This window comes from Cervus canadensis, chromosome 23 (genome assembly GCF_019320065.1).
Source record: "Cervus canadensis isolate Bull #8, Minnesota chromosome 23, ASM1932006v1, whole genome shotgun sequence".
NCBI lineage: Eukaryota > Metazoa > Chordata > Mammalia > Artiodactyla > Cervidae > Cervus > Cervus canadensis.
The window spans coordinates 56,927,607-56,999,695 of NC_057408.1; the positions used below are offsets into that span (position 1 = coordinate 56,927,607).

The window sequence follows — 72,089 nt, forward strand, 5'->3', positions numbered from 1 at the left end:
TTGTGGTAATTGGGCAATCTGAATTTTTTTGTTGTTGTTTGAAACCTCACTTCTCTCTTTCTAGGGAATTCTTAAAAGAAGAGAAAGGCTGTGTTACCTGTGGAATAAAATCTTCCTGTCACAACACCTGTAGTTTAAGAACAAATGGGAAAGAGAGAGAGACTGTAGAAGCCACCAGGACATGAGTTGGCCCAGGCTTTGTGAACAAGAAACCCACAGCTAAATACAAGAAGGAATTTCTGGCCCAGCCCCATGAAACATGCAACAAAACCCAATGCTTAAATTCAGGCTGCTGACTCAACAGGGTGCAAAATTGAGTGGGCGCCATGACTGATGGTCCTGTCAAGCTCTCGGCGGTTTTGGGGTTTGTTTGGGGCATAGCACCTCAGAGCCCATAAGTCACTGCTACCAAAGGCTGCGGGTGTGGGGAGGGGCCTAAGACCCCCTCCAAGCACACAGACCTTCTTTGTTGAGCCCAGCAGATTTCACGGCAGCAGACTCTCAAGCTCTCATTCCTCTCTGATTTTACTTTAAATTTGACTCAGAAAAGAAAGAAATCAAATATTTTGCAGATCATTTTAGGCTCACTTTTCATCCAGACTTTGTTATTAAAAAAACAAATTCATTTTCAAGGAACACAGTCAGTCAGTTCAGTCACTCAGTCATGTCCCACTCTTTGCGACCTCTTGAACTGCAGCACTCCAGGCTTCCCTGTCCACCACCAACTCCCAGAGCTTGCTCAAACTCATGTTCATGTTGATGATGCCATCCAACCAGCTCATCCTCTGTTGCCCCCTTCTCCTCTTGCCTTCAGTCTTCCCCAGCATCATGGTCTTTTCCAATGAGTCAGTTCTTCACATCAAGTAGCCAAAGTATTGGAGCTTCAACTTCAGCATCAGTCCTTCCAATGAATATTCAGGACTGATTTCCTTTAGAATTGACTGGTTTGATCTCCTTGCAGTCCAAGGGACTCTCAAGAGTCTTCTCCAACACCACAGTTCAAAAGCATCAATTCTGTGGCACACAGGTTTCTTCAGAGTCCAACTCTCACATCCTTACATAACTATTGGATAAACCATAGCTTTGACTAGGTGGACCTTTGTTGGCAAAGTAATGTCTCTGATTTTTAATATGCTACCTAGGTTGTTCATAGCTTTTCCTCCAAGGAGCAAGCATCTTTTCATTTCATGGCTGCAGTCACCATCTGCAGTGATTTTGGAGCCCGAGAAAATAAAGTCTCTCATTGTTTCCACTGTTTTCCCATCTATTTGCCATGAAGTGATGGGACCAGATGCCATGATCTTAGTTTTCTGAATGTTGAGTTTTAAGCCACCTTTTTACTCTCCTCTTTCAATTTCATCAAGAGGCTCTTTAGTTCCTCTTCGTTTTCTGCCATTAGTGTGGTGTCATCTACATATCTGAGGTTATTGATGTTTCTCCTGGCAATCTTGATTCCAGCCTTTGCTTCATCCAGCCCAGGGTTTCAAGTGATGTGCTCTGCATATAAGTTAAATAAGCAGGATGACAATATACAGCCTTGTCTTACTCCTTTCCCAATTTGGAGCCAGTCCGTTGTTCCATGTCTGGTTCTAACTGTTGCTTCTTGACCTGATACAGGTTTCTCAGGAGGCCGGTAAGGTGGTTTGGTACTCTCATCTCTTGAAGAATTTTCCACAGTTTGTTGTAATCCACACAAAGGCTTTAGCATAGTCAACGAAGCAGATGTTTTTCTGGAATTCTCTTGCCTTTTCTATGCTCCAACAGATGTTGGCAAATTGATCTCCGGTTCATCTACCTTTTCTAAATCCCAGCTTTAACATCCAGAAGTTCTCAGTTCACGTAGTGTTGAAGCCTAGCTTGGAGAATTTTGAGCATCACATCAAGGAACACAATTTTCGCCCATTACATTGAAGATTCCTGTATCAAACACAGGAATAATTTAATAAGATATTGCCACATTTACAAGCTTTTATAATATATCCTTTGCTTTAAAGAGACATAAGGTGACAAAGATCTTTCATGATTCTGAAAGTGCTATCACAACAATACATCTATCCATTCGACTAATAGACCAGTTCTATCAGTAATAACGTTCTTTCAGAGAATAATCTACATCAAACATCTAAGAGAAGAATACAAATTAGCAAAATGACATGTATTCCAAAAGTTTAATTATATTTTAGTTATTTGTGCTTAAAATCCAGAATAGGAAGAGGTGGGTTAAAGTACATCAATAAATAAGCCAAATCATTCATGATACTTTAATCCATTACTGTACAACTAAATTAGAGCACTCAAAAGTCTAACCACCATTTAAAACAGTATTTCTAGAACAACTAGCTTTAGGTTCCAATTCAGGCTATTAGGAGAAATGCTGATCCCACATGTTCTCAGCCCCTCACAAGAGAGCTGGAGTGTGGCATCTGAGGGGCACCGAGCTCCCTCCAGGGTGACTCCCACCCTTGGGGACGGGGTGAGGATTCATTGCTGAGACCCAAGCTCCAGGGTTGGGGGAGATCCTGGGAAGATGAGGCAGGTCATTGCTGAAACATGGGCTGGGGGGCGGTGAGGGGATTGTCCTGGGAAGAAAGCATGGTCTTCTGCAGGAACCTGAGAAATATTTAGTTGAAAGATTGATTCACAATGAGAACTGAATGTGCTCTCCTGTCATGCACAAAATCATAGATTGTTTATCGCTGTTCATCACATGCCTTCTCTCCCACTAGGCTGCCAGCTCCAGGATGTCAGGGTCCCTGCTCGCCTCACTCTGCAGGGCATAAGCTTGCTCACAGGGAGAGTGGAGTCTGGTAATTTGGAAGGATATTAGATACATGTGCCATAAGTACTTACATTTCTAAGATCTGTGAGTCTTAGAATTTTGAAAAGGATGAATAAAATGAGACTGTGTAAGAGGGATAAGAAAATATATTAATAAACTCCAACTCAAAAAGATACATACATCCCAATAGCAGCACTATTCACAATAGCCAAGACAAGGAAGCCACGTAAGGGTCCATCAATATACATCAAAGGATAAAGAAGACGTCGTATATATATGTATATACACAATGGAATATCACTCAGCCACAAAAGAAAGAAATAATGCCATTTGCTGAAACATGGATGGACCTGGGGACTGTCATACTAAGGGAAGTAAATCAGACAAAGGCAAATATCATATAATATCACTTGTATGTGAAATGTGTAAAAAAAAAAATATATATATATATATACACACACACACACAAATGAACATATCTACAAAACAGAAGCAGATTCACAGACATGGAAAACAAATTTATGGTTACCAAAGGGGAAGTGGGGAGGAGGGGGACAAATTATAAGTTTGGGATAAACAGATACAGAACACTATATATGAAATAGATAAACAACAAGGTCCTACTATACAGCACAGGGCACTATATTCAATACCCTGTGATAAACCATAATGTGAAAGAATATGAAAAACACACACATATGTATATATTTTTATAACTGAATACTTTACTACACACCTGAAACTAACACTGTAAATCAACTATACTTCAGTAAAAAAGACAAGCTATTAAAACAACGAAATTACTTCTCCTTGTGCATTGTAGAAATCATTGAACATTAAAGCTTAAAGGGATTCTACAGATTATCTGCTCTAGCCTCGTCATATTCATTTTCCTTTGAATCGAGACACTAATGTGAGCAGCAAACTCGTCCTCACATCAGTTACCCTTACAGAACTTCAAACTCCTAAGGAAGCACCATGAAATTCTGGAGAGCAAGGATGTTTGAAAATTTGTGATGCAAAGCACAGTATGCCTTTTTAGGGTCAGATCGTGTAAAATGGCAATTGAACTAGGCTTATGGAAACACTGTGGACTAGTCTTCTGATCTTCTACTCAAATGTTTAATTTAGCTTCATTTGGTTAATTTTAGCTGAAATTTTGCTAGTATAAAAAGGCCATCTTCAAAAGATATAAAATAATGAACTTCGATAGAGAAAATCCCACAGTTTTCAAATAGATCTCTGATGGCCCAGAGTGAACCAATGAGACGTAAAGAAAATAATGAAGTCAAAAGCATAAAATCAGTATTTGTTTTTCTTAACATAATCCATGGTTAAGAGGAAATACTGATTCAGAATATAATTTGAATAATGCTTAATAATCAGTTGAGTGTGCAAAGGTTTACATGTTGCCAAAGAGGCTAAAATAAAAAGAGAAAATTTAAAACTAATATACTGAAGGATTCACTTTGGCTTTTCAAATGAAAAACTTCTACTTACTGTGGAAATTATGACTTTATTCAGAATGACAGATTTAAGGTTAAATGTTTATTGGCTTCCTATGCAAAGAATTAAAGTACAATTGGTCTTTTACTAACTTAATTATTACAATTATAAATTAATAGAGTCCGTCTTCCCCCAAGTCTCTCTCCAGTGTTTAGATTCTGACTCTCGGCATTTGGAAAGTCATTCATTTCCATCACTCGGTTAAAAGGCTTATGGAGCTCAGAGAAGCTGGGTCATCACTCCGGAATTCAAAGCAAAGTTAACCACAAAATGCAAACTTGCTTTTAAGTACACAGGGCCGTTTAGAGAGGTTACTGTCATACTTACTGCAAATTGAATCACACAGAAGTCAATATGTAAAGGCATATTGCCTTTGTTCTATAAGGATGTTTCCTCAGCCGTGCCAACTTTTTACACAGATCTCTGCACAGTCAGCAAATCAACAAGGAATTGATATCTACAAAGCCTTTAATTCACTTTTGAGGTTAAGGTTGAAGGAAATTATAACCATAATATGACAGCCTAAATGTGCAGTAATCTAAGAAAATCTTGTTTATTTAGCAGAAAGAATAGCGAGGGGTGTATTACAAGAAATCCTATAGGTAGCTGCCTTTTGGTTTTTACTTGTTTTCTTTTCTAATAAAAACAATCTTATTTATACAGTGTTGTGGAAAACATTATTATTTAGTCATTCTCTAAGCCAGAAAAGCTTGTGTTAATAGATGGTATTAATGTAATCACGTAATTAGCTTTATATTGAGGGATTTACAGGAAATACTGAGTTAAATAATGTAAGACTTGAGAGGTTTATCAAGGAAGAAAAATTTAAAATGTAAAAATGAGCAGTTTTTGTTTTTAATTTTTAAAATTATGAAAGTATGATAACACATTTACAAGAGACTTGGAAAATACAGAACAAAGTTACATATAGTTCCACTGTAAGTAAAGAAAGAAAGTGAAGTCGTTCAGTCATGTCTGACTTTGTAACCCCATGGACTGTAGCCTACCAGGCTCCTCTGCCCATGGGATTTTCCAGGCAAGAGTACGGGAGTGGGTTGCCATTTCCTTCTCCAGGGGATCTTCCCAACCCAGGGATCAAACCTAGGTGTCCTGCATTGTGGGCATATGCTTTACCATCTGAGCCACCACAGAAGCCCACTGAAGCCCACTGTATAGTTCCACTATATGTTACAATTTTTTTGTAAGTAGATAAATTAAGATTTTTAGTTAGAATTTCAATATCAAACTCTGAAAAATCAATAGACTGTATAGACAGGAAAGTGGAAGGATATATAGTAGACCTGAAAAGCACTATCAACCAATTCAACATAATTAAAATTTATTTTTCACACAATAGCAGGAAAAAAGTTCTATTCATGTTCCCAAAGACTATAAACCAGGTGCCACTAGGACGTATCCAGGAACATAAAACAAGGTGTAAAAAAGTCATGGTCTAATGGTATTGAAATCATATGCAGTCTGTTCTCTTATCACTGTGGGATTATTTTAGAAACCAATATCAAAAGATAAAATGACCACGTTTAAGTAGATCACATTGTTCTTCCTCCTACTCACCTTCTTTTCATGTTTATCCATCACTCTTGGACACACCTAACATGGTCACTGTTTGCCTTTGGAGGGAACCTGCTAGGCTCCAGCTAAACTATGCCTCAGCCACTGCTGGTCTTTTAGCTGAAAAAAAGCTTGAACGTGAGGAGAGGCCTGGGCCTTGGAGCATGTGCACATGATGGCATCTTCTAAGATGGTTTTCTTTCTCAAATTACCCATAAGGATATAGCCCAGTGCAGGGACAAGTGAACCAGAGGACCAGAGCTGGACTCGCTGAGTTTTCAAATCCCTCAAGGATTGCTCTGTCAGAAGTCCAAGCTGGTGAGCTGCATTTTCTGTTCTCTATCAGGTCCTGGTTTTACTTGGAACCTTGACTTTACGTCCATCCATGTGCAGGGGACTCAGGTACCTGTGGGCTATAGTTGTTCGTCATTGTTCAAAGTCAGTAGTGTTATGTCCGTAAAGGAAATCTTTGGTTTGAAAATAATATTGTGCATAGTTGAAAAATCATCTGATTTAGAGTCAGAACTCTTGGCCCCGAGGGTCTGGTTCCTAGGCAGAACAATGGTCCCCAGAGACATCCATGTCCTGATCCCCAGAGCCTGGGAGTATGTTTGGCTACGATGAGAAAGGGAAGGAGAATTTGCCATCAACTGATTTTAAGGTAGGCAACTGATTCTGGATGATTTCGGTGGGCTCAATGTAATCACAGTGTCCTTACAAACAGGAAAGAAGCCGACGAAGAGAGTCAGAGGAGAGATGTGATGATGGGACAGGTAAGGGAAATGCTGAACTGTTCACCTGGACACTGGGGGAGTGACCACCTACTCCAGATGCAGGCACCCCTAGGGCTGGAGCATCAGGGAAACGGTCCTCCCCAGAGCCGCCAGAAGGGACAGGCCTGCCCACACCTTGCCCTCAGCCCAGGGAGGCCTGTGCTGGACCCTGAACAACAGGACTGTGAAATAACACATTCTTGTTGTCTTAGGCCTCTAAGCTTGTGGTAACTTGTTAAAACAGGAATTAAAAACTAGTTAGAAGGGAATTCGCTGGCAGTCCAGTGGTTTAGGACTCTGCACTTTTCACTGCTGAGGGCACAGTTTCAATCCCTGGCTCAGGAACTAAGATCCCACCTGCTCTGTGGCATGATAAAAAAAATTTTTAATGTAAAAATCTTAAAAAAAAAAGAAGCTAGTAGAAGCAGTGAGGCATGAGTCACAAAATCTCTTCGAGATCTTCTATGTGTCAAATAAAGAGGTTACATTAGGGCCTTTAAGGCTCTGAAAGCAGGAAACATCCTGAACTATTCAGCCCTTTGAGTCGGCAGGTCCAAGGGTGTTCCAGAAGGGCCACGTGAGCTGCTCCACAGAAGGCAAGGGAGTAGGTGGGGCTTCGAATACTCTGAAGAGAATGGCTAGTGACTGCATCATGGGTCCAGCGAAATGCTCATGCTGTGCACCTTTACTGCGCTTACCAAGCACCAGGCCCTGGGCAGTGTCTTCCCATATATTTCCCAACAACCTGGTGAAAGAAAGAAAGTGAAGTCATTCAGTCACATCCAACTCTTTGCGACCCTATGGACTATAGCCCACCAGGCTCCTCAGTCCAGGGGGATTCTCCAGGAAAGTATACTAGAGTGGGTTGCCATTTCCTTCTCCAGGGGATCTTCCTGACCCAGGGATCGAACCTGGGTCCCCCACATTGCAGGCAGACTCTTTACCCTCTGAGGCACCAGGGGAGCCCCACAAGCTGGTAAGTTTGGTATAAAAACGATGCCCGCTTTACCTGCATGAAAACTGATTCTCACCCTCATTGATAGTCTTTGGTCCCAGGCCACACACCTGCCAGGTGGCTGAGGTGTGACTTGAACACCCACACCTGCATGTGGGGCCCTCCATGGTTCTGCTTGGCCAATGGCTGTTACATTCACCAAATATATCGCTTATTGAGCCCCCACTATGTGGCTGGCGCTATTGCAGGTAACAAGGTTATAGCAACAACCAAAAAAAGATAAAGCCAAGCTCTCAACAACCTTACAATCAGCAGCAGCAATTCACATACTCAACAAATACTCATCAAGCTCTCGTGATATGCCAGGCATCATGAAGAGGAGCTTATTGAATTCTGGAGCCTATGAAAGCTAGTGCCACATCACCAACACAGACCAGGATGCATCTTCAACTCAGCTCATCCAAAAGCATTGTCTGATTCATGGAGTCCTGTCCACAAGGACTGAATTGTTCACCACAGGCAGGAGCTCTGTTCTCACTAAACAAAGAATGGGAAATCGAACAATTGCTCAATTCCATCACAGCCTTTAAGTCTTTTCTAGCTACTCAGAAATGAAAAGGAGAATAGTGTCAGAAAGAAAGAGATTTTATGTATATTAGGTACATTGAGTTTACTTCATTTTAATGTTCAAGTTATAATAGAGATTCTACTGTTAGAATATTTTTAGTTTCTTACTGGAAAGGACATCATTTAGTAGAAGAAAAGCTATATATCTCATATCAAACGTTAGAAGGGCAGAATTCACTAACTTTGCCCTTATGCAGATTTAAGAGTGATGACAGAGAATTTGGGCTTCTCAAGTTCCTGCCTTTCATCATCATTTGCTCATTAGAAAAGCCTTTAAGCTAACAATGTCACAATACGGTAATATTTATCTATGCCATCTTTTATTCCAAAAATAATTTGTGTCTGAGAAATGTCATAACTTTAAAGATTTAGTAAGTAAACCCACTAAAGGCATAATTTCAGCAGGTTATCTGAAAAGGCTTACTCTTTTTTTCCTAAAGCGTCACAAATCTTCACAAGAGATTATCTTTGAAGAATGTCTTTAAAATTTTTTCTCCTCATTCTAAACAGCCATGAATCACATCAGAACACCACAATGAAACTTTGTTTTCACTAGACTTTAAGCTTTTTTTTAAGCCTATTTTGATAAGCTAGTCTTAGAAGAGGGAGGTTGACTCTGGCAAAAGGAACAGCACATTCCTACTCAATAAATTACTAAAAATCAAGTGGGCACATATATTGAAAGCTAGGAATGAGGAACTATCACAGCTCTGATTCTTTTCCCCCCAAATGATGATACCCTATATCAAGTTCAGTAGAGAATATAAGCTTAAAAATTTTAAATAAGAAAAAATATCTTGGTTATACATGGTTTTTTTTCCCTACCAGCGAATTTTAAGTTTCCCTCAAAAATGAATACTTGAAATTATTCTCTGAGGTTATACCTCATATTTTCAGCAACGTGAACTCTCTCCTTAGGCAACAGAGTTGTTATTGTGGTTCAGTAGCTCAGCGACTCTTTGCAATCCCATGGACTACAGCATACCAGGCTTCCCTGTCCTTCACCATCTCCCAGAGTTTGCTCAAACTCATTCCCATTGAGTCAGTGATGCCATCCAACCATCTCATCCTCTGTCATCCCCTTCTTCCCCTGCCTTCAATCTTTCCCAACATCAGGGTCTTTTCCAATGAGTCAGCTCTTCGAATCAGGTGGTCAAAGTATTGGAGGTTTAGCTTCAACATCTGTCCTTGCAATGAATATTCAGGGTATTATCTTTCAAAGGGATTATTCCTCCTATGAAAAGAAAAAAAGACTTTTTGGTGGTTACTTCTCTCCTTTGGAAGTTAACCTACAAAGTAGGTTTTACATATAAATGCACGCTACACACACACCACACCCCACCCCCACACACACACATATGCATGTGGGCACACACACACAGGCTACCTCACAATTGCTCCACATAGCCCAAAAGTCAAGCAAGAGGGAAAAAATAGCAGCTGACTTCGGATTTGCTTTTGGAAGTAAGTGCCATGTGTTACAAAGACCCAAACTGCCAACAAAATTAAGAAAATAAAGGGATTAACTTTGGTTGAGGGTGCACATTGCAAATTGTCTCCAGGTTGCTGGGTGGTGGGGGCTGAGGTGTTCCAGGCAGCTAAGACCTCAGTTCAGGAGGACTGCAAGGCTCGAGAGGAGACCCCAGGGAGGGGCCACTCCCTTACCATAGAAAATATAGGCCCTACTTAAAATCCTAAGATATTATATCTAGAAAAAATGATCAGATTTGTTTCTCATGCAGCATTCACTACCAAGATGTTTGGTTTGAAACGATAATTACAGAGGGAAACGTTGCTTACCTCATCTTCTTTAGGAAGAAAGAATATCACATTATAAGATAAAGAAAAGAAAGACATTTTTAGTGTTGGGACTCTGAAGTTCAACTGTAGTAACTCTAGAAGAAGGGAAGGATTAAAAAAAATAGAAGCTTTGTCAGCAGTAACAAACTCTGCACAGGACGGAAGGAAAAGCAGGCGTTCTCCACTGTTTAATGAAGATTTCTTAGCAACTGCAGCCATCTCAAGCCTTGGCAGTACCTGGCTCATCTGAAATGTTTGTCTATAAATTTTTGTAGACTGCTGACCTAAGTGTTATTAAAAGTTCCTGTACCCATTAGGTCCGGAAAGCCAAAGAGAAGGTAAATTTTATTGCTAGTTGAATTTTAAGGTCGGTATGATTGATCTGAAGTCCCCACATCTAATGTGTACATGGTAAACAACTCTACATAGAGATTACTTTTAAATATATATCTGTAATTAATGTGTAAGTGTATTGAAGACTTTGGGTGGGTAAAAAGATGTTTGGATTTTTAAAACATCATTTTGCCAAAATCTTTCTAGTCCCAATTTAGTTTAGTAACAACCCCCTGGACCTGAACACTTCTAATGGGGATTGTATTATGAGTAAGTATCCTTGAAGGAAGAATAAAAACCCTTGTCGTGGGAAGAGTCCATCATGCCATGGTTAGCCCTCTGCATCCTCAGGTTCAAGGAACAGGGGATGGGAAACTCTACAAGATTCACAGTTGATTGAATCCACGAAGGAGGAACCCGAGACTACAAAGGGACCCGAGCATCCGTGAAGTCTGGTATCTGCAGGGGATCCTGGAATTGACCCCTACAGGTATGGAGGGATGACTGCATTTAATTTAAAAAGTCACCACAATTGCCATTTGTAGGAACTTGCTGTATGTGGAGTTCAAGAGGCATCTACACTGGCAGATCCCCTCACTGCCCTTGCTCTTTGGGGGACGAAAGGCAAAAGGAAGAACACACTCCCGCTTAATAAAGCACCAAAAATCTAGGGGGCACAGTTAATGAGAGCCAGGGATGAGGGAATATCACAGGCATGACTCCTTTTCCCCTAAATAGTGAGGTCCAAACCATCCCAGGACCTAGTCTGGGGTACCTGAGAGGTAAAGGAAAACCCAGAAATCTACACAATGTGGTTCAATACTTCTGCCTGTTTTTAGTATCAAAGTAATGCTGACCTCATAGAAGGAGTTGGCAAAAATCCCCTAACTTTCAATTTTTTGGAAGAATTATTTGTTATTGTTATTATTTATTTCTTTAATAGGAAATAAATAGCAGAACTTGCTATGCATTCACTTGCTTAGCAGAATTTGCCAGTAAAGACATCTGGGCCTAGAGTTTCCTTGTCAGCTGCATGAGTAAATCTAGCGGAATTCAGTTTCTCATTTTTTTCTGGATCAAGTTTTGTCAGTTTGTCTCTTCCAAGGAATTGACTTTTTCATCCACATTATTGTTTATCATAAAGCTGTTCATAAGTTTCCCTTATTATTCTTTCATTATTGTGATGTCACCTGTCTCATTTGTGATATTTGTCGTATGTGCATGCACTTTTTTCCTTATCAGTCTGAATAGGTGATTGTCAGTTTCATTTTCATTAAATTCAAAAGACTTTCTGTTCCTTCCCCCGTCCCGCTTCCCCCACACACACAACCCCTTTCTTTCCGTGGACTATTCGGTATGCCACTTAGTTTCCAAATATTTGGGGATTTTCCTGATGTTTTTCTGCTATTGACCTTTAAATTATTTTCATGTGGGAAAAGGACATACTTTGTATGACTTGGATCCTTTGCGGGGATTTGTTTCATGGCCCAGAATACGGTCAGTCTTGGTCCATGTCCATGTGGAGCCCTGCACACTCTGCCCGATGCCTGGTGAGTTATGAGGTGTCCTCGCTGGCCGCTGGGAGCAGGAAGCGTCCCCACCTGCCTGCAGCTCCAGCTTCATTTCCTCTTTTCCTCTCGGGTGGGTCTTCCCCCGGCGCCTGGTATTTTCCTTACTTCACTCAGTGACTCACAGTCAGATGAAGACTCAGGGCAGAGATCTCCGTGGCTTAGGCTCAGGGATCCCTCTCTCTGCAGTCCGACTGCTCAGCCCTCCCCAGATTCACAGTCTCCATTCTTCTCCAGGCAAGGCTCCCCCTCTCCCTGGTCCCCCCATCTAAGGCAGCCTCCTCAGCGACAGAGTGGGTGGGTTCTCATATCTGCTTCCACAGTCAAAGTGCTGTGACCTGCCGTTTAGGAGAAAAAACACCCAGCCTCATAGAGATGCACGATGGATGTGGAAAACACAAGATTATTTTAGAGTTTTTCCCATATTATTATAGGTAGTTTTCATGGACAGTACACCCAAATCTGACAAATGGTTATTTCTTATAGAATAATTGCAGCAAAGAATCAGTAATCATATTGATGAAAAGAAACCCATCTACACTGTTGGTGGGAATGTGAATTGGAGCAGCCACTGTGGAGAACAGTATGGGCAGAAAACTAAAAATAGAATTACTATATGATCCAGCAATCCCACTCCTGGGCGTATATCTGGAACAAACTTTAATTCAAAAAGATACATGCACCCCAGTGTTCCTAGCAGCACTGTTTTCGATAGCCAGGACATGGGAACACCCATGTCCATTGACAGACGAATGGGTAAAGAAGATGTGGTATATGTACACAATGGAATATTACTCGGGCATAAAAAAGAATAAAATAATGACATTTGCAGCAGCATAGATGGACCTAGAGGTTATCATACTAAAGTGAAGTAAGTCAGACAGAGAAGGACAAATATCATATGATATCACTTAAATGTAGAATCTAAAAAAATGATACAAATGAACTTATTTACAAAATGAAAATAGCCTCACAGACATAGAAAACAAATAATATGGTTACCAAAGAAGAAAGTTAGGGAAGGGATAAATTGGGAGTTTAGAATTAACAGATACACACTAATACATATAAAGTAGGTAACCAACATGATCCTACTGTATAACACAAGGTACTGGACTCAATATCTTATAATAATCTATAAGGGAAACAAATCTGAAAAGAATACATTATATAATATATATTATATATATTAAACATATATAATTGAATCACTGCTATATACCTGACACTAACACAACATTGTGAATCAACTATACTTAAATTTAAAAAAATCATTGTGTTTCAGTTGGAATGGATCATTTTCTATATAAGATTTTGTTACATCATGCATTCATCAGCTGGCTGATTCACAGAGTTATGCTGACTTTATAAATGTTGATACATTTCATTACACAATATAAAAAATTGACAATTGTTATTTTCATTGCAAATCTCACCTTTCTTTAAAATTGCCAAGTGTTCAGGTTCACAAGGCCATGGAATGGACAGAGAAGCCTGGCAGGCTACTGTCCACGGGGTCAAAAAGATTCAGACACAACTGAGCGTGTGCGCGTGCATGCACCCACACATACACACACACACACGTAAGCTAGTTCCAAGTTTCAAGATTTCTGTTTTTTAACTTGAAACTTTGAGGTTTATCATTGGCAACAAATACTGCCGGTTGCTTTATTTAAGATAAGAAGTTTAATTCTTTTGAGGACATTTTTGGCCAAAACCCAGGTCTGGGAAACTGAGGTTTGTCAGGAATGTCAGAAACAGTCACATTGATTGCATTCGAAAGAATTGAGTGAGAGCCTTGTGCAGGGCTCCCATGCTTCCCATTCAAGCAGACTGAACTCCCCACCTCTCCACTCGAGGTATCCAAAAGGTGTGCTCAGGGACACAATGTCACAGAGTTAGTAATGTGTGCCGTTTCACCCACAACGCTCTCAGGTGGGACATTCCTTTTCACCGTGAGCCTGTGGCCATGATGAGCACAGGAGTGACTTCTGGTTTTGCCATGACTCCTGCCCAGCAGTTAACATTTCTTCTCTTCTTTTAAACACCAAAGTCAACATAGCTAAAAAGGGCAAATAGTATTTTAGTTTTATTAAGATAATAGTTTTGCCCTCACGAATTTTTTGAAAACTTCAAAGAAACTTTAAGAGTCCACCCTTGGAAATCCAACTCTGAGAGTCTCTGGTTTAGGGAACTTGCTTAGGGTCACATTCTGTGCCAGTTCATGGAATAGGTTTCCTGGGTGGAGCTGACCCCCAGCACTTTCCCTGACTTCACCTGAGACATCTCCTCAATCTTGTGTCTGCTGTTGGGAAGAGTTACGAATGGGCTGAAGTGAAGGAGATAAATTCGATGTTTCGCTGCATCCAAGCCTTACCTTGAACACCTTTTTCTTGTTAGCTTGATGTCATCCTGCCTTCCTCTAGGTCAGAGTTACAAAAGCTAAAAGCATTGCAGTTCTCTGAGTTACAGTCTTGGTACCAAAAGCCAGCTAAGCTATCTCAGGCTGAGTTTTCTTTCTTTTCATCCCGAGGCAACAGAAACCAAAAAAAAAAGGGGGGGAAGGGGTCTAAACAAAAGACATCCAGACCAGGAGGCTTGATGCTGCTGCTGAATTTTAATGTTCAGACATATCATCTTGCCAGAAGTTTCACTTCCAGCCGCTGACAACAGACAGCCCTCGAGCTCTTTTGTATTATGTCACTCATCATCTGGTTGGGATGAAAGAAAGGGATAGCTTTTCAGGAGGAAAGTATGCATTTATTTTGAAATTATTCTGTTATACCAATTGAATCACAAGTTCAATTAAGAAAATATGCATGTGTGCTCAGTTGTGTCTGACTCTGTTCTACCCCATGGTCTGTAGCCCACCAGGCTCCTTTGTCCATGGGATTTCCCAGGCAAGAATACTGGAACAGGTTGCCATTGCCTTCTCCAGGGGATCTTCCCAACCCAGGGATCATACCTGCATCTCCTGTATTGGCAGGTGGATTCTTTACCACTGAGCCACCAGGGAAGCCCATCATTTGCTTAAACTTATGTAATAGACCTGCCTATAGAAGTGAAAATAAAATTTACTGCTGGAGAAGAGACCTGAATGTGTCCAAATAAAGTTTTTCCAGCTGATTGAAAACAAATGTTTTTCTATTTCTGGTAAGAATTCAGATTTAAAAGTCTCATATTCAGCTTCATTAGTGGCTCACACTCATGCCCCTGTTACTATGGTAACTGAGATCCCAGGTCTCATGGGATCAGTGTCACCTCTTTCTTCCCAGGTGGTTCTGGCTCTTGGAGTCAGTTCTGCTCCAATCCCATTCCTGAAGTCGGTTCAGACAAGCCCAGCCGTCTGTATTCCACAGCTAATAAATCCAGCAGACTTCATGGAAATACCATCTACAAAGCGTCTCATCTCTAAAGCTGGGCCGCACATAGTATTTTTGGATTTGCAATTAATTATCTCCAGCCACTGGAGAGCAAAGAACACTCCAACCTAAAGCATCAAATGAACGTCCTCCATGCCCTGGGGTCGCAGAGTTCACTGAGCTCGTGTGACCTTGAATTGCACAGAATCCCTTAGCGACATGAAAGGACATTCCATCCAGCACCACTAGCTTCACACGAAAATGAGTCCCAGAGGCTGTGAGTTCTGAGCCTAGGGTCACACTCCTGACTAGCTCTTGGTCCAGGATTTGCTCTCAGGTTTTGTACTGTATGTTTTATATGGTATGTTTTTCTTAAATGTTGTTCCCCTTTTTAAATGAGGAATCCTAGAAGTCACAAACTACCTCAGGTGTACACAGCATGTGTGTGTGTGTGTGTGTGTGTGCGCGCGCAGGTGAGGGAAGACAGGAAGTGTAAAGAAGCAGCATGTAAATTAGGGAAAACCCTCAAGTGCACCAGTTCCATCAACCCTGTCTTATCAGTTGTGGAATACAGAGCTGATGCCAGGCTGCTGGGCCAGAGACGGTGTCACCAAGGGAAAATGTGGGCCTGTGATTGTGCTCAGGGTGAGAGGTCGTGAGTGATGGTTTCTGTTCGTCTCCGTGTGGATGCTCGAGATCCTGATGAGAGGCTGTATCTCAGCCCCTGAAAGGGGTTTGGGGGCTGAAGTCTGGTGTTCCCTTGTACCTTACGATTGTGGACAGGATATTCAATATTCATTCTTGACTCTACTAACTAAAAGTTGGGCAGCATTTCAATACTCTCCTCATGCAATTCTGCAGCCAACGCTCAGTGATCTAGGGGCTGTGCTTATGGATTTCACTCTCCTCCTCTCTTATCCTCCCATCCAAACCCCCTCACCTCTGCCTTCATCAAAGGCACTGATGATGTCTTCTCCAGAAGAGGCTGGCTGGGAGTGAGAGGAAGAGGCAAAACTCAAAGGTTACTTTGTCTTCTTGTTCTTACATTTTTTTAAGGTTTTTAAAAAATATTATTTATTTTTAATTGTACAATAAATGCTTTACAATGTTGTGTTGCTTTCTGCCATACAACAATGAGAATCAGCCAGAGGTATACATATGTCCCTTCCCTCTAAAAGTGAATTTTTAATTTCATGTAATTAAAAATTCCTGTAATTTCATGTAATTAAGTAATTTCATGAATGTTCGTGTCATCCTTGCCCAGGGGTCACGCTAATTTTCCCTGTATCATTCCAGTTTTAGTATAAGTGCTGTCGAAGTGAGCTTTACTTTGTCTTCTTATCCCTGTGAGCTGAGAACAGAGGGACCATGAGCCCTAGGTTACCAAAATACACACGGTGACCATGAGGCTCCCATCCAGACCTGCCATTGAGGGGGTGGCTCTTGGAAGAACCCACTCCCCACCCTCTGCTCTTGTTGCTGGTGGAGGTCACTGTGAGCCCCCACGAATGACCTGGATGTCACACAAATGCATACACGCACATGTGCACACACACTCTTCACGCTACTGACTCGGGTCACACACGTGCTGACATGGCTGTGTTTCCAAGCCTCTTCGACCTTTGCTCCCTCCTCAGCAGCCCCTGCCGACTTGTCATCCTTCAGAGTTCACGTCAGAGGCCTCCTCGTCCGTTCAGCCTTCTCTGCTGCCTCCAAGGCTGGGTTGGGCATCTCTCCTAAGCACACCCAGACTCCTGCCGTGAGAGGGTCTACACGCACCCAGTTGGCTGTACTGGAATCGGATGTTCCTGGGTCTTCACTACGTTGTCTTTACCTCAAGAGTCAGCACGTGAGTTGTTGTTTTTGTCGTTGTTCAGTCACTAAGTCGTGTCCGACTCTGCGACCCCATGGACTGCAGCATGCCAGACTTCCCTGTTCTTCACCATCTCCTGGAGTTTGCCCAAGTTTATGTCCATTGAATCAGTGATCCTATCCAACCATCTCACTTTAAGTTGGTGTCCCGTAACTTAAATAATGATTGAACAGTGAGTGTGTGAACAGGTTTTGCACAAATACAACCCCTCAGAGGAAGGCCTTCTGTACATCTGGGGTTCAGTTCAGTTCAGTCGCTCAGTCGTGTCCGACTTTTTGCGACCCCATGAACCACAGCACACCAGGCCTCCTTGTCCATCACCAACTCCTGGAGTTTACCCAAACTCATGTCAATTGAGTCGATGATGCCATCCAACTCTCATCCTCTGTCGTCCCCTTCTCCTCCTGCCATCAACCTTTCCAAACATCGGGGTCTTTTCAAATGAGTCAGCTCTTCTCATCAGATGGCCAAAGTATTGGAGTTTCAGCTTCAACATCAGTCCTTCCAATGAACACCCAGGACTGCTCTCCTTTAGGATGGACTGGTTGGATCTCCTTGCAGTCCAAGGGACTCTCAAGAGTCTTCTCCAACACCACAATTCAAAAGCATCAATTCTTCCATGCTCAGCTTGCTTTATAGTCCTACGCTCACATCCATACATGTGGGCTACCTGTAATGGGAAGCTCCCAGAAGGGATTCTCTGAATGGGTCTGTCCAACATCCTGGGCAAACAGCGAGCTTCAGTGAACTTAGCACCTCCACACCCATCACCACCTGGATCCCTGCACACGCGCGCACACACACACACACACACACACACACACCACTTCCTGGGCAACTGGTTTTCAGCCAAGCCTCTGCTTTAGGCCACACACGCACATACCACACAACAACTGTTGCTATGAAGTATGGACAGACAGATGGACCTAAATAACAGACGAACTGGCTTTCCTCTGTTTACGCTTTTTGGGAGCCACTACTTTTGAGTTCAGATCTGTGGTGTTCTGTCTTTTTTTACACTGTTGGCACTTCTTCATTCTCCCATCTCTTACTCTGCTTCCTTGCCAAGAATTTACTGTTTGTTTGGGGCTTTCTCATTGGAGGCCTTCACTGAGAGTTTTAAAATCCTCCTTTCTTGGAAAATGTGCTCATTTTGCAAATTCCTACTTATCAGGTCCAAGAAACTCTGAAGCCAAGAATCATACAGTCTCAGCATTTCTGGGCTCTTTTTTGTGAAGCTATCAGAGCATTCTCCTCCCTTGTATATTTAACTCTGTTCCCCTCAACCTTCTGCAGGGGAGTTCCTCCCCTGGCAATTTCAAATTAGGGTTTTTTCCCTTCATGTAACAAGATTAGGAATACTCTGTTCTTTTCTCTGTGATCTGTTAGTACAAGTGGCAGTCTGAGCAGAAACAGTACAAACTGCAACAGCCTCAGCCCAGGGCATTGGCTCCTCCACCTTCCCGCCGGAGTGCCCACCCACCCCTGGTCACCAAGGACTTCCTGGGTCTAAAATTGGCTTCACGGGACTTCCCCAGTGGTCCAGTGGTAGGACTTCACCGTCCAGTGCAGGGGAGTGTGGGTTTGATCCCTGTTGGAGAGCTATATCCCACATGCCTCGAGGGTCAAAAAACCAAAACATAAAAAAACAGAAGCCATATTGCAGTAAATTCAAAAAAAGATTTTAAAAAAAATTGTCTATATCAAAAAAAATCTTTAAAAAATAAATAAAATTTATTTCAAGATCACATTCTTTTCTTTGCTGAAGGATACACAGCAGCTGGGACTCTGGTTTTTCAACAACACAAACTCACCTCAAACTTTACAAAGCAAAGCAGCAAACTTCCAGGGACAAACCTGGAGCCTCAGAGACTAGATCAGAGCTAAGCCTCAGGCTCGGGGCGACGAGACCAGCCGATGCCATGTCCTCGCTCCTCTCCCTTCTCCCTATGCCCTGGTGCATCCAGGCCTTTCCTTCTCCATGTGGGCCCCTCTGCTGCTCGGTCGGCCTGGCCACCACCTGTCCCATCCCTTCGTATCATGGGATGAGGGCACCCAGAAGAGACTGAGGCTCTAGATTTCTCCTTCCAAAATTCCTGAAAGAGACATTTGTGTTAACCTGAATTGACCTCATTCCCAGGGCTAGATAAACACACAAGCCGGCTTGCAGGTGGCGTTACCTGATCGATGCAGTAGTTTCCACAACAGTCATGCGAACATGGGTTGTAGGCAGCAACTTTAAGGGAGGGATTCCCGGGCAAACATTCTTGCTGGTCTCCATTACAGCTGCTGTTGATGAATCCTGGACAAAATAGTCTACCTCTGTGTCTCCACTATAGGTTATACTGTCAGTGGTGTTTTCTCTTCCTTCCTAGGCCTAGCTTATACCAACCCTTTTTTCCCTAACACACACACACACACACACACACACACACGATGGACAGAGTCTATTTCCAAATGCAGGCTCAAAAGCTGGTCTCAGGAAATCACTGCCTAAACCATGAGAGAATGAGTCAGTGTTATCAAGTGAAACTGTTTTTTTCTTAAACATCTAAGCAAAGGAAGTTCATTGGGAAATGCTAGCCCTTGACCTCTAACCAGTTAAATATTTTGTCTAAAACTTCATTAAATTCTTATCTTACCCAATAAGCTGACTTCATGATTTCTCTTGTAAAATATGCCTAACAGCCAATAGAGATAACAGTGTTTGTGATTTCTGGGACAGCTGCTTGTTCTTGCTCATATTTCTCCGTTTCCAGAACCACTTCTAGCCAGTCCTCCTTGGGCATAGTTAACCCATCACAGTCAGAGGAAGTGGGCAGCATTTTGTCACCAGGGCAGAACCAGGGCTGAGAAACGCCTTATGTTAAGAGTAGGCTTAGACCATGTCTCTCAACTCCTCCGTCTCCCACCATGAATTTCTAAATGACATGGATGGATTCTGATTCTGTACAAGAGAGACATTTCAAGAATGAAAGTAATCAGTGGCATCCTTGAAATCAAAGAAAGGAAACAAGGAGTGTTCACTAAACAAATGATTTTTAGCTTTTCCTTCACTTCAAAACTTCACGCTCCTCATCCTGGACAATTGAAACCTCACTCCAAGTGATGAAACTATAGCCAACCAGGACCCTACGGGCCTTCCCAGGACAGACTGCCACTCCATGCCCTTGCCTATCTCTGGTCTATAGAGAAATGTTAGCCTCCTAGGCCTCCCTTGAGATCCAGAGCATAAATTTAATCAGAGAAGTGAGAAAATGCAGAAAGAAGGGGAAAGAGTCAAACAAGAAAAAATAATACTAGTTTATCCATTAAACAAAGTCCAGGACCTTCACTTCCTCTTCAGTGTGTGCATTCTCAGTCACTCAGTCGGGTCTGACTCTTTGCGACCCCATGGACTGAACCCCGCCAGGCTTCTCTGTCCATGGGATTTCCCAGGCATTAATACTGGAGTGGAGTGCTGTTCTGTCCTCCAGGGGGGCTTCCCAACCCAGGGATAGAACCCACGTCTGTTGCATCTCCTGCGTTGGCCAGCAACTTCTTTACTACTAGCACCACCTGGGAAGCCCTTCCTCCTCAAGGGCTGTAGATAATATTCTGAGCCATGTCCTTTGACTGTTATTTCCACAAGATGTCTCTTTAGAGGCAGTGCCATGAGTTCTAAGATGAAGCAAACTGATCACAAATTACAGTCAGGATGAAGGGGTGTGGGAGGGGCCTCACTGGCCAAGAGCCACCCTTTCATTCTGCAGGGGTCATTGGCCAGTGACCAGGGCCAGCCTGAGTCCATCAACCTCTCCTATAAATACCTGCCATCCAGATGGTAAGGATGTTTGTCAGGAAGCGGGTGTGTGCATCAGTGTGAGAGCTAGAGGCACTTCTGGGGAGTGAGAGGAAAAAGTGGTTGACGACATACCTGTGGGTTCCGATGCAGAGATTATGAAGGAACTTTTATTTCTTACAGTCAGTAGGACACATCTCCCATGAATCATAGCTTTTTTCATCCTAATCCTTTTACTACACTATAAAAAGACCTTTGGAAATATTGCTTTTCAATAAATTGCAGTTTTTTCCTAAGCCTTAGTTACATTATTAAAAGAACTTTGGCCATAGGGAGATTTAAGGCTTTGGAAATTGGTAAGGGCTTTCTTAAAACCTGTGCGTGGCTTGCCAACAACCACCTGTCACAGTGACTCACTCCAGTGCCATGGGCGTGGTCAGCACACAGGAGGGACAGCTCTCAGGGCAGGTGTGAACCAGGGCTTCTCTCCTGCAGAACCGACCGTATGATGATCCTCGGGCATCAGTTTCTGGGCAGAGCGCCAGGGAGCGTAAAGGTGAAGACTAGACAGTGTGTCTCAGCCTCCGCCCCTCCCCATCAGTGCCCCGGCCCCTCCCCAGATGCTACCTGCCCCTATTCCCCTGGTCACCTCATGCACCCCCCTGCCCTGCGGAGGCCTTTCCTGCCTGGACCACAATAGAACCTTCCTGCTCCAGTTACCCTGAATCTGTCTCCCTCCCCCTGGGCAGAGATGCTCTGTCTCTGGGTATCTAGAGCATGTCCATCTAGCTTCCATCCTTGGGAGACCTGATCAGAGGCCTGGGAGACACCAGGGCTTGAGGGCGAGCTGGCAACCACCGGTGGTGCAGTCCCTCCCACACCAGCACCAAGACCAGCCCAGCCTCCTGCCCCCTCAAGGCCCTGAATCCCAACTCACACACCTGCCTGAAGCCAACCTGGTCAGGCCTCACCCTGCCCTCCTTTAAAAAGTTTTTCTTTCATACTGGAGTAGAGGTGATTAATTACGTGTGTTAGTTTTGGGTATACAGCAAAATGATTCAGTTATACACATACATATGTCCATTCTTTTTCAGTCTTTCCCCACGTAAGTTACTACAGAATGTTGACTAGAGTTCCGTGTGCTATAACAGCAGGTCCTTCTTGGTTATCTATTTTATACATAGCAGCGTGTCTATGTGTTAATTCCAAACTTCCAATCTATCCCTCCCTCTCCCCAACCCTTTCCCCCTGATAACCATAACTTTGTTCTCTCTGTGTGTCTGTTTCCCTTTTGTGAATAAGTTCACGTGTATCATTTCTTTTAGACTCTGCATATAAGTGTTACTGTATCATATTTGTCTCTCGTCCTGCCCTCTCTCCTCCCCCACCTCATATCTGCTCACACTGACATGCTATTTCCAGCCCCCAGGATTCCTAAACCAATACACAAATACATATGCGTCCAAGTTCCCCTTCCCCTAACACTCTCAGAAGTGAAATAAAAGTAAGTCTAGTTCTCTGCCATGGTGGAAAGTGCTAGACACTTGCGATGCCACAGAATTCAGAGAGACAAATGAACCTGTCCTGACATGATACCCGAGAGTATCTGGGAACTGAGGTCTGGCAGCAAAGGAGGAACCACCCGGCCTCTCCCCGCAACCAGAGGGGTGCCTGATCCTACAGAGAAGAGAGAAAGCCAGAAACAGCAGCACAGAAAACCCAAGACAGCTCATCTCCCTGCCAGAGTCCCTGCCTGGTGCCCACGAGGAGGCCCCATCTAATGAGAAGGTTCCACGGTGATACCCTCAGTGGAGACCCGTCAAAAGGCCAGTTCCCCCTGCCTCCTCCCCAGGCTGCTTCTGGTTACAGTGTCCCCAGCAGAGCACCTCCCCCAAGGCCTAACTGCCACCTCTCCAGACTCTGCTCGACTCCTCTCCACATTCCTTTTAATATTTCATGGCTCTCTTGAAAGAGGGAGGAGCAGCGTCTGTCTGTGCATGCTCCTTTTAATCGATTTGTTTTGGCAATTACAATTTTTTTTTTTACTCCAGAGGATGGTAAGGAGACTGCTACTTCCTGGAAAGGGAGTGTTTTGGAAGAGGGTGAAATGCCACTCGGCGCCACTTGTGGGGTCTCCCTGGAGACGCCCCTGCATCTCTGGAAAGCCAGGGTCCTTCCAGCCAAGGAGCTGATGGCTAAGACCTTGTCTGAGATGAGCGGAGGAATTGTTGGGCTCATTCAGTAGTGGCTGAAGAGGAAGTTAGACAAGGAAGTATCGGGCCACAGGCTTCCTTCTAGAGAAGGTGCAGAGAAAGACCTGTTTCCGTGAATGTGGACTGTGGCTTCCCTCAGTCCCACAGAATACACGCTGAGCTGTGGACTTCAGCCCCGTCTGCCAACAGCCAGGGAGCTGTTCATCACAGCACATCTGATGTTTTCTTCAAGTTTTCACTCCCCGATGTGGGAACGACTATTGCAAGTAACACTGATTAAGGCTTCCCTGGTGGCTCAGTGGTAAAGAATCTGCCTACAAATCCAGGAGACTCAAGTTCGATCCCTGAGTCAGGAAGATCCCTCAGAGAAGGGAATGGCAACCCACTCTAGTATTCTTGACTGGAGAATTCCATGGACAAAGGAAACTGATGGGCTACAGTCCATGGGGTCTCAAAAGAGTCAGACACAACTTAGCAACTACAATAGCAACAACAATATTGATTAATTTTACATTGTTATACTCCAGAAACTTCATAAATTCAACATGGAAATAATATCCAAAATAGAATTGGATATTCAAATATCTAAAAGTTGACTAAAAAAATATCAGGTAGAATTATGCTAAATTAAACTTGCAAGCATTTCATCTTTCCCTTCTTCCCTCCTTCCTTCCGAAGGTGACATGATACAACCTGGGTTTTCACATGGTCACTATTGCTGCTCTGAGGTCAAACCACAGAGACTGTTCCCATCACACTTGTAACCACTGTCAACTTTTAAATGTTCAATGCATAACCTGTGTCAAAGCACACAGTGGTGGCTCTGGACAGTATCTGAAATTATATAACATAGAGTCACCCTGAAGGAACTGGTGCATAAAACAAAACTATGACTTTTCTGTAAAAACAAAACAGCCCCCATCCCAGCTTTTTTCCAAAGCATAGCAGAGATTTGATTAACCTGTGGAACGTGGAGTGCTGATTAATTGAATTTTCTGATGAACTGATGGGTTAATCTGATGGAAAAACAGAGGAAAATGAAAACCATCCATGTTCCTGTCTTATTAAGAAAGTGTATAATATGCAATGCAGATCACTTTGATGATAGTTATCTTCTTCCTGCTTCAAGTTATTGTCAGAAATACCTGCAGGGACAGACAGATGGTGCACAGGCTGGGCTGATGGACAGATAGGCCTGGGGGCCACGAGGGAAATTCAGGGGAGGAAGGACCTGGGGGACATGAGGGGAGGGCAGGGACCCTGGACAGTTCTTCTGCAGAATCAGCTCCTTCAGCTGAGTTAGATAGTGAGATTCTGAGCCACCTGGAAATGAGAGGAGATGCTCTCAGATAGAAGTCTCCAGAGTCCACATCCTCAGCCAGGATTAGGGAGTAGGGGTCTGGCATCATGGGATGGGGGGTGAAAGGAGTCGGGGCTGGCGGGGATGGGGAGGCAGAGGGACCCTTGCTATCTTCCTCTCACAGCGACTCACTCATCCACCGGTACATCTCACCGTGGTCGACTCGCACCCTGTATCTGCAAGACTGTCCCTCATAAGATAAACTTGTTCTCAAGGAAAGATCTAGACCACTGGCCCAATCACCCCCAAACACAGGGTGATCTTTCCCAGAGCTCCCGTTCTGTTACTAATTTAACTCTCATCAGACACTGACATCTGACACTGAAAGTATGTGAATGCTTGATTTTTCTCCCGAGTGACCGGGTTCTTCTTGCTCCCTGCCGACCCCCAGCCGGAAGGCAGTGGAGCCCTGGGATTCAGAACCTGGAATCACACTCCCAGGCTCTGAGCAGCTGAGCCGGCACCAAGCAGCAGGTCAGCCCCCTTGACCCTGGGACACAGTGGGTGTGATGACAGGTCACGAGGCTTGCACGGCTGCTCAGATGGAAGTGACAGAAAGTATCCTGGTGACAAGCTATAGCTGCATTTACTCTTGGTTCCCTAGTAAGCAGGTTCCTCTAGCCATCAGTCTAAGAGATCTGGGCCGTGGAGTTGGGTGGATTGGAACCAACACAGGCCTGGATGTAAGGAAAAACATTAAATGCACTATTCGTGGAGCATGCCTTTCAGCCCCCTGCTGGTCCACCCTGATGTCCGGGCCAGGCAGGGGGACAGGGTGACCTATGGGCTTCTGCTCCCCAATAACCCCAGGAGGCCTGACCAGAACATTGAGACTCAAATACATGCTCAAAATTATCTTTCCTAATTTTTCCTACTTTGTGGAATTTTCAGCTAGAAATCAAGGAAGGGGGACCCTTTGGAGATGCTGTGTCAATGGATTCCGTGTCTGACCCACAGAAGAAGCCACTCACAGTCCACGCCACTGTCCAGGGGGACTTGGCTGCTCCATCGGCACCTTCATTTCTCCTCCTAAACTTTCCTTGCTTGACTTCTCAGCTGTGTAAACCAACGATAGTTTTAGGGCCGAACGGGAAGGAGGCGATGTTGATGCTGAGAGTAGACGGGTTTGATGACCAGGGCGGCGGGTGTAGCAGGTGGAGGTCATGTTATCCTGCCTTTCTGACTACACAGAGAGGCGTTGGAGTTTAACAGATCACCCAGATTCTAAAACCAAACTCAGGGCATTAGCTGTTAGCGACCTTGTTTGCTACCTCTGTTCTCCAGGTAGAGCGTAAGCAAAATACAGAAGGATTTTCAGTTTTCATTCCCTGTGTGTGCACATCCCTGGAAACCGAACTTCAACCCAGAGCTACAGTGAACATTAGTGGTGCGGGGGCCTCACGTGGCAGAAAAGTCATCCTATTTACATCTCATAAAAGCAGATTAATCCACATGCTGGGTGTCTACACAGTAAATAGCAGTACACGTTTTCACCAATTTTCCACCATTAAAACACCAAGCGAATAATCTTCTGATTGTATTGCTCTTCATCCTTGGGAACTATGGCTTACACCCACTGAATTTTCAGGAAATTGAAAGAGTGAAAAGTTGGCCATTTGTCTAAAATGAGAGTGTGTTTAAAAAAAGAGAGAGAGGGAGAGAAGAAAAGGCTCCCCAGAGACTATTTTAATGCTGTTGAGCATTTAGTAAGAAAACATTCCAAAATAACCAACATCTGTGGAACTGTGGAGCCTACAAATCTGTCACTTAATTTCAAAGGAGAAACTGGCTGAATCCAGGAGACGACACAGCGCAGCGCCCAGCCGCGCCTTCCTGGTCAATGTCGGCGTTAAAAATGCAGACACATCATTGTGAATCGCTTCTGCTGGCAGCGCGTTCACTGCAGAGGGTTTGCTCTTAACTGCTTTTCTACTGCCAGCTGGGCGAGATGGCTGAGTTTTCCCTGGTGTGTCCATGATGAAACTGGAGGCCCTGCCTGCAAGGGTTCCAACCAGCTAAGATCATGTTTGGGGAGAAGCCAAGTGCAGACGCAGCATTCTGCCTCCAAGGTCACTAAAGCGCAGGAAGTTCAGAGAGACGTTCCAGGGAAGGACAGAGTCTCAGGGTCGTCAAAGGATGCCCAGGTCGGGCGGTTCAGGTCCCACGAGTGTGGGAAGGCTCCAGAGGCCAGGAAGGCCAGTGGGTCCAGGGAGGAGGCTCCAGGCTCGACTCTCCTGCGCTGCTGGCCTCCACATTCTTTCTTTTGGGAGGCTCTCAGTGAAGATGTGCTAATTTGGTTTTGTCTTCTGACAATATTCCATATCTTTCTTCCAGAAATCCTCATTAAAATAAAATAGCACTCCAACTTTTCCAAAACTTTTTCCACATTTTTGTCTCACTCTCATAACAACATAGAAATAAATGCAGGGGGCTTATCTCCTCCAAGAGGCTCCCCACCAGGCACCTGCAGAACAGAATAGAGTGATTTAATACCCCAACCTTGGCCTCAGGACTACACAAGGGGACGCCAGGCCACGGGCACCATCCCCGTCACTCTGCTCACACTGCTCAGATGGGAGTACAAGTCTGCAGGACTCCAAATTCAGGTTTGAAAACAGAAAGAAACTTGTAAAGCAAAACAGAGTAGACGCAAGCCTAGAGACAGTGGCAAAAAATCTCAAACACAGACTCTAAAGCCCTCCACCAAAAGCAAACTTAAAAACTGAGTTATCAGTGGTGAAGAGGCATCTTCCCATGTAGAGAAGTGGTGCCCAGGATGGATGCTGGGAGCAGAGATATTCCACTGGCACTGCTCTGGGAACAGCTCACGTCGCTGGTGTCTCGGCGAAGGGTTGGCACATTTTTTCCTGTAAAAATGAGTATTCTGGGGCTCTCTGGCTCTCACAGTGGCGTCTGCCCCACTCCAATCGCAGCGAGGGGGCAGCCATGGGAAACACGTAGACAAAGGAGCCTGACTGCGGAGCGTCGTGTTTCTCCTCAAGATGAGGCAGACGCCAGATGCAGTGTGTGCCTCATGAAACCCCTTATTCATGCCTTTCATCCTTCAATCAGTGACACTGCCAAGAACAGCTTGAATTGAATTTTGGAGGATCATCGTTCAGCTTCATAAGGCCAGCACATTGGGTGAAATCTTTATTGGAAGACCAAAAACATTTGTGATTTTTAATTTTTTTTTATTTTTTTTTTATTTTTTAAAAAGATAATATTGAACGATTATCATTTATTAGCATATTCATATGCTGCTGCTGCTAAGTTGCTTCAGTCGTGTCCAACTCTGTGCGACCCCATAGACAGCAGCCCACCAGACTCCCCCGTCCCTGGGATTCTCCAGGCAAGAATACTGAGGTGGGTTGCCATTTCCTGCTCCGATGCATGAAAGTGAAAAGTGAAAGTGAAGTCTGTCAGTTGTGTCCGACTCGTAGCGACCCCATGGACTGCTGACCAGACCACCAGACCAGGCTCCTCCGTCCATGGGATTTTCCAGGCAAGAGTACTGGAGTGGGGTGCCATTGCCTTCTCCACATTTGTGATTTTTTAAAATCTTCCACTGAAATCTAACCTTTGTCAGAGAACTCTCTACAAAAGTTGTTTTCACCATGAAGGAGCTGCCATCCTGGTTGACTAGGATCAAAGATTTGAATTTACAAGTACCTCTGACTTCAACAGTATGTGAACCATGAACTTCCAGATGTTCAAGCTGTATTTAGAAAAGGCAGAGGAACCAGAGATCAAATTGCCAACATCCATTGGATAATTTAAAAAGCAAGAGAGTTCCAGAAAGACATCTACTTCTGCTTTATTGACTATGCCAAAGCCTTTGACTGTGTGGATCACAACACACTGTGGAAAATTCTTCAAGAGATGGGAATATCAGACCACCTGACCGGCCTCCTGAGAAATGTGTATACAGGTCAAGAAGCAACAGTTAGAACTGGACATGGAACAACAGATTGGTTCCAAATTGGGAAAGGAGTACATCAAGGCTGTATATTGTCACCCTGCTTATTTAACTTATATGCAGAGTACATCATGAGAAATGCTGGATTGGATGAAGCACAAGCTGAAATCAAGATTGCTGGGAGAAATATCAATAATCTCAGATCTGCAGATGACACCACCCTTATGGCAGAAAGTGAAGAAGAACTAAAGAGCCTCTTGATGAAAGTGAAAGAGGAAAGTGAAAAAGTTGGCTTAAAACTCAACATTCAGAAAACTAAGATCATGGCATCTGCTCCCATCACTTCATGGCAAATACATGGGAAAACAATGGAAACAGTGAGAGACTTTATTTTCTAGGGCTCCAAAATCACTGCAGATGGTGATTGCCACCATGAAATTAAAAGATACTTGCTCCTTGGAGGAAAAGCTATGACCAACCTAGACAGCATATTAAAAAGCAGAGACACTACTTTACCCACAAAGATCCATATAGTTAAAACTATGGTTTTCCAGTAGTCATGTTTGGATGTGAGAGCTGGACCATAAAGAAAGCTGAGCACCAAAGAATTGATGCTTTGAACTGTGGTGCTGGAGAAGACTCTTGAGAGTCCCTTGGACTACAAGGAGATCCAACTAGTCCATCCTAAAGGTAATCAGTCCTGAATATTCACTGGAAGGGCTGATGCTGAAGCTGAAACTCCAATACCTTGGCCACCTGATGCAAAGAATAGACTCATTGGAAAAGACCCTGATGCTGAGAAAGATTGAAGGCTGGAGGAGAAGGGGACAACAGAAGATGAAATGGTTGGATGGCATCACCAACTTGATGGACATGAGTTTGAGTAAGCTCTGGGAGTTGGTGGTGGAAAGGGAAGCCTGGCGTGCTGCAGTCCATGGGGTCACAGGTTTGGACACGTCTGAGTGAGTGAACTGAACTGTACCTCTGACTTCAGGCAATCTCCTAGAGCTGTAATTTCTACATCTAACTGCTGGTTTTAGAACAAGAAACCAAGTTACCTCATGGGTTGATTTCCAAAATATATATAAATGATTTTCCTAGGGTATTATAAAGGCCTGAGTTTGTTTACCAAGAACTCCTAGGTGAGTGCAACCTTTTCCTATCATTAAGAAGGAACTGAAGAGCCCTAGTGAACCAGACTTGGGGCTTCTAGTGGTTTGGTTTTTATCTTGTAATTTTGTTTTTTTTTCTTCTATGGCTAAGCCGTGTTTCAAATGATTGCAGTTGATGCATTTCTATGTTATTTAAATCTTAGATTGAGAACAATTTAAACATTTCTTGCTTAAAAAAATGAATACAAAATCAAGAACAATCTTGAAAATAAGAATATGTATTTTAAATAGTTACCTTAATGTTGATGCATTCAGTTAAACAGTTATTCTTAAAAGCTCACATACACAAAACAAAAAATTGCAAAGTATAAAATTAAGTTCTCTAAGTTCTCTGCATTTTACAGATTACCTGGAGTGTTGATTCCCATTGCCTGTTTCCATGAAAAATAAATTTATCAAGAAAAACACAAACCTGCCTTCACTACTTTAATCCATATTTGAGAAGCTCCTATTCACTTCACTTTCACTTTTATGAATCTACTTGAATTGACTTCTGGTTAGTACCAAATGTTGCTGTGGAATGTTTCCCAAGGAAGTTTTTTTTTTTTTTTTTTTTTTAGGTGAGACAGCCGATATTAAATACTATAATATCACTAACTCAGGCAATTTTTCCCCAACAAGTAACAGGATCAATTTAAAATATCCTGAATAATGACTTCGGTCTTTACTTAAACCTTTCAAAAACAGAAAGAAATGTATTTATAAGAATATGTCAGTTTTAACAAGATGTATGGCATACCTCCTAATTTGATCTTTCTTAGAGATCAAACTAGAGAATTTTTCAGGATTTAAAACTTGGGAACAGGCTTTCAGAAGTTTCAGTTGTTAAATAATTTGAAGAGAATCCTAAACTGTGCCTAACCCACCTCTGGAACCTAACTGAAGCCCTTGTGTCTAGATGCCTTGGGGGCAGCACCGCATGACCTGGGAACCAGTGGAATTACTTGTTTGTTAGTTGATTCCTTCCTGTTTGAACTTCTTTGCTTTCAGGGATATTTTTCTTTGGATGATGGTAGCAGAACAAAATGATATGCATGACAAAGGGTTTTAACACATAACGATCCCCACCAACAGGGCCACTGGGGTGGGGGAGAGTGGACAGAGGTTCCCTGGACCCACACACTGCCTTCTCAGCGTGGTTCTGCAGCCCCTTCCACTCAGTAGGGTTCACCATCAAACAGAGAAGGCTGAAAAGAGCTATCAACTGTCTCCTGCTGCTGGAAGTTGTAGGTTAAGAAATGAAGCTCCTGGGAACCAAATCAGGAAAAGCGTGGCATCATCAGGCAGCACTCCTAAACCACATGCTCCACCTTTAAGACTTTGTACAGAATGTGTCCACTACCACGTCCCTGTGAGACACGTCCTCTCAGTCACCAAGTCATTTTCTAGTAAACTCTCAAGTGAAACTTGGTCTCCACCTTTTCATCCACTGAGAGCCTTGACGTCTAAAGGAAGCATCATTTTGCAAGTCAGGGGTCAAAGGCACGGTGTGAAGAGGGCTGAGGCCAAGGGTCAAACCTCATGAGCACAACCTTGCTGCCTTAGAGCTAGATGTCTCTAAGCTCTAGAGACATCTTTAGGCAAGTCCCCTGGGGACTGAGTTGTCTGCAAGAAGGGCCACTTCCTATAGTCTCTATGAGAAATCTTAGTTGTGGAAGTTACTAAAGACCTGTGTATTAATTGTCCACCCGATATTTTATAGCCAAACAGACAACACAGCACAACAAGCTCATGCAAGATTTCAGCCTTTTTAGAGCAGAGAGGCCGGCACCTTCCACACCCACTACCCAGTACCGACCTGTCTACACGGACTGTCTCCACAGCAAGAGGTCATCAGGAAGTGTCCCTGGGCCCAGATGGAGGTAAGAGAAAGCCCTGGTCATGAGAAGAGGAAAATATATTAATAATTCTGAGTGAGTTTTAATGTTTTGGATTTTAGGATGCAGGCATGTACAATATTTCTTGAACACACCTGTTGTCTCCTTGGCCGAGTGACTTTTCTCCTCCCAGAAGAAGGGTAAGAGGGGTCCGGGGGGAGTGAACCATTAAGCCAGAAATGGTTCATCTAGTTCCTTGAAAATAAAAAACAAGCTATGTCCTCAAGGGGCACTGTCAAAGGAACTAAATATTTTGCAAAGATGGTCCTTTTTTTTTTTTTTAACTCTAGCCCTTATTTTATTTTCTTTAAAGAAGCAAACATGAACCATATAATCACAGCATACAGAAGTAGATGACGATGACCCCTACGAGGGAAAACGTAGGCACTGGTGTGTGTTTATGGGGGCATCTGAACCAATGTAGGAGCCCCAGGAAAGCTTCCGGCAGGAACGGCCCCAAGCTGAGACCAGAAGGTGGTATTAATACATGGTGGGGGGCGGGGGGGAAGATTGGCAGAGGCTCAGAGCAAACTGAGGATGGCAAGTTGAGACCCCGGTGGGAAGAGGAGGAGGAGAGGGGCCATGACAGGGAGGGTCACCCGTGGGACAAGGCCTTGGGAAGCAGTGCTGGATGGGGTCAGACCAGCATGAACTTACTCTTGGAGATTTAGGAGCCAGCTCTCCTAAGGTACTCATGTACCTGGGGGCACAAAATAGAGTGCTTGGGGGGAGGTGCCCGAACCTCAGCTGACATCCCCCCACTGTGAGCTCCACCTGAAAATAGGAAAGGCTCGGCTCTCTTCCCACGGAACAAGGACAGACACACATCCCCTCCACCCCCCGAGTGTGCGTCAGGCACTGTCACACAGCGCAGAGGTACAGGCATGTCAGTTTAGCTTCCCGTGATGCATCGGTGGCCGCATGTCCCCACAACTTACCAATCGTATCATCTAGATTTAACTGATAAACCACAGACTGAAGACGACTGTCAGGATACAAGCTCAAGAAAAATGAGGGACTCATACTCCTAACAGGAGCCACATGTGCAGGTAAGAATAGTCATCATTTCGTTTTTATGTGGACCTTTACAAATTTCATTTAAAATGTACAGGACCTGGACAACAGAATGCTCTCAGGCTTACAAGGAAGTACATCTATTCACAGAGTGTTTTAAAACATTTTGTCAATAGTGAAGTTTCATTAAAAATGCCCGTGGACATTGATGTAGATGACCAATCCATACCTGGGAGCAGGCAGCCCACCTGGCCTCAAAGACCGGCTCTCCCGCCCTCCACACCAGGAGCTCTGGCATACATAGGTGACAAGTGTGACCGCAACAGTCACTGTGGGACAAGGAAACCAAACAATGCCTGGGGTAAATCACAACGTGCCTGTCTGGAGGAATCCCCCTGCTGCCCGGCTCTTCCCACACAGGCACGACAGCAGCAGGACACCCTCCACATCCTTGGCCGTGGTCAGCCACCTTCCACCCTGAGGCAGGCCTGCTGCTCAGCTTCGCTGGATGATCACCAAGCTCCACGATGTCTCTGTGATGCCTGCTCCTTGATTTGGCTCCCGGAGCTCTGCAGTCTGAAGTCTTACCTTGTTCTGGATGGAAACCATGTTGATCACAATTGTTGCTTCTATTCTACACCCTGAATTCACTGGCCTCCATCCAAACCAAACCTCGGCCCCAGTTTCCTCAATATTTGGCCCATGTTTAAAGCCTCCCAGCCAGCCTGGCTTGGCTCTCAAGTCTCTTTACCCACATGGTACACAGCTCTGCTTTTAAAACCAGCAAGCCCGCCATTGACCACTTAAGAATCCAATAGCCTTGCCCAATTCTGTTGTATTTTCAGTACTGTTTGTTTAAAAGAAGAAAAAAGATTGTTTTGTGACTCAAATCACCTAAGCTTACTAGAACCTGAATGATCTGGGCAATCTTTTTCAAGGCTGCAACAGCTAGTCATTGTAGGTTGAGATGTGTATTCTGACACATGGAGAATATTAACAGAAATCTTCCCACCAAGTTTCTTTTAGAGCTTAATGCTGCAATTTGCTAAAGTTCTCCCTCACTTTCTGTAGAAAAGGTCATGGTCCCTTTTTAAATGAAAATACTCTAATGCTTTCCACATATTGCTTTTGTAAGAAAAAAATGCATGCATTTTTTTCAAAAAAAAAAAAAAGGAGGAACAGTGTTTGAATGTGGCAGGGCGTCATGTAGTTTGAATCCCGACATCACAGAGTTAACGTCACCTGTGAAAAATGTTGATTCTGTGAACATGTTTGCACTGTACGTGTGGGAGGAACACACCATGTGTCTTACACCCTATGAATATGACACCGGAAGTACACATGAAAGCTGGCATCTCTCTTCCACGGGCGTCCCCAGACTTGACTTCCTCTCCAGATGCAGGGCAAGTATGCCTAAATCCACGTGTTGATTCTCCATCAGCCCTGAGCACACCCTCCCTCAGATACACAAGAGGGAAAGGCTGCAGTTGTTTTCCTTTCCTAACAGTTATCACAGCACCAGGGAGATGTAAGCAGGAGATGCTGGCGGTCCGAGCTCTGGCCAGAGTCAGATCAGGGACAGGAAAGGTGTGGGGTGTGGTGGGGATGGGGGGAGCTCTTGTACATGTGCAGGGGCTGAGGCAGGGCTCTGCCAGCTGCTGGGTTCAGCCTGCAGTTTAGAGGTGAGGGGCCGAGATAAACAGTGAAAAACAGCGAGGTGTTGTTTTAGGGATGGAGGCTGCCAGGCCACCTGGCCAGAGAAGTGACGTCTTGAACCACAAGCAAGAAAAACAGAAAAGGAAGAGGCTGGGCACGTCCACGTGTGCTACAACTACAGGCAAACACCACTTTAAACAGAGACTTGGGAACAGGGGTGGGAGCAGCGCCTGCCTTAGCCTCCGAGGTGGTCCATCTGCACAAACCCAGCCTCACTGCCCATTGCTCAGCCCCGGCTCACCTCGTGATGCGGGGCATGACTAGACCTCAGCCCGTTCTCCTGGGTGAAGTTCCCGGGGTGCCGTTCTAAAGCAAGGCCTTTGTGGGTTTTGAAGCCAAGTTTCATCTTCATAAATCAGGTAGCAAGTCAAAAGGCTGATTTCTAAATTCCCTGAGGGATCCCTGAAGGAGTTCACCCCCTGGAAGGTGAACTGGAACATGTCCTGGTTAATTCACAGGCTCATCTCACTAACTCCATTTATTTATTTATCAAGTGCAGTTCATGAATCTAAGGCACCATGGATTCCCATGTGCACCCTTATTTCACAGTCCTCTAAGGAAAATACTAGGTTATACTGTCAACAACAGTGAAAGGCATCAGTGGAAAAATGCACACTGATTTACTTTTTTCTTTTTTTTTAATTTTATTGAAATATAGTTGATTTACAGTGTTGTGTTACTTTCAGATGTACATCAAAGTGATTCAATTATTTATATAATTGAAAAAAATTTCAATCAATAAAAAGAAAAACATAAATCAGTGTGCATTTTTCAGTTTGTTTTCCTTTCCTGATGTTTATCACAGCACCGAAGAGACGGCTTTTTTAAAATCCTCTTCCATTCTAGGTTATTACAAAATACTAAGTAAAGTTCCTCATGCAATACAGCAGGTCCTTGTTGGTTATCTACCGTGTATATAACAATGTGGACAAACTTGTGTCGGGTGATATATTAACCCAGGGTGTTTGCAAAAGTCTCTTTAAAAGAAAGGCTGTTTACAAATTGAGTTGCTAGATGTTCCCTCTTAGCCATATTCTCAATTCACACCTCACAGGTGCGTGGAGGCACCAGGTCTTCTGAACGGTGAAGACATGTGACAAGGATGTGGATAACAGACCAGAACATGGAAATGAGGACTGTCCCGAACATTCGAGCTGCCCAACCCCAGACGCCAGCTTTCAATTGTTGAGTACAGTCCCCTAATCTGAATCTCTAAAAAACACTTTAAATATTGTTTTCAACTTTGCCTTTCTTTCCAGGATGTGGTGACACTAGTGAAATACATGTTTCCTTTTTTTTACTTAAGGAGACTGAGTTTTCTCTATTAAAATGTAGTCACAAGACCACCACACCACCCCCCACCCCACACTCTCACATACACTACCACTCTCTCTGGTTAGTGGGCTGAAAGGTCGGGGCCGAGGTGGAGGGGTCAGGACAGGGTCTGGCAGGGGTCAGCATGCATGACTCCACACATAAGAGTGAGATAAATTTTTCCATTTAATCATCAGAAATAACATTTCATGAGTTACTATGCCTCAGAGTACAAATACGCTGACTTGAGTGTATCCTACTTTATACCTGAATGGTAATTTTTATTTTTTATACCTCCCTTTACAAAATTAAAGAAAAGGGAATGTAGGCAGCTTGCATAAATGCATATCCATTTTAACAAAATTTAAAATTAAAGTGATGAGAAAAGCAATAAAGTAATGATAGCAAGGAAGCAGCAATAAAGATAAAACCCAACTCATGGTGTGAGGTCTTTTATTTATAATTTATGACTAGTCTAGTTTTTTTAAAGGCTTTGAGCATTTTGGCCACTGATTAAAAGAAGAAAATAATAGTTAGACGACTTGAAATGCCTGAAAGAAAACGCTCACCCACGGTCAAGGGTTAATTAGAACAGCCCCTTGTACACGTGGCAGACACAGAAAGCCTGTCATGTGGCACATGCAAGCGTGCTAAGTCGCTTCAGTTGTGTCCAACTCTCTTCGACCCCATGGACTGTAGCTTGCCAGGCTCCTCTGTCCATGGGATTTCCCAGGCAAGAGTACTGGAACAGGTTGCCATTCCCTTCTCCAGGGCATCTTCTTGACCCAGAAATAGAACCCATGTCTCTTGCATTAGCAGGTGGATTATTTACCACTGAGCCGCCTGGGAAGATCAGGACACTGGAGGGTCACCTTTAAAAGTTTTCGGTCATCATCCACATTCTCAAGGCAGTTATGGCAATTAGATAAAATGGCAATTTTATCCCAATAGAATTATATGTGGATGCCTGACAGCACCAGAATGATGGACATGTCTCCCCCTTTGAGGGGAGTGAAGTCCACAGCCCTTAATGGGGGCCCCGGCACCTGAGAGCAAGTCCAAAAAAGCTAACCCACAGCCGCCCTTCTGACAAGCCCCAGAAACCCATTTCTTTAGAGGTGACATAAACAACCAGGAATCTTTAAAATCAAGAACAAACACCCACCTTGTAATTGAAAGAAAATCAATAAAGCTGTCATAGAGTAGTTGACACTGAGCAGTAAACCTGCCTGATGCTCTCACCAAGATAGAACGGTTAAAAAGTGTGTTTCCAGGGAACTCAGGGAGTTGAACTCAAGAGCAATAAAATGCTGGCAGAAGTCTAACCAAAACGCTGTCTAACGTAATTGATATAATTGGGTAATATTGTCAACTGACCCTTAAAACCTAATTAATGACATAGAAACACTTTTTAATCTTCATCTGAAAGAATGCCTTTGCTGTTGTCCTCTGTGAATAAGAAAGTCACTCAAAAGAGAGGCCTTTCCTAAGTGAGCTAAAAAACATGGAAACCTTAAGGAAGGTAAGATTTGACCATGTTACAATTTAAAGTTCTTCGTATGGGCTTCCCTGATGACTAGGTGGTAAAGAATCTGTCCGTATTGCAGGAGACGTGGAGATGGGAGTTTGATCCCTGGGTAAGGAAGATCCCCTGGAGGAGAAAGTGGCCACCTCACTCCAATAATTTCGCCCAGAAAATCATTTCAAAAATTAAAAGACAAATGAAATAGTGGGAACTTAACATTTTAAAAAGGTTAATCTTAATTTAAAGTTTACAAAAATAAATTTTAAAAGGCAAACATATAAAAATGAACAAAGGCCAAAAACATATAATTTTTGTTATATCACATGGACACCGATCCCCTCCATTTATCTGCATTTTCCACCCTCTTCTTGCTCCCATGGAAACTTACTTCCCCCTGTTCTTCTTCTCTTCCTCTTCACTCTTCAAAACCTACTTTGGGAAAGGAGCTGATAAGCTGAGCATAACGATGCATGGATGAAAGGCTCAGGTGTGTACTCAACAGGGGACAAGGGTCCTCGTGATAAAAGACCACCTCCCCACCTGCGGCATCCACAACTTTATAGAGAAGAAAGAGGACTTAATTTTTAGGAAGAGCAAGCTTCCCTGGAGACCCTCTATCCACCTGGTGACCAGTTGCTCTGTCTACATCTAAGACAGATGCTCTTTCTGAGTGTCATTAACAACCATAGATCTCTTTTCTGAAGATAAGTCCAGGAACTGGCTATGTCTTCGTCCTTCCCCAACATCTGAGCATTGGCTCGGTCTGAAAGGAATCTGTGCCCTATGGCTCCAACACCAAAATGTCTAAAAGCAAATCTATCAGCCCCTGGAAATAAACACACATATACAGACCTAAAAATTGTAGAACCAAAACAAACTAAAATATTTTTCCTTGGTAGCACCCACTGTGCTGATCAAATCTCATCTAAAGTATTTTATCCAGAACCCCAGGCACGGAGACAGAATTTAAACATGATTATGATCCAGAATCAAAGAGTAAACCCAAGGCTGTGTCTTTGGCAGAAGGGGGGCCTGGGGACAGGATGTGGCTGCAGGAACATTTCCCCTTCAAGCCACCGGCTTCATGAAGCCTTTGGGAAGAAAAGTCTAAGAGGTCATTTTCATCATAGGGTCTACATGAAAGAATTTTTAACTTAATAGCCACCAAAGGTACTAAAACTATAAGAGGCTTTGATTTGCTAGTTGATATGAGAGTGATGGGCTATCCAAGTGGAGCTGATGGTAAGGGATTCACCTGCCATTTCAGGAGACATGGGTTCGATCCCTGGGTCAGGAAGATCCCCTGGAGAAGGGAATGGCTACCCACTTTGGTATTCTTGCCTGGAGACTCTCATGGACAGAGGAGCCTGGCGGGCTACAGTCCATGGGGTTGCAGAATTGAACACGACTGAGCACACAGCACACACATATGAGTTTGGTAAGTTCAGGCTCATAGATAATCCACCATCTAGGAAAGTCAGCTAATGCTCTAATGCCTGACATCACTGCATTGCTGGGTTATGACTCTTTGTTATTGCCAAAGAAATAATAATTTTAAAAAAGATATTAGTCCTTAAGCGTTCTTTTACTAAGTTTTAGGACAGTAAATAAAGAGCATTATAGAACGAAAATTCCCATAAGGAATAAATACTTCGGCTTACAGCTACAGGATCTGTGTAACTTCCTAAACTCTAAATATGAGAAGCTTGAAAGGGAACAGGCCAGGCAACAGCATCGACAGAGGAAAAGAAAAATCCTGTGTTGAACATCTTCACTTCCAGCTATCATTTCTTCTTGTGGTTCTTCAGTCACTCAGTCATGTCCAACTCTTTGTGACCCCAAGGAACTGCAGCACACCAGGCTTCCCTGTCCTTCACCGTCTCCCAAAGTTTGCTCAAACTCATGTCCATTGAGTCAGTGATGCCATCCAACCATCTCATCCTCTGTTGTCCCCTACTCCTCCCGCCTTCAATTTTTCCCAGTCTTTTCTAATGAGTCAGTTCTTCTCATCAGGTGGCCAAAATATTGAAGCTTCAGCTTCAACATCAGTCCTTCTAATGGATATTCAGGACTGATTTCCTTTAGGATTGACTGATTTGATCTCCTTGCTGTCTAAAGGACTCTCAAGAGTCTTCTCATGCATCACAGTTCAAAAGCATCATTTCTTCGGCACTCAGCCTTCTTTATGGTCCAACTTTCACATCCATACATGACTACTGGAAAGACCATAGCTTTGACTAGATGGACCTTTGCCAGCAAAGTGATATCTCTGCTTTTTAATAAACTGTCTAGGTTTGTCATGGCTTTTCTTCCAAGGAGGAAGCATCCAGAAAACTCAAAAAGAGAGATCAAGCACACAGGGTGTCACACAGATTTATACTGCTGCAGAAATTTGGTCGAGAGACATAAATGTAGGAGTGTAGCCTTTTATTTAGAGGCACTTTGATAATGATCGGCTTTTCAGCATTCTTCTGCAATGGGCACACATACCTAGGCCAGCACCGTCCACAGAACCGGCCTCAGTGATGGGATTGTCCACATCAGTGTTTCCCCTTGTGTCTCCAGGACCTGCATGCAGCCATCAGAGCAGTGGGAGTGTGACCCAGGCAAATGAGGTGCTGAATCCTTATATTGCTTCGTTTTTATTCACTTAAATTTAAACAGTCACCTGTGGCCATTTCTTGCACAGTGGCAGAATGGATGCATCTGGGACTTTACCCTACACACACGTGGGCATTAGACACTCTACTTTACACATAGGAGCACACACATCCAGACACTCCAATGAGACAGAAAATGGGTCTGACTACTGATACCCATAGACACCACTCCCCCTGAAGTTATAGTCACTCAACAACTAACTACTGAACCCCGACTACACGCCCAGCACCGGGATGGACTAGATGAACACAGGCCCTGACCCTGAGGTTGCGCTCACCTGACACCTGAGCAGGTGCTTACCTGGGAGTAGATGTGACAGAGCATAGGTTACAGTTCCACCCAATGTGGCTAGGGCTCTGGTGGGAGGACAGAGGCTGTGGAAGTGGGGCAAGAGGCCCCACCTCAACCAGGGAGAGCCGGAATCTTTGGATGTGATGCAGGGTGACCACACGCTGGCTGCCAGGATGGTCCTGGGTGATACCTGCTATCAGAACACAGTTAACACCCTGAGCATTTCCACTCATAGTCTGTACAGTACATTTTGGACTGTAAATTACATGGTCAGCCCAGAGAGGCCAAAGGGATGTCTTTCTTCCCCTAAAAATGAGAAAGCTTCCTTAGGACCTCGAGAAGCTCTTATACTTCCTTACATTATGAGCAACTGCTCATGCAGCTTTGGGGATGTAAGAAGTCATAACCACGCAGGCAACTATAAAATAATCTACACAGTGCCCCTGTGGGCACATCACGTCACTTCCACACCTACATGGAGCATCACTGCCTTTTAAAGGTGAGTGTTGGGGGCAGAGAGGTGAAGCACTTGCTCAGATTCAGCCAGGTGGTACCTGGCCCAGAGGGACCCTGCCCTAGTATCTCATGATGCCTCTCACGTCAGCCCCTAGAGTCTGCCTCTTTGTCAGACGTTCACCTGCCTGTTGTCACCATAAATCTTGTGACGGAAGAGGGTCACACTTTCTTAAACTTCTTTGAGAAAACAGCTAAGATGAAAGCATAACCCTATGTCTCTTATTTTTTAAGTCTCTGGCAAAGGGGAGAATAAAGGCCTCTTATTCAGTCCAGCATCTTTTTTTTTCAGTTGTTTAAGGAGGATGATTTAAGGACTGTTCGGTTTTGTCTGCTGTAGTCATGAGCGGAGAGGGAAGAAGATTTCAACAACTACTTGAAACGGCGGCAAACTTCCTCCTGTGTGCAGCTCCGGGCCAGTCCCGAGGAGCTGGTCTGCTAGTCTCTCCAAGCAGGAGGTCATTGGAGCCACGGCGGCCGCCAGGGTCCACTTAAAACTATGCGGCCTCAGAGCCCTCGAATGGCTCCGGTTTTCCTGTTCTTTCCCAGCGGAGAAATCCTGGAGGGAGGGGGAAATATCATACTTTCAAGATGAGTCTTTCAAACCCTTTGCCCTGAAAGCCGCAGATGCAGGCACATAATTTTTACAAATATTTGGCCCCATGTTGCCACTCTGTCAAATAGCAGACAGTACCAATATTTTATATCGATTCTATTATTTTTTCCAGGGGAGTGTATCACAGTCAGCCAGGTACACATTCCTAATGGCATAAATTAATCTTGTCGACTATGATATTAAGTTCTGAAGAACTGCTGACTGTTCTTCGGAAAGCCAGGAATGTTTCTCAGAGGAAGGTTTCTAAACTCAAGCCAGACTTTTCACGGTTCAAATGTCAGGCAGTTATAGTCAAGGGGCAAGAATCAAACAGCCAGGGATGCCTCCAGGCTGCCCAATAGCATTTGTAACTTTGACACAACTGGGGAGACAGGGGGCCCTTGGCGAGGGAGGCGAGAGGTCTGTGAGCTCCAAAACCCTAACTTCTGCTTTGTCAGTTTCAAAGTGATCAGCTGGCTTGCCCAAGAATTGCAGTTTCTCTCAGAACCACAAGGATTTCAAAGATCCTGTTGATTCGGTGAGTCAGGGCAAAGTGAAGCCCTGCAGCCTTGCTAAAGATGAAGCAGGACTTTGTGGAAGACATGTGATCGGGGAGGGCAGAGAATGAAGTCCACGTCTAACACTAGAAGTAGAACCATGGATGGCGGTGGGAGGGCCCGAGAGAGCCGAGCCTCCAATGCTTGTAAAGGTCCTTTTCACTCCCCCAGAGGGACTCTAGCGCTCCCTCCTCATGGGGCTGTGGACAGAGGAAGGTGGTCAGCTATGACCAGGTGCTCTGTCCGGTGCATTTAGTCCAATTCCTCCTTCACCTGCCTATCACCTGTCGGAGTGGAGACGTTATTCTTCCATGCACAGTGAGACCAACGTCTGAATTTAAAATGTTTCGTGCATTTCTGATTCAGCTACTGCAGTTCATGAAGCTGGAGCCCTGGGGGGTGTAAATGGCCTGTGACGGTGACAAAATGACAAAGAGCAAAAGAAAGATCTACTCTCAGCCAAACGAGGAGGGGTCTGAGCAGCGGAGGATGCTTTGCAGGTTGGACCTAAATTTAACACACTTCAACTTGATAGGTTTTTCAACATACTGCCTTGAATGGGTCCAGCCGTTTACCAGCAAGGTTAGAAAAATAGGAATTTGAGGAAATGGACAACATTTGTCAAGATGGATTATCAGCCAGGGCCAGGCCTTCAGTAGCAATCAAAGCACAGATGTAGAGTCAGTTTCTCTGAGCAGAGCTGGTCAGGCATGGTCCAGTCATGGCCCAAGGTCGATCCTCTGCCGACTCTACTTACTGCTGGGCTATTGCTGTTGGAAGGGAGCCTCCAGAGCTGTTAAAAGATGAAGGTTTTCCTAGTGCTGGGGAGGGAGACAGCAGTGAGAAGAGAAACCGGAATGTGACGGGGCCCAGTGGTGGTACAGGATGAAGCCCTCATCTCCTGAAGCTGAAAGACAGTCAGAGGGGAGCAACAAGGCCAAGATTTCGTTGTAAGAACAGCAGAGCTGGGACTTCCCTGGCAGTTCAGTGGATAAGACTTCACCTGCCAATGCAGAAGGTGTGGGTTCGATCCCTGGTCAGGGAGTTTAGATTCCACATGCCTTGTTGCCAAAAAAAAAAAACAACAACAAAAATCAAAAAAAACAAAAAACCAAAGCATAAAAAAGAAGCAATGTTGTAACATGCAATAAAGCCTTTAAAAGTGAGAACTTTCTTTAAAAGTAGAAAACAGTGTTATGTTTTCTATCTAATCTGCCTCCCTCCCTAAAATAACAAACATAATACATTTTGTAAGAAATTATAACAGATTAGCATGCATGCATGCTAAATTGCTTCAGTCCTGTCCAACTCTTTGTGATCCCATGGACTGTAGCCTGTCAGGCTCCTCTATCCAAGGGATTCTCCAGGCAAGAACACTGGAGTGTGTTGCTACGCCCTCCTCCAGGGTATATTCCCGACCCAGGGATCGAACTCACGTCTCCTGAGGCCCCTCCATGGCAAGTGGATTTTTTACCGCTGAACCACCGGGGAAGCCCACAGAAGGTCAGAACAAATAACAAATGCCTTTGGTATTGCGCCCTTTAGAAGTCAGAGAATAAAATTTATGGAAAAGAGTTTTGGAGTACTCTGAAGCAAAATTCCACAAAATAATAGTAGAAAATTGTTTCTTCCTTTTAAAATATGATCCTAAGTTGCTGAAGGTACATTCTTTATCTCAAAGCCATAAACAACCTCTTGGTCCTTTCAGAACCAGAAGCCAGTATACAGAAGCAAATCGCTAGCAATTAATGTACATATACAAATTTAAAGCTCTTTGAAATATTTCAAGCTGTGAAAATATTGATAATGAACAGCATTGAATCAAGCCTTAGCCTGCCTGAGATTGGTTCTAATGTCAAAAATGTTTCAATCTCTTTGAAATAGAAGAGCTTTATAGAGGAAACCAAAAAAATATATACTTATTAATTTGTTGTTTAGTCATATCCAACTCTTGCCCAACACTAATTTTATTCAATCAAAGTGGCATATGTAAATATAGTATTTGGCTAAAAATTAAATTTTCCTTATAGTCTGTCTTGAAATTTGGGGAAGGTGAGGACTAAAAAGTCTTCTCCTAACTGCCAGATAAAACTGAAGCAACTTAATCCTTGTCCCTGACAAATTTAATCTATTTGAAAAATAATTGTAGTTCTAAGAAACTTTGTCCTCTATTTTTGACAGACTATCCATTTTACCATCTCAGTAAAATCCTTTCTAAAGAGCCACTCCAGGTGCGTGTGTGAGGTCTCTAAACAACACCAAGAAAAATTAATTAACTGCATACATTTTTATGTGTAAATATTAAAAATATTTCAAGTAGGGAAATTCTGAGTACTCTGAAATTAAAACAATCCTCTTGGCCGTGATTAACTTAGGATATTTTTTGTTCTTATCGATTTTTTTTAATGTTAACAGAGAGCTGAGAAAACTTGAAAATGCCTTTATTTAGCTGGAGAAGACTCTTGAGAGTCCCTTGGACAGCAAGGAGATCAAACCAGTCAATCCTAAAGGAAATCAATCCTAGATATTCATTGGAAGGACTGGTGCTGAAGCTGAAGCTCCAATACTTTCGCTACCTGATGCCATTTCATTGGAAAAGAGCCTGATGCTGGGAAAGATTGAGGTTAAGAGAAGAAGGGGATGGCAGAGGATGAGATGGTTGGATGGCATCACTAATTCAATTGACATGAGTTTGAGCAAAGTCCAGGAGATAGTGGAGGACAGGGAACCCTGGCATACTGCAGTCCCTGGGGTCACAAAGGGTCGGACACTACTTAACGACTGAACAGCAACAACATGATATAAAACAGTCCCAGCTGAAATTCTAGGTTAAAGAAAATATATACTGCCTGAGATGAAAAATACACAGAATGAGATAAACAGTAGATTAGACACCATGGAAGAAAAGACTTAGAAATAAAAACTACCCAAAACGATGAAACTGTGTAGCTGTGAACTGTGGACCAACATCAGGCATTCTAATACATGTGTAATTCCAGCCCCTGTAGAAGACAGCACAGAAAGAAATATTTGAAAAAATAAGGTCTCAAAATTTTCCTAATTTCATGAAAACTGTAAACCCACAGATCCTAAACCTCAATGAAACTCCACAAAAGGAATGTGGTGAAAATCAGACCAACACATCTGATAATCAAAGGGCCGGCAACCCAGTAATTTTATAGAAAAAAAAAAACTTCTTCAGGTTTTTAAAAATTAAATTTCTGTTACAACCATGCTGCATTGGCACTAACATCTTTACCTACAGACCTTAGAGATTTTGTATATGTGAAATCAGTTCAGTCGCTCAGTCATGTCTGAATCTTTGTAAACCCAAGGACTGCAGCAGGCCAGGCTTCCCTGTCCATCAGCTACTCCCGGAGATTACTCAAACTCATGCCCATTGAGTTGGTGATGCCATCCAACCATCTCCCCCTCTGTTGTCCCCTTCTCCTCCCACCTTCAATCTTCCCCAACATCAAGGTCTTTTCAAATGAGTCAACTCTTTGCATCAGGTGGTCAAAGTATTGGAGTTTCAGCTTCAGCATCAGACCTTCCAATGAATATTCAGGACTGATTTCCTTTAGGATGGACTGGTTGGATCTCCTTGCTGTCCAAGAGATACTCAAGAGTCTTCCCCAACACCATAGTTCAAAAGCATCAATTCTTCAGTGCTCAGCTTTCTTTATGGTCTGACTCTCATATCCATACATGACTACTGGATAAACCATAGCTTTGACTAGACCAGCCTTTGTTGGCAAAGTAATGTCTCTGCTTTTTTAATATGTTGTCTAGGCTGGTCATAGCTTTTCTTCTGTGTAGCAAGTATCTTTTAATTTCATGACTGCAGTAATCATCTGCAGTGATTTTAGAGTCCAAGGAAGTAAAGTCTGTCACTGTTTCCATTGTTTCCCCATCTATTCGCCATGAAATGATGGGACCAGATGCCATGATCTTAGTTTTTTGAATACTGAGCTTTAAGCCAGCTTTTTCACTCTCCTCTTTCACTCTTATCAAGAGGCTCTTTAGTTCCTCTTAGCTTTCTGCCATAAGGGTATTGTCATCTGCATATCTGAGGTTATTGGTATTTCTCCCTGCAATCTTGATTCCAGCTTATGCTTCATCCAGCCCAGCATTTCACATGTACCCTGCATATAAGTTAAGCAGGGTAACAATATACAGCCTTGACATTCATCTGTTAATATCCTTTTATATAAAAAGTAATAATTTATAGATTTGGGAGTGGGAGAGGCTGAAAAAGAAATATGAACTAGATTATCATCAATTTACCATCAAGCTATTAATTTGGGCCATTTTTATGAAAGTAACTATTATGGAAATCCTGTAACTTCAAAACCCTCTCTTACTGAAGGGTTCAGAGCCTTGGCGCCAGGCCTACACAAGTCTGCATCTGAATCTACCACTGTTTTGCTGGTGGTTTTTTGTGGGTTTGGATTTGGGTTTTGCTCATGGTTTGTTGACTTTAAAGAAAAAAGAAAAAAAAAACCAGAGGAGCAATGTGGATGTTTATTTTACACAAATAAAATCAGAAAGAAAAATTGAGAGTGACTGGTGAATTTAGAGGAAAAAAAAAATCCAAGGGATAAAGAGACAGGAATTTACAAGGGAATGTTGCAAAGTGAGGTCCACCCAGATACTAGCGGATGGTTTTGGATGATACCAGTTTACTCATAAATCTGCATGACTATTTCTGACCTTGTGTGGTTAAATAGGAAAAGGGACAGAATGCACTAATATGAAATGCATAATTCAATGCATCCTGTATGGCAAGTCCTTTTTATATATTATCATGTGAAATCCTTATTTACAAACATGTCATGGATGAGTTAATGAGTTATTAGTTAACCATCTTGTTGTTACAGAATAAAGACTGAGGTTTTCAGAAGTAACCATATAGACCAAGATGTAAGCCACTCAGTGTAGGAAATAACATCAAATACAAGACACAAAGTGAGGACAATCTTCCCAGTGGAGCCTGGCTCACCTCCATCCCTCAGGATGCATCCCTGAAGGTCATGAGCCTTTGGAGAGTCTCCCTGATAAGCATATATTGTTGGCTCCTCCCCATCACCCTCCGGAATTTTTTTCAGAATTCTCCATGATTTGAAATTATTTCTGTATATGTTCACTAGCTTATTGTCTAAATTAAGCCTGCTGAGGAAAGAGCGCTTTCTTCATCAGGCGCCACTGTGTGTGGGTACTGCTCCTGCAACACGACAGCAGCAGCAATACTGCAACACCAGACTGCTCAGAAGGACTGCGGTGCTTACACAGTCTAGAAAAAACATGAAAGATGGAGCATGAAGTGGAGTAGGTCCATTTTTGTCAGTTTGATGAAAACAGTGATAAAATAAGTCATGATACATTCACTGTGATAAGAAGAGCAAGCTGTTGTAAATTTAAAACAATTTCAGTTGCCAGTCAAGCCTGCGCTTTAGCAGGTTTTCCATTAGAAACAGACCATTTCAGTAGAAATCGCCCCTTGCATTACAAGTAGCCGTTTTCTGAACTTGTCCATGAAACAGAAACAGACTCAGATACAGAGAACAGACTTGAGATTGACAATTGGGATGGGGCGAATAGGGGTGATGAATTGGGAGTTTGGGATTAGCAGATGCTAACTAGTATACATAGGATGGGTAAAAAACAAGGACCTACAACACAGCACAGAGGACTATATTCAACATCCTGTGATAAACTGTAATGAAGAATATGAAAAAGAATATGTATGTATAACTGAGTCACTTTGTTGTATAGCAGAAATTATGAAACATTGTATATCAACTAAAGGACTTCCTTGGTGGCTCAGTGGAAAAAGAATCTGCCTGCTAAGGCAGGAGACATGGGTTAGATCCCTGGGTCGGGAAGATCCTCTGGAGAAGGAAATGGCAACCCACTCCAGTATTCTTGCCTGGGAAATCCCATGGACAGAGTAGCCTGGCAGGCTACAGTCCATGGGGTCACAAAAGAGTCGGACATGACTTAGCAGCTAGACAACAACAAAAAACCATCAATCATACTTGAATTTTTTTATAAAGAAGCAGCCATTTACAATACATGAAACTGTTTCTCATCCAAGGAAACCTTATTGGCTAAGCAGTGCTGCATAAGAGATGTAACTAAATAAACCTCCGCTTCATGTTTTCTAAGAAGTCTGCAGTGTTTTGAAAGTAATTAAAATTCTTGTGGCTTTTGGATATTTGATATCATCACGCCAGCACTCTCACCCTTATTTGCCTAATTCTCCCATTCGATCATCATTCTGGTCGCCAACTGCCTCACTGTTTCATTTGATGAAGTGCAGAGCTCTGTGAGTATTTAACATAAAACATATGGAATGCACATGCCCAGAGCAATTAAATCAATGGGAAATTCAGAATGCACTCCACTCCCTACACCTCAGAGCTCCAAAAATGTAAATTTGTCACACCCATCTAAGACAAGGAGTGCTTGGAGTGGGACTTTTTTTAGAAAAACAATCACAGAAGGGTTCCTTTAAAGTAACAGAGTTGTGCAAAGAAAATGAACAACAGTGTAAATAGCTTTTTCCTGTCTAAAGCTCAATAAATTAGGAGTATTAACTCTAGTTTTCCAAAAAAGATGGAATCTGCTCAGTAAATTCCTTCTGCAATTCCAAAAGCCATTCCTGCCTCTGTACTTTAACTGATAGCTTCTTAACCCAAAATAATTTTTTCCCTGAACATCTAACTTACTTACTTCAGATAACATGGAACAGTGAAGAAAATACTGTGATTTTTTTTTTTTAATCACCCACACCTGGTTTGGAATCTTTGCTCTCTTGCAAACTTAGGGTAAGTTTCACTTTATAGGCTTTTTAATGAGATTAAAGCAAATGAAAGACCTCCCGGGAATGTGGGATCTTTTCAAGACCCAGGATGGCCATTTATTATACTCTGGGTTACTCTGTTAACATTCTACAGGTCTATTCCCATCCCACCTGGAATCTCAGCTCAAGCCATCTGAGACGTTCCCTTCCCTGGTCATCTGCCACATCCATCCTTAAACAGAACACCTAGGGAAGGAGTGTCTCCTTGTCCCCTCCCCCCCCCAAACCAAGTTAACTGCTCCAGCAAAGAAGCTGAGCATCCTCACTACCTGCCTTTCCCAGTCCTGGACCAACATCCTAGACCCATGATCTGGAGGGAGGTGGGGATGCGGGGCATGGTGGCAGCCTCTTGGCTAAGATGCCAGACTCTCATGGTTCTTATCAAGGTTCAGTTGTTCTTCTTGAATAAAGGTTCTCAATTTTTGTATGGCTTTGGTCATTTTCTAGAGTCCTGCAATGCTTCTCCATTTTATCATTGTTTTTGTGGGAAAAAGTCTGCCCTGTTCTTCACAACAATACCCTGGAGGTTCACTGTACACTTTTGTAGCTTTCAGCCCCTGAGATTTGGGAATTTGCTACTCAACCCTCTCTCTTCTCCTCCCTCCCTTCCTCTCATTCAAGTAAGTCACAAATATTGGAAACATTCAAAGCTTAATTCCCATTTCTAGTTTCACCAACAAGAGCTTGGAGTTTGTCACCCCATTTCGCCCCAACAGAAAAAAAGATGAACACACTTAAAATCAACGAATCTCGGTAGATGCATCATAATAGTGAGGTCAAAGGGCAAACCCCCACCAACATCTGGAGAGACAAACAAACACAAAAAAAAAAAAAAAAACCCACAGCCAAGGTCCAATTACTTAAAGCAGAAGATTCTGAACCAATAGGTGGCACAGAACAATGATGACTTTGTAGTCTTTGCACCACAGGCTTTAATAAAAGCCAGAGTCCCAGCATCTTCCTAGTAAACCATTCATCTTCTCTATATACAATTAACCTCATTAACCCTGATCAATTTTTGCCTTAAATTAATTTCTCTTTATATGTTGTTATTTCCAGGATCAAGCGGAGTGACCTAAGAAGATGGTACTGCTAGCAGATGAGTCATGATCCAATTTATTTTCCTCTCGTGGACGGCCCTGTGAAAATAGCTATCAGCCTCCTGGGTGAGGGAGGAATTCTGTGGGATGAGAAATGAAGGGTCACTCCTCTGAGGACTTGATGTGGTTCCGGCCCGCGTCTGGTTGGTGCGCTCTGCTCTCGGTCAGTCTCTGGGGTGTGGCTCGGCGTGCGCAGCCTCCGTGAAGTGACCTTGGAGGCAGCGGGTGGTTCGCGGTCCCTGATGCCTTCCCTTCTCTCCTTCTCACCTGTGTTACCTTCAGACTCTGGAGACTTTTGTGCACGACGAGTTCCCAACATCATCTGTCCCTGGAGGTGGCCTTAAACCTTGTCCTGCTCCCCTGCTGTGGCTTTGGGAGGGCAAGCTGCTCCTCTGATGGTACTTCTATTTTTAAGGCAGACAGAGTTCGCCGAGATCCGCCGCCACAGGGCTCCCACGAGACTTGGAAAGCCCTGATGTTTGTATCTATTTGAGTGGAATTAGAATGAAAATATAATTGGATGGTGAGCAAAATAGGCCTTGATCATGGGGTTGATGGGAATGAGTAAAAGCTGCTATGAGATCCTATTATAACCACATCTTGGTTCTCACTCTCAAAGGATAGACCAAGAGGCTGAGTGCGGGTTTCCCAGGTGGCCCTGGTGGTAAAGAACCTGCCTGTCAATGCAGGAGATGCAAGAGACGTGGGTTAGATCCCGGGGTCGGGAATATCCGCTGGAGAAGGGAATGGCAACCCACTCCAGTATTCTTGCCTGGAGAATCCCATGGACAGAGGAGCCTGGCGGGCTACAGACCATGGGGTCACAAAGAGTCGGATATGACTGAGCAACTTAGCACGCAGGAGGCTGCGCCAAGGCCAGCAGTGCCCCCTCCTATTTGTGAGGCACCGTGGTCTACTTTACTTGTCAGATAATACAGTGGAATGTGGTTATGGCACTTGCCTTCCCATTTTTCCTTTAGTTTCATAATTTTTAGATTTTGTTTCATTTTTTTCAAGATGTCTAGGTACATCCTTCGCCTATTCTAATTGTTTTTTAGAAACCCTCTTCATCTTTTTATTAGTATTTACATGTGAATCTTATGTTAATACGTACATGCTAATTTTTCAAACTATTAATATTTTCTCTTTTTGGGGGTTTTTCTTTCAGTTTCTATAAAGTCTCTTTGACATAGAGAAGTTTTATTCTCTTGGAAGTAAATTTATTTACCCTTTTCTAATGATATCTGGATTTTCTGACTTTCTTGGAAAAGTTTTCATCACCACAATCATCTACTACTGACACACACATGTGTACATGATCATAAATACTAAATAACTGTATTTGCTAGTAAAATCTTTTCAATTTTTAAATATACAAATTTTCTACATTTGGAATTCATTTTTACACTAGACAGAGGTAAGAATAGTACCGTAAATTTTTCTGTGTTCCTTGCCCACATTTATTTACTCTTATTCTCTTACTAGATTTATTCCTAACTATGAACCATTTTATAATTCTAAGAGTACTTAATTTTTATATTTTTAACTATTTGTTAAAAACTCACAAGACTTTGTTAAAATTGTAAGAATAGCACCATAAATTTCTCTGTGTTCCTTGCCCACATTTATTTACTCTTGATCTCTTACTAGATTTGTTCTCCCTTCCCTTGTATGCTTTTGGGCTTCCCTTGCAAATCAGCTGGTAAAGAATCCGCCTGCAATGTGGGAGACCTGGGTTCAATCCCTGGGTTGGAAAGATCCCCTGGAGAAGGAAAAGGCTAGCCAGTATTCTGGCCTGGAGAATTTCATGGGCTGTATGGTCCATGGGGTTGCAAAGAGTAGGACATGACTGAGTGACTCGCACTCACTCACCCCCTTGTATGTTTATATGTGCTGAAATATCTGGTAGAAAATTGTAGATGTGATTAACCTGTTCTGCTAAATCTGATAGTGTGTAGGTACTAAAAACTAGAACATTCTCCTATACGACCACAGACACAAGGATCAAATCTAGGAGACTGGCAGCACTGACACTATCCTATTATCTAACTTATGGTCTATATTCCAATGTTGCCAGTCATCCCCATCATGTTCTTTAATATATTTTATTGTTCTGATCCAGGATCCAATCAGGCATTAAATTTAGTTATCTTGTCTCTTTAGCATTTTTAATGTGGAAACTTTCCTCAGAATTTATTTTTCTTTCATGACACTGAAGTCTTGAACAGCACAGGACAGGAGCTTTATAGACTGTCTCTCAAACTGAGTTTTTCCTGTGTCCTAAAGCTTAGTTTCAGCTTCTATATTTGGGGCAGGAATCCACAGAAATGATGTGTCTTCAGTCATCACAACAGATACCTGGTGTCAGTCAGTCTGTCTGTGGTCGGTCACGTGAGTTTGGATAACATACCTGCCAGATAACATGACCATTTTTTCCTCTGTTGTTGTTGTTGTTAGCCACTCAGTAGTGTCCAACTATTCACGACTCCATGGATTGCAGCCAGGCTTCCCTATCCTCTACCACTTCCCGGAGCTTGCTCAAACTCATGTCCATTGAGTCGGTGATGCCATCCAACCATCTCATCCTCTGTTGCCCTCTTCTCCTCCTGCCTTCAATCTTTCCCAACATCAAGGTCTTTTCCAATGAGTTGGCTCTTCAAATAAGGTGACAAAATTATTGGAGCTTCAGTCAGGATCAGTCCTTCCAATGAATATTCATAATTTTCCTTTGCAATTAGTAAGTAATCTGTGAAGGCAGACAGATATCCAGGACTGGTAATAGCTTTTTCCTCATCTATATCTCACCCATAAGTCTTAGAATCCCTTAATGATTTTTTTTCTGAATCAAATACTTCTATGCTGGCAGCAACATGGTCCTTCAAACTCTCCCATTTCTATTTGTATTTATTGGTTGTCATTTTACTACAGGGAAGAGCTGTTCTTCTCCCCAAGTCACTCCGTTTCTCCCTCCCCTCCTTCCTCCTCCCCTTGCTTCCATTCTTCCTTCCAGTCTATGGACACCTGGATTCCTTTTCCACCAATGGGCTATGGTCCACTACTATCTTTATTATGTATTCTTTCATTGTTCTGCCAGATTCTACTTCTTAATATTTTATTTATTTGTCATCAATATTTATAAGTGATATTGATCTATAGTTTTTATATTCTGTGCTACCTTCATCTGGTTTTGGTATAGCTTTTATACAGGTGTTCTAAGAGTAATCAAAACACTTTAGAATAGTTGAAAAGAAATGAAAACTTATGTTTCTTTTAAGCTTGGAAGAATTTCCTCTTCATTTTTTAAAGATGTAGATCTTTCAGACATCTCTCCCCCTCCCGCCCTCCCTCTCTCCCTCTCTCCCTCTCTCTCTGTCTCTCCATCTCCCTTGCTGTCATCAGTTTTGTGTTATTTGTGCTTTCATTTTATCCTATATTTGATCTTGTTTAGGACAGATTTCTGTCAAGGACTCACAATGATTTCAAGTTTGTCTAAACTGGTTATTTTCCTATTCTTATTTCTATTTTGTCATTCTTACACTCTCCCCTTACCAATTCCCTGATTGATTTATTTATTGGGCTTTATCTGATTAATGTTTATTTATCTATTGAAGGAATAACACTTTATATGGATATCAGTTCTTTTATTTTTCCTTTTTCTGACTTATTTTCACAACCTTAATAATTTTCCCTCCTGCTTTTCCTAGGTTTGCTTTCTGTTACTTTTTAACAACCTAAGTTTTATGATAAATTCTGCTTTCCCCTGAGTGCAGGTTTGGCAATAAGTTGTGGATTTTTATTTGGAGTTTTCCCATTATTGTTATTTTCTAAATGTTCTGCAATTTCAGGCTTGACTTCTTCTTTGATCCTAAACTTACTTTCCAGATGTTTGTATAATATTAAAATGGAAGGGGTTTTATTACATTGTTTTCACGGTTGGCGCTTACTCATAATATCATTGCATAGCCAGAAATACACAATGTTTACTCTGTCTATTCACAATTTTATTTCTTTGTAACATAATACTTTGCTAGCTTTTATAAATGTTTCATGAACATTTGAAGTGAAAATTCAGTGTCAGCTTATAAGGTATACATTCAGTATATATTAGATTTATTTGGTAAACCTTATTTTTACACTCAAATATTCTATGTATGTACTGATTAGATACTTCCTCATCAAGGACTGAGAAAAGGCTGTTAAATTGTCCCACTTGTGTGAGGTTTTTTTTTTAGGTGTAACTTTTTTTTTTTAGTAAGTGAAAGAAACTGGGTTCTAGAAGCTGAAGTTGTGTACGAAGCAAGTCTGTGCATCAGATGCAGTCCAGCGCAGGGCAGCCTGGCCCACATGCTGGCTGGTCCTCAGTGTAATTACCCCTGTTGGCTGCTCCCACTTGCTTACAAGAACCTCATCATAATATGATGAAAGTCTAGTAAAAATACCTGCCTATTCTGTGTTCCGTAATGTCACACACAGAGTGAACATGTTGGAGAAAAATGAAAGTTTCATCCTGGGTCATTTCTGCTTTAGGTCATGACAGCATCTAAGAAAGTTTTCAGCTTGGGCTGTAATTTATGACTCATACTTGCAGAGATTTTAGAAATCACTCACAGCCAAAAATCAAAGTTATTCAACCTAGTTTCCCCCCCCCTTTGAACTTATAAAGGCAAATATAAATGGTTAGAAAGAGAGACAGACAGAACAATGAAAAAAATAAAATGTTTTCTTCTGTCAGAAGGTAAATACTATGATATTCAGGCTGCCCTCTCCCAGTCCCCCTTTTTCTGAGGAGATTTTTGCTGCACACAGAGGGCTCTTTATTCTTTTTTAACTTGTGACAGGAAGAATAACTTGGTTGACTGTTCGACCCTTACCAGTTGGGTAACTTTATTTGGTAGAAAAACACAAGCCCTGCTTTTGAGAGTGAGGGGCAGAGAGCAAGGGGTGAGGAACACCTTTCAGGGAAGGACCTCAACGTCAGGCTCATCACCTATCTCTAAGTCCCCCACACTTTTCTCCAGAGGCTCCCTCTTCCTGACACCACAGAGCACATGTGAGGGCTCAGAGAAAACTGGGGAAGGTTCCTGACTGCCTCTTCACCAGATGTGGCTGGCCCACTACTCCGGTCACATATGTGGGAGAGGGACTGTCATCAGAAAGGGAGGGATATTCGGCCAGGCGGGATTCAGGAGTCAAAGGAGCCATGCCTCTGGTCCAGGGAACAGGAGAATTTAACTGATGTGGTGGGAGCCGGGGTGGGGGTCAGGTCAGGGAGGAGAGTGAGCGCTTTTGGTTTACGGTCCTCTTAAACAGAAGCCCATATGCCAACTGTATGCATTTGGCACCTGTAAGTGTTTCTTTGAATAAAAGTTTTTCACTGAAAATTCAGAAAACCACTGATACTGGCCTTTTCATTGAGGGGAAGAAAGTACAGTAACTGCTCACAAGGACCTCAGGTATCAAGAGGCAGCTTTTGACAGATTTCCAGAACCTCAGTCAGTTTTCTTTCCACTCTGGCAGTGGACAGATGCCACGTGTGTACAGAGACACATGATGACTATGGGCTAGCCCAGTAAGAATGAAGGTCCATGTCTCGTAGAAAAGACAGGTCTGACTCGTCTTCTCTTCATCTCCCAGGAAGGCAGGAACCATCAAACCACATATTTTTAAGAAGTAAAAAACCATAATTGCTATTTCACTGAATCTCTGAACCAAATTATGTTTATTTGTAATATTTTCTTTTTGATATGAAACTGAGTATTTATTTAAGAAGTTATACAGCACTGGCTTTTTCAGTAATACAGTGGAAGGAGATTTAATTTTCCAAACTGTGAGCATACCTGAGTTTTTTGAACTCTCTTAAATGAGTCAGAATAATGCATTCCAACAATTACAATTCCTGGGTTAACTTAGGATCCTTTATGACAGGAGAAATGCCCTGGTGATGCTATGGGTACTCTTGGCAGGGGAGGAGCAGGAAGTTTACAGCAGACAAGCTCTGCTCAACACAAACACTCACTCACACACACACAAAACATACATATACACATACACACACATGCATGCACACGTGCATGCATACACACATGCATGCATATACATGTGTATACACATATACAGAAGTATACATATACATGTATGCATACATACATTCACACACATACATGCACAACCACACACTGAAGTAAGGTCCTAGACCCCAATGTGTCTGCTTCCTGGTAGGTTTTGGTTTCAGCCACCTATCTGCATGGTGTGAAGAACCCATGCTGTGCTGCCTTAGCTAATACTCCAGATCCATCATGCTCAGTCTGTTTTCCTGCATCATCACAAAGGCCCCAGATGCTGAGCAGGGAACTGAAGGGGGAAGAGTTGACCTTTGTGACCTTGAAGCCGGTTCTCAGTCCCATGCACATCATCGCACTGCTCTAACACAAGGACAATTACTGTCTTCCAGGCAGAAGACTCTGTCTAGTGTAATGTGGCCAGCAGGATGGGATGGATCACTTCCCCAGGAGTTCTGCTCACCTTCTTAGAGAAGAATGTGGAAGTAGGTGTCAGTAGAAGCAGCATAGCTAGAAACCAGGAGTGGGGACATGATGCCCAGTGAAGGGAGAGGAGAGGGTACTGGGAGGGGGGTTGCCTGTGCCCTGAAGCCAGTCTGGAGCATCTGGGTGAGCACAGCTTTAGTTTTTTAACCAAAAAAATGTGCCAAATAGTGTATGTGCAAAATACACTGTTTTTGCTTATAAATTAGCTGAACCAGGCCTTCTTCACCTGGTGTCTATCAGAGGATATGGTAGTTTCGGCATCTTGGAAAGGGAATACCTAAGAATGTACCCACCTATGACATTGAATACTAACTTCCCCACAGACGGCCAGACCTCTGCAGAAGCACAACCTTGGCATCACCCGCCATGACCTCCGAGGACAGGCTTGGAGTGAGTTAGGACACAAATGAGGCGTTTCCATAAGTCCCAGCAGGAGCCAAGGGCCCCAACATAGCAGCTTTGGCAGGATCAGTGAGGGGGGATTGACAAGGTTGGGGGGAGAACAGGGAGCCCCAGGGGCCCAGAAGGACTGCAGGATGGCCACAAAGGCCTGAGTTGGCAGAGAACAGCAGGGCTGTAGCGGAAGCAGCCCACCAGCCAGCCCTGAGCCAGGGAGCATCCCAGCTCCTCTCCCCTCATTGCCCCCTCCACCCCCAAGGGGGTTCTTACAGCCGACCCCAAAGGGAGTCAGAAGACAGAGACCCCAGTGCACACAGGGCCCTCCAGGCGCAGAGGACAAGAGGGTGACAGGCAAGCAGACGCCAGAGGAGGGAGATGCCTGCTCATCCATCCAGATCCAGAGCCCACATCCATCCGTGGAGGGGCTCGGGGCCACACGTGGGTCTGTGCCTGGCTCCCCGTGACTGGCTAGGGCTTAGGGCCAAAGGTGTACAAATCCACCCTCCTCGGAGGTGACAGCGGCCTCTCCGGGGCTGGAAGGATGGACAAGTCATGTGCTAACCCACCCCAACACAAAGCCTCAGCTCTGGACTTCAGTGCTCACTGACAACCTGGCCTGGGGAGGGCCTGAGACTCCCAGGCCTGGCCGTCCTATGCCGGCCACACACAAAGCCCTGGTGGTAGAACCAGGCCCAGGCCACGGACATAGAATCACGCAGGCCATCGGGGCCGGCCCGGTTCCCCGGCCCTCCTGCACATGCAAGGGTCCTCTGCCCCCCTCAGACAGGGGTGGCTCCTGCCCAGTGAACCGGACAGAAAGGCTGTCAGGACTCCCTGTCATCCACTCGTGAAAAAGCCTCACAGCAACACTGCAGCAACACGACAACTTCCCCTACAGACGGTGAGGCTGCCAGGTTATTCCAGAAAAGCCCCTGAACCCTCGTGATGGCTGGGGGCGGGTTGCTCAGCTCCACTCCAGGAACCAGCACAAGAGCCTCTTTGTCTGTTTTCCAACCTGGAAGCAGAGCAGGCCCTGCAGACTAGGCACCATCCCAGCTCATAACACAGCTCAGAGCAAGGCTCAGAGCAGGGCTCAGAGCAGGGCTCAGAACAGGGCTCAGAGCAGGGCTCAGAGAAGGGCTCAGAATGGTATAAATCTTTGATCTGTCAGAAAACGCACTGCATGTTGTTTCAGAGCTGCCGGGCGTCCCACGAGATTTCTCTTGACGTGGCTAAACCCTTGGTATTTATGGAAGGTCCGAGTGTCCGACAGGGATCAGGCAGCCACTCCAGGGCTCTTCAAATCATCAAGTTCTTGAATGAAAGAGAAATATTCTCTTCTCTCAGAAACTCTCAGTTTCATTAAGTAAGTTATTTCTTGATTTAGGAACTATCCTCAGAGGAAAAAGGTGGGAGCCCCACTTCTCTGGCATCACATGGCTGAGGAAGGAGGCTCACCCTAGCCCAGGAAGCAACCCGGGGCAGCAGGGGCAGAGCAACGGCTGCCCCCCGGGGACTCAGCAGGAGTTGTGCCTGCCTGGCTTGGCCGGGCGTGAGGACAGAGACAGGAAGCATGTGGGCCCTGGCTCAGGGAGATGCCGCCTAGAATAAATGTTCCCTCCAGAAAGAGAGAACTCATCTACAAAGTGGAATCATGAAATCGGAGTTATTGGGGGAAGTTGACTGCAAGTGGAATGAATGTGCAATCCTGCAGAAGAGTCCGAATCCATCCAAAACCACATGCTCCAACCATTCAGCAAAACAGACAAAGCACCCTTTAAACTATCATGGTTCCAAGAACATGCAAATCACAATAAATATTCTAAGAGCTTCTTTTGGGATAGCATAGCTCCTTGTGGAGCGGTTACTGTTCTCAATTAGTTTTCTCATATTTATCACCCATCTGGGGCCAGCTCATTTCTGAGCCATTAACTTGTTTCTTTCATTTCGTACAGTTAATTGAAATAAAGAAACATTGCAATGAGTCAATAAGAGGAAATTCTTCTCAGAATGAAGACATGAAGATTTTGTTGTATTGTTATTACTATCATTATGGTTAATTATAGCATCTTAGTGGCAATGCAGGACTAATGGGGGAGCAGGATCCTGTGGGCCAGGACACCTCCGTCATCTTCATCTATGAGGAGGGAAGACAGAAGGATAGAGGGAGGGAGAGAAGGAAGGGAGGGAGGGAGAGAGGAATGAGAGTCAGGGGGTCTCCTTTCTTGTACAAACAAGCACAGAAGCAAGCACTGGGCCCATTTGTGTTGCTGGGTTGAGGCAGGTGGATGACGGAGGAGAAGAGCTACATCTGTACTCACTGTGGACCAGAATGACTCCTCCAGACCAACACCAGTGACCAGATCCCAGCAGGAGGAGAGGGAAGCTGGCCACAGCTCTAACATAGCCCTGGCCTCCTGGCTCCCAAGACTGGGTAGGTGTTACCTTGAGGGTTCTTCGGGGATACGGATCAGCTGGGCTGTGACACGAAGTACAGGTGGCTCCCCCACCTGTGATGAGGGTAGAGCTCAGTGAAGGCAGGATTTACAGAAGTCCTGGAACTTGTGGGTGGAGGTGGACAGGGCAAGGTTACTACAGGAAACCAGCCATGGGCCAGGGCGGGGAGCTGGGCAGTGAGGAAATGTTAGGCCAACATTTCTCATAAACAGCAAACTTTTGAACTTTATGTACTTGCTTTTCTCTCAAAAAGATCAGCAATTGAGTACAAAATTATTGGGAAAGATCTGTTTTCTAGTAGAAAAATGACTTTTCAAGAACTATGATTTTGTGCTTTCCCAGGGAACTTGCAGGCGAAAGCCAAACATGAAGGAAATCTTCTAATTCAGGGAGAAACCTGGCGGTCAGCCCAACGCATGGGTCTGAGGGCTGCGAAATAACAGAGAGTTTCCGACATCGCCCTACAGAGAGAAGGGCGTTCCTCAGCTCCCAGTTGTCTCTGGTGTGAAAGCAGAGAAAAAGTGAATCGTGCCTCTGCTGGACAAGACTGTCTACAAAATGTCCAAATGTTACCAAAGGGAAACAAAAGCCTAGAGGATTATACAATGCGGGTGGGAGGACCCAAGTCTTCCAGAAAATTCCCATCCATTGTGAGTGAGCCATGAAGATTGTGTGGGCTCAACTTCAGAGCATTTGGGAGAAGGGACAAAAACCGCCATGAAAATGGAACCGCATATCTTGGTTTCTTCTTCCATCTTATGAAATGCTGAAGGGTGAAAGCAAGAAACATGAGAGCATTTTTTTCTTTTAAACAGGATGAAATGAGTTTTTGGATTCAAGGAAATATCTTGAAAATGAACCATCATGCAGGATTATCATTGGTCACAAAGAGCTCTTTCCTGGATCCATACACAGATTTCTCTGGGCAGATCATGATCAAGTTTGTTCTATGTTGCTGTTGCTTTTCTCTGGGGATTTTTGTGAGTCAGCTGGGAAGTTGGGCAGGGACTGTATGAGGTTTGGAGTTAGATATTTACTAAATGAGAAGAGAAATATTTATGAAAGCTATCATTGCAAAGAAAAAGACAAAGAATTCAAAGTGAACGCAGAGACCAGCCTGCCCACTGTTGTTCACAAAGCATTAGTAGAAACCATCCGTGTAGTTGGCCTACTTTCCTAAGAAAGCACATTAACAGACTACGTGAAGCTCTCTGATGGGCATGAGTAATGTCTTCAGTTAACAACACAAGCATTGAGTCTCCATTGTCAGTTCTTCCCTTGGCATTTGTCAAGGCATCTCCATGCATCTCCAAGCTAGACCGGAGACTTCCATGACTGCAATAAAAACATCAATAATTAAAATGACTTCGGTTGTCCCTTCCTTTAACATTTCCTATCCAAAAAGGCCATAAATCATTCAAATAAAAATACCCTATTTCCATAAGCCTAGGGTCTATGTTTACGTTTCTGTGCTTCCATCTTATATGTGCATCTGATGCAGCAAGAATTTAACTGGTGGCTGTGTGACAATGTTCTAGACAGACAACCACAGACAGCTCAGGGCTCCATCCCAGGGGAAGTCACAAAAATTAGATTCACAGGATACCACCCACAGCTTTATCTTTCCACCAGGTTCCATGCGCTGAATCAGATTACCAGCCATAGTCAATTAACTCTAATTGAGAAGCCCTTTCAAGATTAGACAGTGCGGGAGCAAAAATAGCAACAACTGTAACACTACTAAGTGCCTGGACCCACCATCTTTGTTTTATCAAATACTCAGACTTAACTAGGCATGGTTAATTCTATTTTCTCTGTTTTACAGTATTGACAATAAATGTCCAGTCACTAAATCATGTCCAACTCTGCAACCTCATGGACTACAGCACGCCAGGCTTCTCTGTCCTTCATTCTCTCCCGGAGTTTGCTCAAATTCGTCCACTGAGTCACTGAGGCTATCTAACAATCTCATCTTCTATCGCCCCTTCTCTCTTGCCCTCAATCTTTCCCAGCATCAAGGTCTTTTTCAATGAGTCTGTTCTTCTCATCAGGTGGCCAAAGTACTGGAGCGTCAGCTTTAACAACAGTCATGAAATTAAAGATTTCATGAATAAAATTTTTCTTTAAAATAAAAGTGAAAGATGACTGTGGTCTAATTATTAGAAAAGGATATAAGATGTCAATTGTCTCAACCATTGTCTTCAAAGCAAGATTCTGACCCAGTATTGAAGCTGATGGGAAAGCATCCTAGAGTTTAACTTCTTTAGGGAAAGCGATTTCTTAAATTGCTTCAGGGTCCAACTATGGATTATTCTGTACATGTAAATTCATTCCTGAAATGCTGCTTACTTCTGAGCAGGCTCTTCTGGTTTTACTCAACCAACTCCATCCAGATGGTACCTAGTGACAGTATCAGATAATAAATACAAAGCGTGAGACCATGACATAGCCCATCCATTCCTTCCAGACAATTTCTCACCCACTGTATATTGCAACAAGATGGATGTTGAATTAATAATTATATGAATTACAGGCAGCTTGGCAGAGCAGAAAAGGACTGGATTTGGGATTCAGAAATAATTGAATTCAAATCACAGTTTCATTACTTAACTGATAAGCCTCATTTTATCAGAGAAACTATAGGGCTTTCTTGGTGGTTCAGTAGTAAAGAATCCACCTGCCGATGCAGAAGACCCAGATCCAATCCCTAGATAGGGAAGATTCCCCTGGTGAAAGAAATGGCAACCCACTCCAGTATTCTTGCCTGGAGAATTCCATGGACAGAGGAACCTTGTGGGCTACAGTCCATGGGGTCACAAAAGTAGGACACAACTTAGTGACTAAACAACAACAACAATTGGAGAAACTAAAATCAACTTCCAATGATCAAGAAATGAACCCAAGAAGAGTAAAGCTGAGCTACACTGCACTGGAAACAGGTTAGGCTAAAACTCATCCATTCTGAAATGGGTAGATAGAAAAAAATATCATAGAATCTATGTCAATTAAGAATGGGTTTGGTTATACACAGCAGAACAACACAAAATACTAGTAAGCTAAGCATAAGATTGGAGAAGGCAATGGCAACCCACTCCAGTACTCTTGCCTGGAAAATCCCATGGATGGAGACGCCTGGTAGGCTGCAGTCCATGGGGTCACGAAGGGTCGGACATGACTGAGCAACTCCACTTTCACTTTTCACTTTCATGCATTGGAGAAGGAAATGGCAACCCACTCCAGTGTTTTTGCCTGGAGAATCCCAGGGATGGGGGAACCTGGTGGGTGCCGTCTCTGGGGTCGCACAGGGTCAGACACGACTGAAGCGACTTAGCAGCAGCAGCAGCAAGCATAAGATACAAGTTTTTTTATTATATAAAATAATTCAGGAAAGGTCTGTATGGTCACTCAGTGGATTAAAAGAGGAAATAAAAACTAATGAAGGACTTCTAGTTCCTATTTTTCTGCTCTTCAATGCTTCCTTACATCTTCAGAGTGAAAAGGATCTGTTAAAGCTCTAGTCATTACCTCTCCATTGTAAACAAATGAGAGGGAAAAAGTAAAGGAAAACCAAAAGCATACTTGCTCCTCTCACCACCTTTGAGAGAGCCTTCTTGGAAGTTTTATATAGCACCTGTGCTTGCACCTGATTAGCCAGAAATTGTCACATGACTGTGTTTATCTAAAATGAAGAGTGCCATGAAATGCTGTTCTGGCAGGATACAATGTGTAGGCTTGTGACCCAAAGGACAAAAGGAAGAATAAAGACTGAAAACTACTGATGCTATAGTCCTCAGAGCCTATGAAAATGACCAGGAACAGCCAAAACAAATTGAAAACGAACAAGTTTAGAGAACTTACTCTACTACTATAAAATCTAAATAATCGAAAAAGAGTGTTATTGGCATAAGAGTAAACATACACATCAATGGAACAGAACAAAAGTATTCCAAAACAGATGCAAGCATCTACAGCCAATCGATGTTTGGCAAAGTTTCAAAGGTAAACGATTCAATGGGAAAGAAAAGTCATCTCAAAGAATGGTTGATATAACAACTGGATATCAGTTTGGGAGAAAAGTTAACCTCAACCACTGCCTCACAACATACACGAAAATGACACAAAACAGGGCTTCACTGGTGGCAGTGATTAAGAACCCACCTAGCAATGCAGGGTACGCGGATTCAGCCCCGGTCCAGGAAGATCCCACATGCCTCGGAGAAATTAAGTTTCAGAGCAATTAAGCCCATGCACCTGAGCTCTGGAGCCAGAGAGCTGCAACCATTGAACCCATGTGCAGCATCTACTGAAACCTGTGTACCCTAGAGCTTGTGCTCCCCAACAAGGAAAGGCAGTACAATGAGAAGCCCACTCATCTAGAGAAAGCCCACATGTAGCAATGAAGACCCAACACAGCCAGATAAATAAATAAATAAAATAAAATAATTTTTAAAGGATACAAAACAAAAACCTTCTGTGATATACAAAAAAAAAAAAAAATCACTCAAAATGGATTACAGAACTAGGTGTAAAACCTAAACTATACAATTTCTAAAAAAAAGAGGGGGGGGGAAATCATTGCATCCTATGTCAGAAGTCCACTTATTGTAGACTTCTTTCTTGAATAGATGAAGAATTCTCAAAACAGAATAATTAAAAATAGATAAGTCATTTGAGCAGATATTTCGTGTATGAAAATATGCTAGTGGCACATAAGCACGGGAAAAATGTTCACTATCATTGGCCTTTAGGGAAACACAAATTAAAACCTCAAGAGCTATCCTTGCAAACCCATTAGAATGTCTAGAATTAAAAGGATTGATTACAACCAGTGTTGGGAGGAGATGAAGCAATTCAATCTCGCATAAGGTGCTGGTGGATATTTAAAATGGTACAATCCAGTTGGAAAGTCATCTGACGATTTCTAAAACATTAAACATGTAGCCAGTATATAATTCAGCCCTTCCTCACCTAAGTACTTCCTCAAGAGTAAGGGAAACATATGTCATAATGTAAACAAATGTGGGGATATAATAACGTTCATTGCAGCTTTATCTATAAGATAGCAGATCTTAGCAGATGAATGGGTAAACGAATTGCAGCATCTCCTTACCATGGAATACTACCTTCCAGTAACAAAGAGTAAACTATTAATGCACTCAGTTGTTCAGTCGCTAAGTCATGTCCAACTCTGCAATCCCGTGGACTGCAGCACACCAGGCTTCCCTGTCCTTCACTATCTCCCACAGTTTACTCAGACTCATGTGCATTGAGTCCATGATGCCATCCAACCACCTTATCCCCTGTCACCCCCTTCTCCTCCTGCCCTCAATCTTTCCCAGCATCAGGGTCTTTTCCAATGAGTCAGCTCTTCGCATCAGATGGTCAAAGTAGTGGAGCTTCAGCATCAGCATCTGTCCTTCTAATGAATATTCAGGGTTGATTTCCTTAAGGATTGACTGGTTTGATCTCCTTGCTGTCCAAGGGACTCTCTATCCCTGAAATGCCCAGGAGTTTTCAGTAAAAATCTGAAAACTAGTAGAATCAATAATCAAAATTGGCAAAATGGATAATTATAAATAAAATATAAAAATTAAAAATGTTCAATAATATCAGTGAATAGCTAGACATATTATGACTAAAACTTCCCTTTTCAAAACCAACAAATCATAATGTATGTATAAATACACATATACCATAGACATGAAGTATCTAAGGCTTATAAGGAAAAAAAACTAGAAATGTGTACTGAACAAGTTAATGGATTAAGTAAATTAATGAATCTAGTTCATCATTGGATGGAAAGACTCAAAATGGAAAAGATTCTAAAATTCCCTTCAAATTAATTTATAATGCTGTGTAATTCCAGTCTAAATTTCAATGTTATTTTTTGGAGGAGAGTGGTATTTGAAAACTGTCAATCTGATTTTTAAATGTGTCTGGAAGGCAAAGTGTGGAAAGATTCTGAAAAAGAAGAACAATAAGCTCCACTGATGCCATCAGATATCAAGGTATATTTAATAATTTAAATTAAATGAAAACGATTATTTAAACAGTGTGGTTATTGCACAGGACAGAAAAATAAGTGGAACAAAAAAGAGGACTTAAAGAATTACATTGAAGTATATTCATAGCATTTCAGCTCTATAGTGGAAAATGAATTATTGAATAAATAATGGGAGGGCAAATGACTGGTCATTAGAAACAAACAAAAACAATGTGTGCTGACTTGAGCCTTACAATATAATGTGCTCCAAGTGGATTAATTTGGGATATGAAAAAATGACCATTTGTAAAAGTACAACCAGGAAAACAGCTCAGGTTGTTGATGACCTGGGAACAGGAACTTTTTCCTCAGTACATAAATACAGAGACTGTTAGAGAATGAATGATAAATTGGGCTATATCAAACTTTTAATTTTCCTCAAACATTTTGTATCAAAGATGAATGACAAACTGGGAAAATGTTTCCATTTTATAAACCAGCAAAGACCTCTGACATTAAAGGTACAAAAAGATCTTACCAATCAAAAGAAACATATCAATAGAAAATTGGATAAGACATGATAGGCAATTTGAGAACGGCTAATAAATATAAGAGAAGGTGACCAATTGTATTGTAAAAAAAGAAATTCATAGATAAACATAAAGGTTGTGCCTATGTAGTTAGCAATTTATTACCATATGTGTAATTGGCTACAGATACTGTAAAAAGGGCTTGCCAGGTGGTGCTAGTGGTAAAGAACTTGCTTACCAATGCATTAGACACAGGAGACGTGGATTTGATCCTTGAATTGGGAAGATCCCCTGAAGAAGGGAACAGCAACCCCCTGCAGTATTCTTGCCTGGAGAATCCCGTGAACAGAGGAGCCTGGCAGGCTACAGTCTATAGGGTCACAGAGTCAGACACGACTGAAGTAACTTAACAATAGCACTGTAAAAAACACACTTCTGGGCCATTTTGGATATTGTATGTCCAAGCTATTAAAAATTACAATGTTTATCATAAACATGCTGATACATCCCTAAAAAAGCTGAGAAGGAAAAGCAGCTTATTAAAAAGCCATTAGAATGATTTCTTTTTACTGCAACTAGAGATTATCATACTAAATGAAGTAAGTCGGAAAGAAAAAGACAAATACCATGTGATATCATTTATATATGGAAACTAAAATATGACATAAATGAGCTGTTCTATGAAACAGAAACAGGATCACAGACACAGAGAACAGACTGGTGTTTGCCAAGGGAGATGGGGTTGGGTTTAGCAGATGCAAACTATATATATATAGGATAGATAAACAATGAGGTCCTACTGTAGAGTGTTGGGAACTATATTCAATATCCTGTGATAAACCATAATGGAAAAGAATATTTACAAAGAATGTATATATCTGTATAACTAAATCACTTTGCTGCACAGAAGTAATTAACACACTATAAATCACCTATACTTCAATGTTAGAAAAAGAATAATTTCTGTTAAAAAAAAAAAAAAGGAAATGCATGTGCACTTGCCTATGCAGAAGAAAGCCCACGGTGCTGTCCTTCATGGGGACCAGGTGGGTGACAAAGAGAAGGTGTCACAGGATTGGGACAGGATGGACATCCACCCTGGCCGCCACCCTCCTCTCATCACATCCCCGCTCACAGTGCTCTTTGCTGTGGGCTCCTGAGAGCCAGAACTCTGCGGTCCACGTCTCCCACCGTCCACGTCTCCCAGAGGCAAGCACTTTGCTGGAGAGGAACCTGCCAGAGTTCACAGGGCCCCTGGCCCTCCGCCCCACCCCCCAGGCTCTGTACCTTTCCTGTCCTAGGCTGAGCACAGGGGTGCCCCTGACCCTTGACCCCCGGCTCAAAGGAGAAGCAGAACAAAGAATTAGTGATAAAGGACAACATGGATCTTACTATGGAGGGTAGAAGATGTTAACCCCATATCTCTAAAAACTTTGTCAACCAGTAATTCTCAGAATAAATTTTCCTGCAATACCATAAAATGCCTAGAGAAATTCAAGATTTTTCTGAAGCAGAGTGATTTATTTGAAGGGACCATGCTGACCTTAAGTCTATTTTGACCCCTTCCCACCCTCTCCTTTCTCTTCTCTCATGCCCCCTCCCTCCCCACCTCATCTATTCCTCCCTACCTCACCTGGCACCCCTCCACTACCTCAGCCCCTCACACCTTCTACCCCCAGCTCACCCTCCACTCTCCCTGCCAGCCCCTCCATTTCCCCCTTCTGGGATCCCCTCCCTTCCTTTCCAGAGAACACCACCCCTCACACCTTTCTCCCCTCCTGCATTATTCTACAATTATCTCCCACATTTTGGCTGATAAAATGCCTCCCAAATTTCTCACTGATTCAAAAAAATCCTATAAGTAATTTTTTTTCAAGTTTACAGTAACTAATATTGATAAAAATGATCAATAAAATGATAAAATTGACACTGGTTGAAACTTCATAATGTATTCTACTGCTCAGACACCAGCTGGTGAATGACAATAACTTGATGTCACTTTTAGAACTTCAACGGTTAACCTATAAACATTTGTATTCAAAGAAAATAGTGACAACAAATGACAATCCAAAATAGAACTGATAATCCAAAATAGAACTGATAATCCAAAATGTTGATGGAAGAAAATATTAGTTAAATGAATCAAATTTGTATATACATCTGGTAGGGTAGAGGGATAAATTAGAAGGTTGGGATTAACATATACACAATATGATATATAAAATAGATCATCAACAAGGGCCTGCCTTGTTGTGTAGCACAGGGAACTCTACTCAATATTTTGTAATAACCTATATGGGAAAAGAGGGGCTCCCAGGTGGCACAGTGGTAAAGAATTCCTCTGCCAAGCAGGAGACAGGTGTGATCCCTGGGTTGGGAAGATCCCTTGGAGGAGGAAACAGCAGCCCACTCTCTTGCCTGGAGAATTGTTTGGTGGGCTATAGTCCGTGGTGCCACAAAGATTCAGACACAGCTTAAAGACTGAACACAGCACGGTCATACAGGAAAAGAATCTGAAAAAGCATGGATACATGCACATGTACATGTGAATCACTTTGCTGTACACCTAAAACTAACACAGCATTGTTAATCAACTCTCCTCCAGTATGAAATAAAAATCTGAAATATATAAATATATTTAAATAATTATTTCAATCAAAAGTATATGGAATGATGGAAACTGTGCTATTATAAAACATTGATTCCAGAGTTTAGTTTGACATAATGGAATCTGTTTCAAAAGCCACATTCTTGACCAAAAAAAAAAAAATGTATCAATGTTGGCATAATTATGATTTTTGAAAGTTTGTATTTTAGAATGCTCCAGGTCAAAATGGGCTGAGACCAGGAATTTCCTGTTGTTACACTGGTCCCATGCATCCACTGGGCCAAGAGTGGCCTTCCCTTTACAAGGAAATGGAAGAAGCGGAGGTCTCTGGGTGTTCCTGTTACAGAGTTTCAGGAAGAAATGCAGTCAAGAAAGAAAGCCAAAGAAAATACACATGTAAGTGGAGCTGAAGACCTCTTCCAAATAACATTATCTCCACAATTTATTTTACCAAATGATGCTCAGTGCAAACCACAGAGCCCAGCAGGAAGTGTCAGGATCTCAGGTCCATTGCTGCCCTTAAGTGATGAGGCACCAGCCCCCAACCAGATTCAGACAGTGTAGTAACAATGAATAATGGTTTTGCACAATAATGTTTGATATTAAAGAGACCAAAACCTAGAGAGAAAGGAAACTGTAGAAAGACTGCATTATTTATAAAGTTAAACCATCTCCTGGAATGTGTCCACAAGGGCAGTTATGGAGTCAGGAGATCTTAGCCCCTAGGATCCTGCCACTGGGTTCTGCCCCTCTGCAGACCAGCAGCTGGCCTGGACAGTGCTTTTGATGTGAACAGCAAAGCTACCATAGTGTGAATGCGGGAATTCATGCTTCTTTATCCCTGTCCTTAAAGGAGACCACAGCTGTTACTTGCAAAAACTCAATGATGTATTTCTAGCGGCACTGTTGCCCAATCATGTGATGAGATTGCTGGATTTCATCATTGTGCACTACTTTTGCTCAGTAATTACTTTGGAGGACGATGGGCATCTCTCTCTCTCTCTCTGTTTTTCTTTTATCCTTGCCTCTCTTAGGTAAACTGTTAACTTGTTTACACTCCCATCTTTTCACATAATCCTTGTTAAAGAAAAAAAAATCACTGTACATTCAGCTATCTCATCACAGACTCAATGGACATAAATTTGAGCAAACTCCAGGAGGTGACACAGTGGTAAAGAATCTGCCCACTAATGCAGGAGACGCAAGAGAGGTGGGTTCGATCCCTGGGTCAGGAAGATCCCCTGGAGGAGGGCATGGCAACCCACTCCAGTATTCTTGCCCGGAGAATCCCCATGGACAGAGGACTCTAGTCATTTGGTAAATTTTCTTTACTGCCTCTATTTTCTTTACTGCCTTAAGTCTTGGGTGCTGAGATTTTTTTAAGTCCCCTAACCCTATCTGGTGTCTTTCAATTTCCCATTGAATTACTGAGTTCTCATGCTTTATATATTTTAATTTTTAATGCAACTTGTTTTAGCACAGAGTTTCACAGAACTTATATGGACAAAATGAGAATTTACCATGTTATTTTAAAATTTTTACTTATGTATTACACATTATTTAAGAAATAGAAGGTTATAAAAACAATGCAACAAATATTTGAAAACCAAAACATTAGCAACACAGTTAATTCATCTTCATGATCCCTCCCCTGGGCTGTCTATCTTCCTTCCTCCCCAGCTGAAACCTTTGTACTACTTCTTAAGTTTATATTTCTCATAAATTTTCTCATACTTTTGTTAGCTATGGGTCCAAAAATAATATACTATGGCAGTATTTTATGCAGTGGAATTTCATGAACCAATGAAAATGAATGTTCTTAAGACATCTTTCAAGTCATGAAAATATCGAAAATATTTAGGAAAAATAAACAAGTGCAGAAAAATACATGCAGTGTGAAAACCATTGATAACCTGTTGTAAAACAAGAATTTTACTTTATCAGTATAAAATATTCCTTTTTCTCTCATTTAAGTCTTTTGCCTTGAATTATTATCTTTAATATTTAATATGCTAATATTTGGGTTGTTTCCATTTTCATGATTTACAAGAGTCCACATTCAAGCTTCTATTCTTTTTAAGACAACTTTGTTTTAAATATGCTGCCTTACACTGAACATTTTGTCTTATATCCAGTGTGAAAGACTATCCTTTCATGAGGTAGTTCAACCAATTAGCACATAGAGTTGAAATACTTAGTCATCTTTTTGTGTTGCTCTTTCCTTTTTTGTTTTCGAACTTCATCAACTATTTCCTTTGTTTTCATTTACTCACCAAATAAACTGTTTAGCCCTTGCTTTTATCATAACCGATGTTTTAATATACATAAACAAATGACAGATAAATATACATACTTACATAAACAATGTATCTTGCCTTCTATTTTAACTACCAGTTATTTTTAAGCTTTTCAAAACCATATTTAACCTATATTTCTTGTTAACAGTCTTCTTTTTTTTTTGGTTTTATTTTATTTTATTTTTTTTTAAATTTTTTATTAGTTGGAGGCTAATTACTTCACAATATTTCAGTGGGTTTTGTCATACATTGATATGAATCAGCCATAGATTTACACGTATTCCCCATCCCGATCCCCCCTCCCACCTCCCTCTCCACCCGATTCCTCTGGGTCTTCCCAGTGCACCAGGCCCGAGCACTTGTCTCATGCATCCCACCTGGGCTGGTGATCTGTTTCACCATAGATAGTATACATGCTGTTCTTTTGAAATATCCCACCCTCACATTCTCCCACAGAGTTCAAAAGTCTGTTCTGTATTTCTGTGTCTCTTTTTCTGTTTTGCATATAGGGTTATCGTTACCATCTTTCTAAATTCCATATATATGTGTTAGTATGCTGTAATGTTCTTTATCTTTCTGGCTTACTTCACTCTGTATAAGGGGCTCCAGTTTCAACCATCTCATTAGGACTGGTTCAAATGAATTCTTTTTAACGGCTGAGTAATATTCCATGGTGTATATGTACCACAGCTTCCTTATCCATTCATCTGCTGATGGGCATCTAGGTTGCTTCCATGTCCTGGCTATTATAAACAGTGCTGCGATGAACATTGGGGTGCACGTGTCTCTTTCAGATCTGGTTTCCTCAGTGTGTATGCCCAGAAGTGGGATTGCTGGGTCATATGGCAGTTCTATTTCCAGTTTTTTAAGAAATCTCCACACTGTTTTCCATAGCGGCTGTACTAGTTTGCATTCCCACCAACAGTGTAAGAGGGTTCCCTTTTCTCCACACCCTCTCCAGCATTTATTGCTTGTAGACTTTTGGATAGCAGCCATCCTGACTGGCGTGTAATGGTACCTCATTGTGGTTTTGATTTGCATTTCTCTAATAATGAGTGATGTTGAGCATCTTTTCATGTGTTTGTTAGCCATCTGTATGTCTTCTTTGGAGAAATGTCTGTTAACAGTCTTCTTATACTGTCCTAAGAAAAGACAGTAGATTTTTTAATTATACTGAGCAGAATACTTTAATATATTTTACTACTCCACTTATTCTTCTCTCTCCCACTCACCACTGGACTCTATTAGCCTAATTAAGAAGATATTTTTAATATTTCTATTGCATTATCATTTTTAATGTAGTTTCTCCTTTGACACTTGTATTAAGTTTCTAAATCCTATGGAGAAGTGTTTTTTCATTTATTTCTGTTGTTGAATGGGTTTCCTGTTTCCCTTCTCTCTCTGTCCTCTGTCTTCCCCCTTTCTGAGTTTAATATGGACTTTTCAGTGCCCTCTATGACTCAGCCTGGAATTACTGAGTCCAAATACAGATGACAACTAAGATCTAGAATCTCCTATCTAGATCTCCCTAGAATCTCCCCATCCAGGATTGCTCCAGGCCCAGCTGTTCCCCCAGGACGGGTCCATGCTGGGACTGAGCATCTCAGATTTGGCCCAGAGCAGACCTGCCCCTCTGGGTGCCGTGGCAC

The 72,089-nt window shown here is 42.8% G+C and overlaps 2 long non-coding RNA genes and 1 other non-coding gene across 3 annotated transcripts; all 3 read right to left on the reverse strand.

The window, feature by feature from the left end:
* Positions 1-6,968: 6,968 nt before the first annotated feature.
* Positions 6,969-9,266, reverse strand: LOC122425682. Its single transcript, XR_006264962.1, has 3 exons — positions 9,097-9,266; positions 7,916-8,122; positions 6,969-7,375 (listed from the first exon to the last, which is right to left on the reverse strand). It is a non-coding gene; the product is annotated as an uncharacterized LOC122425682 (long non-coding RNA).
* Positions 9,267-9,328: 62 nt separating this feature from the next.
* LOC122425867 lies at positions 9,329-19,553 on the reverse strand. Its single transcript, XR_006265036.1, has 3 exons — positions 19,329-19,553; positions 11,792-12,251; positions 9,329-9,446 (listed from the first exon to the last, which is right to left on the reverse strand). It is a non-coding gene; the product is annotated as an uncharacterized LOC122425867 (long non-coding RNA).
* Positions 16,495-16,599, reverse strand: LOC122425892. The gene has a single exon (XR_006265046.1). It is a non-coding gene; the product is annotated as a U6 spliceosomal RNA (small nuclear RNA).
* Positions 19,554-72,089: the final 52,536 nt, after the last annotated feature.